Genomic DNA, 65,597 nt, shown 5'->3' with positions numbered 1-65,597 from the left:
ATCCACAGGGCACGAGTGGTCACTGAATGGTTTGATGAGCATGAAAACGATTCAAACAATATGCCATGTCCATCTCAGTCACCATATCTATACCCAATTGATCACTTATGGGAGATTCTGTAGCGGTGCCTGAGACAGCGTTTTCCACCACCATCAACAAAACACCCAATGATGGAATTTGTTGTAGAAGTATGGTGTCACATCCCTCCAATAGAGTTCCAGACACATGTAGAATCTATGCCAGTGCGCATTGAAGCTGTTCTGGCTCGAGGTGGCCCAACACCCTATTAATAACATGCCTTATGTTGGTGTTTCCTTTATTTTGGCACTTACCAGTATGTAAGAATATGTCCTGCAGAGCAATGAATATCTGTTTTTTCATCATCTAGACTAAAATGAACAGAAAATGGCAACCTATTAATGAAACTAAGGATTTTCTGAATAATTGCTCCAATGCAGATACATGTTGTTGTATTTTCGCATTTTGAATTTTACATACCAGTAACATTAAAAGATTCAACAAGCTTGTTTGTCTGAGAAGATTGGTGGTGATTCAGTCCTTGAGCAGAGAGAGAGACAGGAAGAGAGAGATGCACAGGGAGATTGAGATAGATTTATATCCTCTGTCTGTCAGTCATCAATTACAGAGTAACTGTATAGGCCTATGTGAGTATATAGAATGTAGAAAAGCTGAAGCACCATGCTGTATCAATATCTGTATCCTCCTCACCACCACCACTACGCACGCTCATGTGACATGGCCTGCAGTAGAATGGATGCCCCTGGAGACCCTCAAACACCCTGGTCCCACTGGTATCTGCAGTCTATATACTGTGCGTCTGTATAATTGACATAACGTATATTAATATGGGTCTGTATGCAACCTCCTTATCCAGGGCTGAATGGTGACTCATGACGAGCAGTGTGTGAGACAAGATGAGACCTGAGCTGTGATCAGAGAGCAGGTCCCAGGAGAACACTTGTGCTTAAATAAGAAACAACTCCTCACATCTCCTCCTCTTCTTACATTTTACACAGATTACAATTCAATCATACTTTATTTAGAAAGTTATAATTCAATTTACTTTATGTAGAGGAGGCTTTGAAGTTTGGCAGCCAGGGATTTGAAACTACCCAGGTGGGTCTGTTAAACCAGTGACAGAGTGCATTGAGACATGATCTGTCTCTCCTAATCCACTGGAAAGTAGGGCATGCTTCTTGGTGTCAGGCGTGCTGCGCACATCATGACGCAAAAGTTGTTAATTGAAGATGCACCTCATACTGTATCCGTGGAGAGTATACATTTCACATTTTTGGGATTTAAGAAAAAGACAGGGTAGAGACAGAGAGAGAGGAGGGAGAGAGAGGGGGCAGAGAGAGGAGGAGGGAGAGAGGGGGCAGAGAGAGAGGAGGAGAGAGAGAGGAGAGAGAGGGGGCAGAGAGAGAGGAGGGAGAGAGAGAGGAGAGAGAGGGGTGCAGAGAGAGAGGAGGGAGAGAGAGGGGGAAGAGAGAGAGGAGGGAGAGAGAGGGGGAGAGAGAGTGGCGGAGAGAGAGGAGGGAGAGAGAGAGAGAGAGGGGGAGAGAGAGGGGGAAGAGAGAGAGGAGGGAGAGAGAGGGGGCAGAGAGAGAGGAGGGAGAGAGAGGGGGCAGAGAGAGAGGAGGGGGAGAGAGAGAGGAGAGAGAGGGGGCAGAGAGAGAGGAGGGAGAGAGAGGGGAGAGAGAGGGGGCAGAGAGAGAGGAGGGAGAGAGAGGGGGCAGAGAGAGAGGAGGGAGAGAGAGGGGGCAGAGAGAGAGAGAGGAGGGAGAGAGAGAGAGGAGAGAGAGGGGGCAGAGAGAGAGGGGGCAGAGAGAGAGTGGGGAAGAGAGAGAGGAGGGAGAGAGAGAGGGTCAGAGAGAGAGGAGGGAGAGAGAGAGAGAGAGAGAGGGGGCAGAGAGAGAGGAGGGAGAGAGAGGGGGAAGAGAGAGAGGAGGGAGAGAGAGGGGGAGAGAGAGGGGGCAGAGAGAGAGGAGGGAGAGAGAGAGGAGAGGGGGGAGGGGGCAGAGAGAGAGGAGGGAGAGAGAGAGGAGAGCGAGGGGGCAGAGAGAGAGGAGGGAGAGAGAGGGGAGAGAGAGGGGGCAGAGAGAGAGGAGGGAGAGAGAGGAGGGAGAGAGAGGGGGCAGAGAGAGAGGAGGGAAGAGAGAGAGGAGGGAGAGAGAGAGGAGAGAGAGGGGGTCAGAGAGAGAGAGGAGGGAGAGAGAGAGGAGAGAGAGGGGGAAGAGAGAGAGGAGGGAGAGAGAGGGGGCAGAGAGAGAGGAGGGAGAGAGAGGGGGCAGAAAGAGAGGAGGGAGAGAGAGGGGCAGAGAGAGAGGGGGCAGAGAGAGGGGGCAGAGAGAGAGGGGGAAAGAGAGGGGGGCAGAGAGAGAGGAGGGAGAGAGAGGGGCAGAGAGAGCAAGAGGGAGGGAAAGAAGAGAGAGAAAAAGAAAGATAGGATCTGTATCCAAATATTTAAATAACATTGTCTTAATGACGACCCCTACAGTAGAGGCCTACAGACACACTTAGGCCTAGAAAAAGGAAACATTCTGATCTCTAATTGGTCTCACTCATTTGTAACACCATACCCTTTTCCTGTACTGTTGTGTATGGAGCTAGGTTAGGTGAGACACACTGTTAATGACCTGGCAGTGAAGAATCAAATAGATCTGAGTGATGTGATCTGAGTGTGTGGTCTGTGTATAAACCATAAAGTAAAATAGCCTTTATCAGGGGCATGGACAACTGTTTATTGAGGTTTGTGCAACATTCCTTTCAAATGCAATTACACACCAGTTTGCCTGCAGGAGCTGCTCTCTCTCTTGCTCTCTTTCTCTCTCTCTCTCTCTCTCTTTCCCTGAGCAGCAGACAACTACCCACCCCCACTCCATATGAGACACATGTTTATGTGCGCTCAGTGGAAAACAGATGATATTCCACATTAACTTTTGAATAAAAATAGTATTGGACTATACTACACAGGACAAATGATGCAAAAATAATAATAAGTGATGTATTTCATCAAATTGGATCGGATTATTTCATATGACATAAATGCGTTTGGAAACCCTATGATTTTCACAACAACAACAACAAAAAAGCGCACAAAAGGACCCCAAAGACGCACGGGCATCAAAACCATACAAAACAGCTAGCAGACACAGTAGTTGACTCGTCACGTGTGTCTGTCCCTGCCGGAGTCCGTGGTGAATGTGAGGAGCGCCTGTCTGACTCAATACTGAGTCAAATCAGACGGCGAATCACGGGAACCCACTTGTGGTGCTAGGGCGCATCGTGAAAGCGCACGCTTAATCCAGCGATCCGTGGGATTGGGCAGAGGGAGTGGGGGTTGGGTTTGGGGGGAAAAACACGATTGGTGGTGTTGAGAGTCTAATTTATTGGCTCAGATATTTGTGCAGCCACGTCCTCTCTTGCTAACCTCCACCCTCAACGCGGAGCTGTCCATTGGCACAGGTGCTGAAACGCGTAGGTTCTCATTCCCTTACAGCGGTGCGAGACTGAGGGTCGAGAGTAAAACATTTGGATGATTGTATTGACTTTATCCATATATTTTTGAGACACTTCGGTGGATATACATTGATTTACTCAGCTTTCATCAAGAACGCATCAAAGGTCCACGTTCTGACCCGGTCAGTTAACGGACTCTTAAGAGGGAGAAAGATGGCTTTTATGGTGAAACAAATGGTGGGAGGGCATGTGAAGAACCTGACCGGGGGTTTGACTGAGGAAAAGCCCGAAGGAGAGAAATCGGAAGCCGCAGCGGCAGGAATGACCCAGGAGGAATTTGAACAATATCAACAACAGTTAGAGGAGGAAAAGTAAGAACAAACCCAAGTTTATCGATCCATTTGAATAGCCTATAGATTTTAAAAGGGTTGAGTACTATAAAGCGGCGTTTATTATGTGTAATGTCCAATGTAAAGACACAGCTGAGCGCGTGCCTTTATTAGCCCCAGTGCGCCATGCACTATTTTACGCATCAGTGGGATCCACGGCGTGCTCCGGAGCTCACCGCGTAGCTGCTACACTCGATAAATTAGTTTTCTTTCAGGTTTCAAGAATTAGGCAATATAGGACGGGTTTCCATTGGAATTCTTACAATAGACTAGAAACAAAAATGTGTAAGTAATCACAGTTGAGTTTAATGCCCGATTATATTGTAAAACGGAGTCGTTTTCCAATAGGCATATCCTAATGTTTCAGGTTGATAATTGTCCTCAGATTCATTCTAGAACATGAATTCAGTTACTTATATGTCCAATTTATCTCAAAATGTATTGATGTAACATTTTGAATATCATCCTCAATGAGCTCTCCAAATACCCCCCCCCCCCTTTTCATGCATGTCCCTGTGATGTAGGCCTCCATCTTCATTTTGTTCACAAAGAGTAGACTCCTCATAAGAATAAATTAGTCTGGGTTGAGTATCTCTGATCTTGAAATGTATTTTTATCTGGGTATAACAAAGAAACCCATTGCCATAGCCATAGACTGTCCTCTGTCCATATCATAAAACATCTGATAATTTAATTTACTTTACTTCAAATTCCCATATGTGAGAGGAGAATATGTCCTCAAGGTTTGAAACAGATGACTCTCCAAAAGCTAATACATCTGAACATATATCTTGTCCTGTGAAAAAATACCCTTGAAATGTGTCTTATCATGTACAGTGCCTCCACACACACCTGTATCTATATGAAAAGTATACTTCATTAAAAAGAAATGTGTTTTACTACAGAGCACTACCCTGGCTTACGGTCACATGGCTCCAGGCTCCAGGACAAACAGCCTGTTTACTGTTGACATGTCAGACATGGTGGAGCATCCACTGACTCCCCTCAGAGACTAGCCTCAACTGTCCACAGCCCACTTTGACCTCAATCCCATACCATCATACATTACACTGGGCTTCAGGGGAGGTGGGCTATTATAATGTGGCTACCGCCATACACTAGATCATAGCATAAAGTCTGGTGTCAGTGCTTTGTATAATCCAAGGAGAATAGAATGGGGTTGTTTGCAGTGGCATGTCATATATAATCATGTTATCAGGCACAGGAGTCACAATGACATCCCCTGGTTATATGATGCCCTTGAGAGACACAAGACTCGTCATCTCAGTGCCATCAGGAGCTCTACCATTGGCTCTCACAAAGCGATGGTTTATGTGTTGCTGTGTGGTGGTTTACATGCTCATGTTAATTCACAGTGGGCAAGATAACAGTAATGCCACTGTGAATATACACTAAGTGAATAGAACATTAAGAACACCTGTTCTTTCCATGACATAGACTGTCCAGGTGAATCCAGGCGAAAGCTATGATCCCTTATTGATGTGACTTATTAAATCCACTTCAATCAGTGTAGATGAAGGGGAGGATACAGGTTAAATAATGATTTTTAAGCCTTGAGACAATTGAGACATGGATTGTGTATTTGTGCCATTCAGAGGGTGTAAGGGAATAACACAATATTTAAGTGCCTTTGAACGGGGTATGGTAATAGGTGCCAGGTGCATCAGTTTGTGTCAAGAACTGCAACGCTGCTGGGTTTTTCATGGTCAACAGTTTTCAATGTGTATCATCAATGGTCTGCCACCCAAAGGACATCCAGCCAACTGTGGGAAGCGTCCCTGTGGAACGCTTTCGATACCTTGTAGAGTTCATGCCCCGACGCATTGAGGCTGTTCTGAGGGGAAAAAAACTCAATATTAGGAAGGTGTTCTTAATGTTTTGTACACTCAGGGCCAGCCTTAGCCTTTTGGGGGACCAAGGCGAGATTTGTTTGGGGGGGCCCACGGGAGAAACATTTTAGTCCCCCCTCATGACAGCGGAGTGAACATTTTGGAGTTTTAAAGCAAGTTTTCTACATTTTTCCAATGGGCGGAGAGAAAAAGAGTAAAATTTTAAAGCAAATTTCCTGAAATTCTATACATTTTGACATGCATTTTCCCATGTTAATATGATATCTGGATGAGAGTGACTAACAAAATCCATTGGGGCCCCCTGGAGATAACCCTTCGTGCTCGGTTGGTAATTTGGCCATGATTACTACAAGTTTATATAGTTGGGCAGACTAATTTACCAATTAAAACATATTAACTGACATGGGCTAATTGAGTGACTGTCAGTGACTGACATAACAAGAGGCGAACACCTATGTTGCTTATGCCCAGGGCTGGCCCTGTATCCCCTGAATGATAGGGATATGACCTTGTCATTGGCCATGGCACATGTATCATGCCATTATTTACAGTACTGTATGTATGCACTATGATGTCACGCTGTCAATCAGACCACACTGCTGGCATGATCACATAGGTCTCGTGACGTCACCTCGGTTCATGGAGTCTGCTTCGGAATGTTTGGTGCAAGTTGTAGGTCTAGTCTTGTCTTTCAATCTTTCAATCTATTTCAATCTGATTATTGGAAAATTAGGGACAAAGATTATTTGAGTAATACTAAGAGGGCTGCCACAGAAAACACAAACTGTCTCTTGTCTGCCCTCTGCTGGAGTTACCAAATGGGTAGTATTGCAGTATTGCTGTACGTGGTGGTGAAGTATAAATATCTGTTTTACCTCAACATAAGACTTGCAGTATGATGATATTTGTATGGTGGTGTAGGGCAGAGGACATGGTGATGGGGTGTTGTGGTGTCTGGGTGTGCTGTAGAGTGAGGTGATCCAAGGTTGTGTATATTCACTGGTTTGGCAGCTGTAAAATGAGGTGTGCTAGTCAGTCAGTGTTCTGGAGTGGAGTAATCCTAGGTTCTGGGTTCAGAGGGTGTATAGTTCTGTAGAGTGGTGTGGTCCTAGGTTCTGGGTTCAGAGGGTGTAGAGTTCTGTAGAGTGGTGTGGTTCTGGGTTCAGAGGGTGTATAGTTCTGTAGAGTGGTGTGGTCCTAGGTTCTGGGTTCAGAGGGTGTAGAGTTCTGTAGAGTGGTGTGGTCCTAGGTTCTGGGTTCAGAGGGTGTAGAGTTCTGTAGAGTGGTGTGGTTCTGGGTTCAGAGGGTGTATAGTTCTGTAGAGTGGTGTGGTCCTAGGTTCTGGGTTCAGAGGGTGTAGAGTTCTGTAGAGTGGTGTGGTTCTGGGTTCAGAGGGTGTATAGTTCTGTAGAGTGGTGTGGTCCTAGGTTCTGGGTTCAGAGGGTGTAGAGTTCTGTAGAGTGGTGTGGTCCTAGGTTCTGGGTTCAGAGGGTGTAGAGTTCTGTAGAGTGGTGTGGTTCTGGGTTCAGAGGGTGTATAGTTCTGTAGAGTGGTGTGGTCCTAGGTTCTGGGTTCAGAGGGTGTAGAGTTCTGTAGAGTGGTGTGGTTCTGGGTTCAGAGGGTGTATAGTTCTGTAGAGTGGTGTGGTCCTAGGTTCTGGGTTCAGAGGGTGTAGAGCTCTGTAGAGTGGTGTTGTCCTAGGCTCTGGGTTGGAAGGGTGTAGAGTTCTGTAGAGTGGTGTTGTCCTAGGCTCTTGGTTGGAAGGGTGTAGAGTTCTGTAGAGTGGTGTTGTCCTAGGCTCTGGGTTGGAAGGGTGTAGAGTTCTGTAGAGTGGTGTTGTCCTAGGCTCTGGGTTTGAAGGGTGTAGAGTTCTGTAGAGTGGTGTTGTCCTAGGCTCTTGGTTGGAAAGGTGTAGAGTTCTGTAGAGTGGTGTGGTTCTGGGTTCAGAGGGTGTATAGTTCTGTAGAGTGGTGTGGTCCTAGGTTCTGGGTTCAGAGGGTGTAGAGTTCTGTAGAGTGGTGTGGTTCTGGGTTCAGAGGGTGTATAGTTCTGTAGAGTGGTGTGGTCCTAGGCTCTGGGTTGGAAGGGTGTAGAGTTCTGTAGAGTGGTGTTGTCCTAGGCTCTTGGTTGGAAGGGTGTAGAGTTCTGTAGAGTGGTGTTGTCCTAGGCTCTGGGTTGGAAGGGTGTAGAGTTCTGTAGAGTGGTGTTGTCCTAGGCTCTGGGTTTGAAGGGTGTAGAGTTCTGTAGAGTGGTGTTGTCCTAGGCTCTTGGTTGGAAAGGTGTAGAGTTCTGTAGAGTGGTGTTGTCCTAGGCTCTGGGTTTGAAGGGTGTAGAGTTCTGTAGAGTGGTGTTGTCCTAGGCTCTGGGTTGGAAGGGTGTAGAGTTCTGTAGAGTGGTGTGGTTCTGGGTTCAGAGGGTGTAGAGCTCTGTAGAGTGGTGTTGTCCTAGGCTCTGGGTTGGAAGGGTGTAGAGTTCTGTAGAGTGGTGTTGTCCTAGGCTCTGGGTTGGAAGGGTGTAGAGTTCTGTAGAGTGGTGTTGTCCTAGGCTCTGGGTTGGAAGGGTGTAGAGTTCTGTAGAGTGGTGTTGTCCTAGGCTCTGGGTTGGAAGGGTGTAGAGTTCTGTAGAGTGGTGTTGTCCTAGACTCTGGGTTTGAAGGGTGTAAAGTTCTGTAGAGTGGTGTCATCCTAGGTTCTGGGTTGGAAGGGTGTAGAGTTCTGTAGAGTGGTGTGATCCTAGGTTTCTGTGGGCTCACTAAGTTAGCAGCTGTAGAAATCGGTGAGTGCTAGTCAGTCAGTGAGTCAGTCAGTCAGTCAGTGAATGCTGCTTTACATCCCAGAAGTCTGAATATAATTCCCCAGTTGAGCAGTGGACCGGCAATAGACTGCATCTGGATCTGACTGCAAGAGCAAAACCTCTCTCTGTTGTTCTCCCTCTCTCTGCCTCCCTCCCTTCTCCTCTACCCCCAGGTGTTACTGCTGCTTGTCCACCTTCTGTTGGCATGGACTCTTGAGTCAGAGTGCAGCTCAGCAGAGGGCTCCCTGTGTTCTTTTGTTTCAGCCCTCACTATGAGATCCACAGTGGTATAAAAATATATTATTGTCACATACACCAGATAGAAGCAGTGAAATGTGTTGTTTACAGGGTCGCCATAGTACTATGGCGTCCTGGAGCAAATCTACATTTACATTTTACATTTAAGTCATTTAGCAGACGCTCTTATCCAGAGCGACTTACAAATTGGTGCATTCACCTTATAACATCCAGTGGAACAGTCACTTTACAATAGTGCATCTAAATCTTAACGGGGGGGGGGTGAGAGGGATTACTTATCCTATCCTAGGTATTCCTTAAAGAGGTGGGGTTTCAGGTGTCTCCGGAAGGTGGTGATTGACTCCGCTGTCCTGGCGTCGTGAGGGAGTTTGTTCCACCATTGGGGGGCCAGAGCAGCAAACAGTTTTGACTGGGCTGAGCGGGAGCTGTGTAAATTAGAGTTAAGTACTTTGTTCAAGGGCACATCGTCAGATTTTTCACCTTATTGGCTCAGGTATTCGAAGCAGCGACCTTTTCATTACTGGGCCAACACTCTAACTGCGATGGCTGAGCTATGTGGTTAATAGTAACCAATGAATTTGTGCATTTGTGATACATCACATTACAAGCAAATCTATCAACGTTCCATACTAAAGACCGTGACATGTTGACATTACAAAAAGCCTTATGGATTAATTAAATCATCATTATAGCATCTGTCATCACATTGCCACTAATGCTGTTAAATCCTTAATCCTTCCGTCTAATTATGGAGTTGGACTGAAGGAGGCGTTTGTTATGAAGCATCAATTTGAGTAATGCCTCGAGATTATCCCACCTTTGCAAACGTTGTGTGTGTGTGTGTGTGTGTGTGTGTGTGTGTGTGTGTGTGTGTGTGTGTGTGTGTGTGTGTGTGTGTGTGTGTGTGTGTGTGTGTGTGTGTGTGTGTGTGTGTGTGTGTGTGTGTGTGTGTGTGTGTGTGTGTGTGTGTGTGTGTGTTTACATGCAGCGACACTATTTAATCCGCTGTTAACCATTTTCTCTCTGGTTTTCCCCAGGCAGGAACGAGATGCTAGTTTTGCCCAGAAGAAAGCTGAGCGGGCAACAGTTAGAAGTCACTTCCGGGACAAATACAGACTGCCAAAGGTACATCCATTACTGATTCTGCATATTTCATTCAAGCATTTTCTTACTACATGTTATTGCAGTTATTACAGGGTCAGATCTAGGTTGTGTCCTTGAAGCAAAAACACCATCCAAATGTGCTCTGTTTGTACTCTTTCTTTTCTCCTTATGTCTCAATCATCTCATTCCTCTCCCTTTTCTTTGCCCTCGCTCCCTACACCCTCTCCCATTGGCCTGTGTGTGTGTGTGTCTGTCTCCACTGTGTGTGCGACCCAGAATGAGCTGGATGACACTCAGATCCAGCAGGCGGGGGATGACGTGGAGCTGCCCACAGAGCTAGCCAAGATGATCGCTGATGACAACAAGGAGGAGGCGTCCAAAACGTCTGTCCTGGGCCAGCTGACTAACATCCAGAATGTGGACATGGACCAGCTGAAGGACAAGGCCCAGGCCACGCTGGAAGACCTCAAACAGTCTGCTGAGAAGTGTAATCTCATGTGATCTGGCTGGCTGACTGAATTCATGCTCTCTCTCTCTCCCTCCCTTACTCTCTTTATCTGTACAACAAAGGTTCTGTGTAAGATATGATGTGATCTATGATCATGTACAAACGTTGATAGTCATGTTGCTTTGAATACACACACATACAGTCAACACTGCCTCACATACACAAACATACTGCAGCAGCTCCTGGCCAAGGAATCAGAGTAAACACTGTCTAAGCTGTGGGGGAATCAGAGTAAACACTGTCTAAGCTGTGGGGGAATCAGAGTAAACAATGTCTAAACTGTGGGGGAATGAGAGTAAACACTGTCTAAGCTGTGGGGGAATCAGAGTAATAGTATTATGCCAAAGACCCTTCGCAGAAAACCATTTAGACAATGGCACAAAGTATATCAACTAGTCATATTAAGTGTGAGACTAAATCAAACTTTCTTGTCTTGGGACCACATTCAGTACATTACAAACCAAGTGTCTGTTATATCTATCGCAGGTGTAAATGTATTTGCGGTTAGCCTGTTCTGTTGTCCATCTAGACTATGGTCATTAACTCGTTGGGGCCTTGCTAAGAGACAGCTCGTCCTCTGTGATGCCAACCCATCTAACCTTTCAACTCTAGCCTTTAACCTGTCCTCATATTGACCATGACCTCTCCATCTCAGTGTTGTTTTGTGCTGGTGGTTTGGTGTCGTTGCCAAATGCTGTCTTTGAAAATGTCATCCTCTGGCTGAGTGCTGGTCATAGTGTTTAATAAGTACACAATACTATGAACATATATGAACATATAGTACTTGATATTTGTCTGATTTGTTGTTGTATCACTAAATAAAGACGCAGGTGAGAGCAGGAGAGGGGTTTGTCAACCTTATTTGAATTACAGTAATATACAGTATATATTTCTTAAATGCAGTGGTTCATGTCTTGTAATAGTTGAACAGTCCTTTCGTGACATTACAGTAATTGCATTTGAAGAAAGGATGGTGAACATGCCTTAGTCGCTTGTTTTATGTGATAGCTACTTTGTGCTTTCTTGTCAGTTCCATGAAGCAAAACAAACAAGTGTGAATATAATGAATTGTTACTCAAGTCTTACAGAGCCTGATCACCTATACATACCTATCTGTATTAAAATGTGTGACCTGCAATGATACTATAAAGCCAACAAAAATACATTATTTCATTTCCAGTCACCCTATGGGGTGATTCAGGTTGATCTCATGATGATATTTCAGGAAGAGACATGTTGTTCATGATGTTTCTGTTTCCTGTCGATTCTTTGCTTCTTTTACATCATCTTTGTTGTTCAGTGCTGTATGAAACGTATTGATTTTTGACTGACTGTTGAAACCATAATAAACATATTTTTATGATGTATGCTTCATGTTTCTCCATTTGTTTTCCAGCCAGTCTGACCAAACTCAAGCCATCGTTTGACAGTAGCCATCGTTTGACGCTATAAAACCAAAACCTAATGTTCTGAACACTAGGTGGAGACAAAAATACAACGTCATCGGAATGTTTGTTGATTAGTGATTGTTGAATTCATGACAAACGGAATTTAATCCAAAATCCATATTAGCCCCTGATTATTATCATGAAATTATTATCATTACAATACTGAAAGGCAAAATGATTATGTCACAGTTGTTATAACCATTGTTATAACCACATTTATAATGATGTTATTATTTTTTATTATAACCATTATTAGTGGCAACATTACCTTCCAGTGAAGTCTGAAAATAAGCTCAGCCATCTGGCATAATCAAAGGCTTTTTGCAAAAGTGTACAGTGTTGTTCAGGGAGAAGCCAGCCAGAAACTGCTTTGTGACATTTCTAGACGGCCCGGGTGTCGCTACGGGTTTTTCCAATCGCTTTTTTCAAAACACGTTAGTTAGCATTTCAATAGCAGAGAAGCCTGAGCTATTGGTAGTTTTCAAGTGCGGTGTGAAAGGGGAGAGCTGTAAAATATATTGATGCTGAAACCTTCCTCTATTGATAGGCGCAGGGCGTGAACAATCTTCAGCCTAGAAAGACACTGTGCCACTGCATGGCCAATCTGACACAATTGGGGTGAAACGGGCCAGAAAATACTATTCTCTTCCATTCTGTTCTATCAATCAGGGCTTAAAAACTCACTAGAAAGAACAGCGTGAGGGAGAGTGAAAAGGGCGACAATTAGTAGAACTTTAAGTGAAACCCTCACTGTGCGACGGTTTTCATAGAGGTTTCACTCATCGAGTTATCGTTAAAAAGGAACAGATTTGTTTTTTTCTGCACTTAAAAGTGGAGCAGTGGGTGCAGATGTGAGCTTCTAGCAATGGAATGCTTTCTGTCGACTGCTAGGGGGCTTGTGTTCCCCCACACTCACTACCTCCCCAAACGTTGACGTGTTTTGTAAGGGGGACCACACAGGTCGCGAGTTTCATTAAATTTATAAACATTTTATTTATCCTGTATGACGAGCAGATTGCCAAAAACTACTTGCTATAGAAATGAGTCCCACGAACTCCTCAATGACGACCAATCGTTGACCAGGATTGTAAATGGGAGAGGGGGCAAGGAAAACTTTCCTTTCTTTTTCTGGAAAAGGAGGGGTGTTGCGGGGAAAAGATTAACGAAGCGTGAAGCGTAACTGCAAGAGGGGGACAAAGACACATAGCGAGAGGAAATGCTACAGTGAGAAGAGGCAGTCCTAATGAATTCAACCAAAATAGTATGGAATGGAACATGGAAAATATGAACGTTTTTTAAAGCCAAGAAAGTTGGACATATTTTGAAAAACAAGAGTAAAGAGTTATGCTTTCAAACGAGGGCACGAAATGTGGATAGTAGGTGTCCGAACTTTGGACTGCGCATGTGGTCACTTTTTGTTCAATTTTTACTGACACGACTGTGACAAATTTGCGAGGGATAGTGTTGCTTTGTTGCGTAGCTGACTCTATGCAAAGGATTTCAACATTTTTACTCATCCGTCCCAGACTGGATTCATTCTACCGCATAAAACGGACTATTATTCCACAACTGTCAAGCGTGTATTGGAGAGACAGAGGGACATCTTTAGGTTTGTAGCTAGGCCTACTAAACACATTTATGTTTGGACCATAAACGCCTCATACTAAATGGGTTTATTAGTTACATTACGTTTTAAATTCATCATAGACTTGGCTGTCCCGCACTAACTGGGGGAAATGTGCGCATCGTCGAACTAGAGCTCTCTCCAGCATGAACAGTTGGTGCAGCGCTCTGGCGCTCTTCTCATCGGTGCTGTTGGCGCTAGATGCCCAGTTAATATGTTGGCAAGCCCTGCTCCGATGCCATGAGGAGGCAGACTGTGAGCTTGCATACAGCCAGTATCTAGCCGCCTGTGAAGGAAACATCAGAGGCACCAGGAGGCAATGCCCCAGCCACTGTATCAACGCGTTGATAAGACTGAATCACACCCGCAACGGTCCTTACCTCGAGAGGTGTGACTGTGGTCAGGACATGGAGTGTAGGGATGCAAAGCGGGCGATTGAGCCATGCCTCCCCCGGAGGTATCCTGGAGACGCGGGGGGGATAGGATGCACAGAGGCCCGTCAACGCTGTGAGGAGGACACCGGCTGCCACTCCTCCCTGACAGCCTACTTGTCTTACTGTGGGCAACTCTTCAATGGCAGGAAATGCTCGTCCAGGTGCAAGGCCACAATACAACAGATGCTATTCATCCCAAATGGCATGCTACTAAACCAGTGTGTGTGCGACGGGGTGGAAAGGCCGTTCTGTGAGGTAGTCAAGGAGAACATGAGCAAACTTTGCCAGATTGGAGACCACAGTGTTATTTCAGACCAGGCAGATATGGACGATATGTATGAGGATGAAGACTATGATTCGAAAACAGAGGAGATATATCCTCCTGACTCAAATTCTAGTTCCTCGCAGCAGTCGAGCTATATGACCTTATTATGCATCACTCTTGCACGGATATTCTTTTGAGAATGAATGTGACCTCTTGTTGTGACCTCTCAGTTGGACAGACAGGACAGTCTGCTCTGGGACGGGTCCAATCTAATGAGCACGTGGGTTTGATGTAGCGAATACTATTTGCTCCTAGCAATCTCCTATGGGCCTAATTGATTTTTCATATTTTGATGTGATGCCTTAATCTGGGACACAAGAATGGTCAGGACATTCATACCACCAATTCAGGTTGCAAACTAGGCCTAGGCTACTCCTGGAATATCCTAGGTCGAAACTGTTCTGGAGTGTAAAGATCCATAAAGTGATTGTTTAAGGAGAAATGAACCAAACTTGACTTCATTGTAACAATACTCCTCATTGGGCATTGCATCCATTACTTCTGGGCTACCTTTTAAACTCTTGTGCCTATTTGTTTAGTTTCGTCTCAATGGTCCTTGGAGTGTGGCTTTATTAAGACTTAAGATAAACATGGGACCAGTCCAGTTTCTGTTTGCTTTCCTCTCTATTTTAGGGGCCTCTGCATTGTTGCAGCCATCACACTTCAAATATTTGTAGGGAACTGCCAGTGAACAGACAAGGTTTTGGAATCAAGTAGGCCTAGTTAAATTAGCTGAAGTGCCTCTCCAGCAGCCCCCTACCCCCCATGACACATCCCCCACTCTTGATAGTTTTATTTAAAATGTCCCCCCCACTCTCCCCCTTTAGGGACCCCCTTTCTTTATTGAAAGCAAGAAGTCACCCTTCTCCTTATAGACTGGCCTCTACAAGATGAATGTGGGCTTATGATAGACTTATATGGACAAAAGAAGAGGCACTAGTGTTTTTTCTCTGAAAAAAAAAGAAATACCAGTTTATTACTATGAACAGCAGTACATAAGCTACTTGTTAATAGGCCTAGTTTAATTTATTATTCATTTCATATAAAGTGTAATGGGTTCCTGTCCAGGACAGAAACATGCTTGACAGTTAGGCTAGATATTTAGCAAGAAGGGAAATAGCTAAGAAGTTATTCCATAATTTTTTAATGAAGCTAATCCTTCCTGTGTCTTGTCATTATCTTTACAAGATGTCACTTGAAGTTTTTCTAAACTAATCTTTGTTTTTGTTATGATCGTCAATGTCATTTCTTTTTTATTCCACCTTGTTGGTGGATCAAATCAAATTTGATTTGTTGGGTAGATGCTGGTCCATAGGGAAATGTCATTGTCATGTTGATGTTAAATTATATACATAAAAAAAGGAATTTATGTTTTACATGTATATGTCATATATTAATGCTGTAAATTAGTGTCCAATTTTGTCCATTGTGACTTTGCAGTCAATACACCACCTCGTGAATAATATGGCAGTAGTTTACATGTACAAAAACAATGTTTTTGAAACAATTCTGCAGGTAGATTTGTCATCTCAACCAGTGTGGAAAAAAATAATGGATACTTGTTATATATGGAAAATAATTTATGTAATAAAATGATTAAGTGTGAGTCAAAAAGTCCAACTGTTTATTTGACAATTATATATGTTATTCAAACGTAGGAATGTTTCCTAACCCCCAACTAAATTAAACATCACACCAAAACTATCAGACCTAAAGTATAGGCAAATGTAACTGCTGGAACTAGAGAAGACTGGAATGTTCAATAAGGGAAAAATGTCATTTTGGATCAGGCTCCAAAGTCACGTGTCGCCTTTGAATGTGAACTTGTGCCATTGCCAAGCAAAGCTAAAGGACCAGCAGACATTGAATCGGTTTGAATATCTACTGCGTTGATCTTTGAAATTATACACTTGCAATTCTGGTCCTGGCAATAGCAACTTTTACAAGAAAAGACAAAACAGGACCTCTCACTACTATTGTTTTCTCATATCATCCATCTTCCCTGGAATTTGTAAAAAGTTTTTAGTGACACGTATTTTGTTGACACAATATTAAATCAAGTCCTAGAACAGGGTGATTGCATCTAAATGAATGCCTCCTGTGGCTGCTGAAACCACAAGTAACTTTGTGACTGCTGTGTACCTTTCATAATACCAGCATTGTGTAATACTTTAGGGATCAGGCCCAGTGTAACTGAAACCCAAGCAGGAATGTTAAGTGTCTGGCTGCACAATACATCTTATTTGGAAGAGAAGGCCAGGACTCTCTGTGCTCTTTGAGACATTTCAGGTTTAAGTTACTGCTTCCTGGTAAATTGTGCCTAATTACTTGTGTGTAAATGGCACTTTCTGTGTCAGTGTTAAAAGGTCAGTCACGACTCTTGAGAATGCAGGATTGTGCATTTGATCGTTTTGCCTTACAGTGCTTCTCAGTTCTCTTGGTCTTCAATTACATTTTCAGAGAAATAATATGGAAAAATAGCACATTAATAAATGTATCATTTGTATAACAGAGTGAGAATGCAATGGGTGTTTTTGTGTCTACTAATCTCCTAAATCCTGCTAATAACGTTTTAGGCAGGTTAGTAGGTAAATATAAATCCTTGGCACAAATAGTCCATAGTCATAATTCTTTATTTACAGGTCCTTAACAAACTGTATGGAAGTGTTATGTAATCTATTAAGTTCGAATGAGTCAAGATAAGTGGAATTTGAAGTCATGACAGGAAATCTGTGTTCAATTCATAGTTCCTTTGACAATAGACTGACCAAGTTGTCCACTTCCTATCTTCACCTAAATCAAATTTGATTTGTCACATGCACAGAATACATGTGTAGACTTCACCGTGAAATGCTTACTTACGAGCAAGTATTTTGTTTAGAAAATAATATAACGCCTAACAGACAGTCCTTAGATTGTTCAAAAGTGCGTTTCACTGGTACATTTAGAAGCGGAAGGGAGGGAAAGGGATTCTGTATAGTTGAGACACTCCTAACTTGACTCAGCCAATCTGTCTAACCATCGCCATGCATCTCAAAGTTGTCCAACTCTAACTCACCCTCCTTCAAATCCCCCCACTCAGCTTCTGGGAACAAAATCAAAACAAACAGAAGCAGGGGAGCCTTGGGGTGAGTGGGGGACGGCAGAGGGAGGATTTACAGAGGCTGCAGTGTGCTGGAGCCCATTTTCTAAATTATCTTTATTCAACGTTTCTCTGAAACAAACCCCTGCCTGCCCCCAGGCCTACGAGAGGGGGTGACACAGGGATTTAGGGGAGAGTTTTGTCTCTCATCTGTACAATGTTCTATTCATGATAGCAGTCTACCCACAGTGAATGGTTGATGTGTGTGTGTTTGGGGGGTAGGAGAGTTGAGAGGTCCTTAGTTCCTTTCGGATTAACACCCCCCCCCTTTATAACTTCAGCTGATGTCAATACAGCTCCACCGTCGTCCCATTAGGAGTACCAACAGAGGCTGATAGAGACCCAGGAGTGGGGGAAAGGGTACAAGTGCTCATGATGGAGCTGAACTGAAATGGAAGCCAATTAAACCCACAATGCCACAGGGCTGTGGTTGGTTGGTAAGGGGGTCAAAGTGGTAAAAGGCATAGTGGTTGACTATTCAACTTTTTGGCATCTCCTTATAGCATATACCACCATCTCTACTGGTGCTCATGCCAGTCCTCTTTCAGTTACCTGCTACTCTGGACTACATTAGGGCTTCCTCTCCTTACGTTACAGGAACGGGCCAGTTGTGTCCTCAGGAGAGGGAACCAAATGGTGACTATATGGCCAGGAGACAGCAGTAGGCCTCCAACAGGCAGTGACAGACTCACTAAGACATCCATGAAACCTTACTCTCAGACCACAATATTATTTTACCAAGCTTTGCATTTCAACCCAAACTACAAATACAGTCCCTTTGGAAAAACGTTTTCAGACCACTTGACTTTTTCCACATTTTGTTACAGCCTTATTCTTAAATTGATTCATCGTTGGTTTTTCCCCCCTCATCAATCTACACACAATACCCCATAATGACAAAGCAGTGTTTTTGAAATTGTTGCTATAATGTACTAAAAATAAAAAACAGAAATATCACATTTACATAAGTATTCAGATCATTTACTCAGTACTTTGTTGAAGCACCTTTGGCAGAGATTACAGCCTTGAGTCTTCTTGGGTGTGACACTACAATCTTGACATATCTGTGTTTGTGGAGTTTCTCCTATTCTTCTCTGTAGATCCTCTCAATCTCTGTCAGGTTGGATGGGGAGCGTTGCTACACAGCTATTTTCAGGTCTCTCCAGAGATGTTCGATCGGGTTCAAGTCCAGGCTCTGGCTGGACCACTCAAGGACATTCAGAGACTTGTCCCGAAGCCACTCCTGCGTTGTTTTGGCCTTGTGCTTAGGGACGTTGTCCTGGTGGAAGGTGAACCATCGCCCCAGTCTGAGGTCCTGAGCACTCTGGAGCAGGTTTTCATCAAGGATCTCTCTGTACTTTGCTCTGTTCATCTTTGTCTCGATCCTGACTAGAATCCCAGTCCCTGCCACTGAAAAACATCTCCACAGCATGATGCTGCCACCACCATGGTTTACCGTAGGAATGGTGCCAGGTCTCCTCCAGACGTGACACTTGGCATTCAGGCCAAAGAGATCAATCTTGGTTTAATCAGACCAGAGAATCTTGATTCTCATGGTCTGAGAGTCTTTAGGTGCCTTTTGGCAAACTCCAAGCGGGCTGTCATGTGCCAGTTACTGAAGAGTGGCTTCCGTCTGGCCACTCTACCATAAAGGCCTGATTGGTGGAGTGCTGCAGAGATGGTTGTCCTTCTGAAAGGTTCTCTCATCTCCACAGAGGAACTCTAGTGCTCTGTTAGTGTGACCATCGGGTTCTTGGTCACCTGCCTGACCAAAGCCCTTCTCCCCCGATTGCTCAGTTTGTCCGGGCAGCCAGCTCTAGAAAGAGTCTTGGTGGTTCCAAACTTCTTCCATTTAAGAATGATGGAGGCCACTGTGTTCTTGGGGACCTTCAATGCTGCAGATTTGTTTTGGTACCCTTCCCCAGATCTGTGCCTCAACACAAACTTGTCTTGGAGCTCTATGAATTCCTTCGACCTCATGCCTTGGTTTTTGCTCTGACATGCACTGTCAACTGTGGGACCTTACATAAACAGACGTGTGCCTTTCCAAATAATGTTCAATAAATTGAATTTACCACAGGTGGACTCCAATCAAGTTGTAGAAACATCTCAAGAATGATCAATGGAAACAGGATGCACCTGAGCTCAATTGAGTCTCATAGCAAAGGGTCTGAATACATATGTAATAAGGTATGTTTTTTTTGTTAATGAGTGCCAAAATTTCTAAAACCTGTTTTCGCTTTGTCATTATGGGGTATTGTGTGTAGATTGCTGCTCTTTATTCAATCCATTTTAGAATAAGGCTGTAACGTAACAAAATGTGGAAAAAGTCAAGGGGTCTGAATACTTTCCAAAGGCACTCTATTTTAATTTACTCAATCTTGGGCTCTCAAAACACAATGAATACAGGCCATGACAACACATTACATAGCCATTTTAATTAAATTGAATCAGCCTTTTACGGTAATAAATAATTAATAAAATCATACCCATACAAAATGTTTCAACAAAAACAATACACAATTGTCAGTTCTCAATTCGACACACATTTCTTCCTTTTCAGTTACACCACAACATTTCCTGAATACAGACAGCAGATAGCCTCCTATGATACAGCCTATTCACAAATACTAAAAGTTCCCTTGAAAGTAGATTCATGCACACAACCTTGCTCACTGAAAACAAACAGAAAGGAAAAGACCCACAACAGTAATAACGTCACCAAATGTCCAACCTTTTGGCAGGCTACTAAAGCAGGCTGAGTTGTGACGCACGCCTTGACTTCACAGTTGCTACTGTATGCCTTCATCCTGACCGGTGCCAACCCAAAAGTAAATGAAAGTCTACAGAGTAAATAAGGCTGCAGCCGCACCTCTCCAGTTTTCCTCTCATAGTGGTAGAGGCTGCTCCATCAGCAGAGGGAGCGTGGTGAGGCTGTGGTCAGGCCACAGAAAAGGGATTTTGTTTGTGTGTGTGTGTGCGTGTGTGGGGCGACAGAAGGGCTTTCCCAAATATTCATGATACATTTCGATAAGTCCCTTCAGTTACAGACGACAAACTTGCTATGCTGGGTAGCCATTCTGACTCGCCATCTCTTTTGCAACTACAAGCATTTGAGGCTCATTTATTACCCTTATTCATCCTGCAACATAACACAACAACATGATACAGCACTAGTTTATCATGACAGTACAGTATTAGCATACAAGCTGTCCAGCCTTTCCATATGAATGGTTAGGCAGGAGGGCTTTAAGGCTGAGCAGTGACTCGAAGCTGTGACAGTCTTCTGTGTTGTGTTGGTGAGGGGGATGCAAGGCTGACAAGCTGCTAGTTGAAGTCCAGGCAGAGTAATAACAGAGTAGATTGTCTCTGACGCCATAGCCTCCATTTCCAGGCTTTCTCACTTTTGTTGGGAAACAACAGCCGCGCAATGATTGAGACTTACGAGTACGGTGATGCGAGACTACTGAGGCCATGGTCTCAGAGGCCTGAGGAATTCCTTAGCCTGACCCGTAGAGGTGCAGGGGTCTGGGGCTCGCTCCGCAGGCACGATGGACCCTCTCTCTGGTTCCTACTGCCAGGCTGGCTCACTGCACACAGCATGCTGAGGAGGGCGAGCATCGACAGACAGATGTGTTAGAGACTGCATTATATACTGCATCATATAGACATGGCTTACCTCAATACTGATCTGTGAGTAGATTTCTGTTGAGTAATTAAGATTTCCAATGTATTCAATACACATGGCAATAAAAAGGTATAATGGCTGTATTACTGTGCTGTATTATGGGACAAGCTCAGAGACTGAGGATGTGTACCAAATGGCACCCTATTCCATACATAGTTCAGCCCAGTCAAAAGTAGTGAGCTATGTATGGAATAGGGTGGCATTTAGGATACAGTTGAGAGCATTAGGCCTAGACTTTACTGCTTTGTTTGTAGTTAGCGTAGTAGTAGTAGATTAAGGTCACCAGCCAGACAGTCTTGGGCATTGCTGTGACCCCTCCAGCTGGAGAGCTGCCAACATGACATGGCTGACTGTGGCCGCCGGTGTGTTAAAATAACAGCTACGTAACAAGCCATGTTTATGAAACCTGAATCTGTTCCAAATTCATTGAACCCCCATTGCACATAATTCCTCTGGAATTTCTAACTCGAAACAGGATATTGTCTGGCTCTACTATATATCAACTAACCCCCTCCCTCGCAGCTAGTGTGTGTGTTGTTCAAGTGTGTGCATTGTGCATGTTTGTGTTCTGCATGTGTGTGTTGTGACTGGGGGGGGGGGGTGTCATTCTCCTTGGTTATAACCAAGTCTCACTTTCACAAGTTGGGTTTTATAGGTCAGAGGGCAGAGCAGCGCAGCGCTGTGCAGGACTGAGCTGAAATCAAAGATCCAGATGCTCCTACGGGGAGCCCAGCATGGTAAGACAACAGCTTGTATTTTAGTAGTGGTTAAACCTCCACTGAAGGGAAATTTCATGACAGCTTCTCACTTAACCCCTGGTTAAGTAAATGACCAGTCTGCTTAGCTGCAAGCCCCTGTGCTGGGAAGTTCTGTGACGCACACCCCTACACCAGCACGTACACAATATCTAAGGGGAAATGTGAATACTATGCTATCCTCACAATAATACTCACAACTTCTCACAGATTCTGATAGAGGCTCTCGATCCATTGAAACATCTTTTTGGGTCTCTAGCATCTGAAAGACACAAAAAGACTCAAAATCATGGGCCAAAATGTTAGCGTGGGATTTTTATATATACTAACATCTAAAGTCAAGTCATCGCTATTCCTACCTTGATCTGTTCTTTGAGGTATTCAGCTCTGGTCATTAGGCTCTTGATCTGCAAAGTGAGAGGTGGTGTTTAGTATGTAATCCATCCACAGTCATCCACATTCTCCGATCTATAACGTCTGATGATGATGAGGGTAGACCAAGGTGGATGGCTTCCTATAATGACCCTTTAAAAGACAGATCTGTTGTGGTAGAATAATCATCCTGACCGAGACAGAGGCAGCTGCATCCACCCAGACTCCCAACATTTTATATCATATTAACCTCAGCACCAAGGCTGTAATAATATCAAATCACACCCAAAGTAAGATTACAGCTGTAATATTAATGTATTAACCATCCAACTATTTCAAGGCTGGTGTTCTTATATAAGCCCAGGCATATTGAACTGGGAATTACAGCCCTGAGTTAAGAAAGGCTGAACTGTGTTCAAGAGATGAACCAACACACATGGAGACCATTCCTAGCTGCAGTCTTGGCTCTTTGTGTTCTCACACACATGCTTTTGATCTGCGGTCCTCCCCAGCGTTCGATTATTACAGCCGCATCTGAATTTACTTAAGCCAAGCGCCCATAAAACTTCAAATAGAGAGGTCTGTGAGCCCAGCTTTAAATCTCTCTCCCTCTGGGGTTTGTTGTTGAAACATTGTTGTGTGTTGTTGACCTGGTTGCTTGCAAAACAAATGCTCAAAACACAAAAGAATAACTTTCCTTCACCACTGAATATTAATACAGTCAAACTAACTGAAGTAACTGTTGTAAGAGTATACCTCTCCAACTAAATGTCAAGGGAAAGGCTTGGCTATTTCACCTGACCATTGCTAGTGCAGTGGATACCATTATAGTGTCATATGACTGATATTGTTATAGATTTTTTAAATTTCACCGTTATTTAACCAGGTAGGCCAGTTGAGAACAAGTTCTCATTTACAACTGCGACCTGGCCAAGATAAAGCAAAGCAGTGTGACACAAACAACAACACAGAGTTACACATGGAATAAACAAACATACAGTCAATAACACAATAGGAAAGTATATTTACAGTGCGTGCAAATGTAGTAAGATTAGGGAGGTAAGGCAATAAATAGGCCATAATGGCAAAATCATTACAATTTAGAAATTAAACACTGGAGTGATAGATGTACAGAAGATGAATGTGCAAGTAAAGATACTGGGGTGCAAAGGAGCAAAAAAAAAGGTTTTATATCTTTATGTTTGAAGCCTGAAATGTGGCAAAAGGTCGCAAAGATCAAGGGGGCCGAATACTTTCGCAAGGCACTGTATGTACACCAAACTGCAGTGTCACTGATCTATTACGTTAGTAGCTTTTATTCAGAGAAACATTCACATGACTACCAGAGAATGCTCCTGGGTGTTGTGTCCCAGATATAGCTGTGCTGGTTTGGTCTCAGAGACCTGGTGTGTGTATGTCTTCAGGTGCTCTGTGCTGTTATGGCGAGCAATGAACCAGGTCTCTCGTCACCCCCTTACCTTACATTCTCACCTAAACCCTCATCCACCTCACCCCCAGTAACTCACCTCAATCCTCTCATTCACCTCACACTCAGTAACTTATCTCACATTCTCACCTAAACCCTTTCATCCACCTCATCCCCAGTAACTCAGATTACTTTCTCACCAAAACCTTCTCATCCCCAGTAACTCACCTCACCGTGGAGCAACTCTCTCCGGCGCCCCTGGGCTTCAGCTGGAAGACAGACATAGAGGGGGAGGAGAGGGAGAAAGAGAAGGAAGGAGGCTGGGTGGAGAGAATATAAAGAGATGAATCACTGCTCTCCCAATTTTACCGAGCCAGTTTGGTTGTGATAGCCCACTGAGGCTCAGGGGGAATCCTTGAAACTGAAGCAGCCTTTCTTCAATTAGCCTGCCTGAGGAGGAGGGAACCAGTTCTCCAGCAGCAAGGCATTCTGGGAAGGGAATGTAATCAACCAAAAGCTATAGCGAGACAAAAGGGACAATGTTTTCTCCCGCAGTCCCCTGGTCTCGCTGACGTGCCACGGTCCCGTTCCCCCATGATTATTTAACGACTCAAGCCGTCTCTTCTCTATTAAGATAGATAATAGTTTTTATTTGTTTCCAGTGTGTAATAACACTGAGAAATTAACTGTTGGCCTCTCAATGGGAACCAGATGGTAGCGAGCGGCTCTATACCACACACAGGGCGCTGGCACCAGGTCTCATCCACAGCTCAAAGCCACATCTGGCTCCAGCATCATCATCCCCATCCCGCCTGCCTGCCTTGCCTGCCTCCACCACTAGGACCATCTCCCAGATGAGGCCATGTGGAGTCAGGGCTAATAGAGACCAGGCCACAGCCTAGAGGAGTCTAGTCCATATACAGACACTGAGCCAGAGCGTCGAGGAGAGGAGACCATTATGGGCCACCACTGCCACCGTCTCTCTTTAATAACAATAACAGCCAGCCAAAGCTGAGGGCTGGAGACACAGCAGGCACTCAGGGCAGGCTCTGCTGCAGTCTCTGATGTAATACCCTCTTAATTCTGGAGATTGAATTACTGTGTTACTCCCGGACTCCCTGCAGGGTTGTAAAATCACACCTGTGTTTATTAGAGTCCATGCAGCAGACACTGTATGTGGCATAGATGACTGACTCATTGTTTTCCCCATCTAAAGGACTAATATAGTCTATGTGGGATTTTCAGTGAGTTGATCTTACCTGCCAGGGCAAGCAGTAGTTCTCCCAGACTCTGCTGGTACAGAGCCAGTGTATCATGGTCCTCTATCCCATTCTCCTCCTGGAATGCAATACAAGTGTGTTATGAAAAGGGAAGATGTCCCACTATGGCATAGTAGTCCACTCTCAAGAAAGCCCCCAGATCCCATAGCTGCAGCCTTCAATCCATCCTGCTGTAGACAGCATCTACAAGCCACTACCACCCTCTCACTCCTCTCTGGTAGTCTCCCCCGAGCTCCATCATCATGCCCTGCTCATGGTAACCATTCCCCTCAGCTTACCATGGCGATGGCTGTAGATGCCAGCTCCAGAGCAGCCAGCACCCGTGGTTGGTCACGGGACATCTCTGAGAGGGGGGGACAGAGAGAGAGAGGGAGATGGACCTGAGGCCTTCTCAGAACACCACCACTAGGTACTTTTCAATACCCAGTTACATTTGATAACGTGCTCCTTCTGAGTTATGAATGTGTTATCAAGTCCTTATGAAGGCTCCCTTCAAATAAAGTAGGGTTTAAATTAGGTCCTCTATATAAGGGTCATGAAATACAGTATTTATGATGTACAGCAGGTTAAGTTAGCTGTATTACCTCTCAGGATGTCTCTGGTGGACTTGAACTGCTCAAAGCAGAGGCTGTTGTCTGCAGACACCAGAGCTTTCAGCTCCTCTGCCCTGGACACGTACTGACTAACCTGCAGTAGGGGTTTATATTGCTGTCATTCACTTCATTCTATGATGTCATCCATAGCATGTGTTTTTCATCCATGCCATATGTTATTCAAATAATTTCAGTCCAGCCTTTGGGGTATGAAAATACAATAGACCAAATATACTTGTACTCTGTACCTTTTGCCTAAGGGCATCTTTACGCAGTCTGTCTGTCTCATCTGGAAAGGGGAGAGAAGATACATTCCTTAGACAGTTACCAATAGTGTTCTGATTATGTCATCCCCAGTTCTGTGAGCTTGTATCACCTTTCAGTTGATGTTGGACTGTGGTACGGAATTAGACATTATATAGATGAGAGACCTGAGAGAAGTTGTTATTGTGGCAGGTAGGGGCTGTGCGTGTTGCTCTTACAGTGAATGGCGGGGACAAAGTGCTCTAGTGAGCTGCAGTACAGAGACAGAGCAGCTGATCTATCCCCCTCCTGGTCCTTCTGAACAGCTTTCAGGACCAGATCCTTCTGCAAGAGGAGACAGACAGGGAGTCACACCAATACATATAACTCTCTTTCACACACCCGTATGCACCCACACGAACACGCGCTAACACACACACACACACACACACACACACACACACACACACACACACACACACACACACACACACACACACACCGCTTTCCCCAGGCTCTCTGCATTGGGCATGTGCTCGAGGTCCACCCAGGGGTGGGAGAAGAACTGAGCGAAGGTGAGGCGGGTGTCAGGGTCCCTGTCCAGCAGCCGCAGCAGTAAGTCCCTGCAGTTCCTGGACACTCTGGCCCCTGCAGGCAGCTGAGACACACAACACAACCAGAGAACCACAATGTTTTTATAAGAAGTTGCAACACATACTTTGTGTTATCCTTGATGATTTTAAATGCAGTGTTTCCACTTGTGGCTAGAATTATATTTTTAAAATTGTCAAATAAATTATATCTATCTTCCAACTAATTACACTCTGTCCTGACCACTGGATTGAGGAGGAGACTGTAGTACCCACTCTGGCACAGGAGTGTCCCTTCCAACAAAGAAAGCACTGTGAGATCAGGTTTATTGGGCAAGTGTGCCACCATGTGGTGGCAAATATACTCACAGGGGAAAGAATGATTCTTCTAACAGCAGTCACAGAATGAACAATCATTGCTACCACACATTTCTTTAGATAGATGTAACAGAGCTTACCTCGATGGGCTTGTCACTGCGGATCTTCTCCTCCAGTTCAGCATAGGATCTGGAGGCAAATGGTGCCCGGCCAAATAGTGTCTCTACATACAGAAGTAAGAACAACAAATACATTATAAGAATAAGTGAGAAAGCAATATAAACTTAAACCATCTTTGGCATTCAAAGCAGTAACGTTGAAGTTTGATGTCACTTAAATGTCTGGTTTGTGCTTAAGAGAGCATAGAGGAGTTCTTGCGGAGATAGTGTTCTATTTAATTGCACGGAGAGATGAGATAGTTATCCATTTAAATCCGTGCTCTTACCATACAGGATGACTCCCACAGACCAGAGGTCGACCCTGGAGTCATACTGCCTTCGACACACCATCTCAGGGGCCATGTAGAGAGGAGAGCCCCTCAGAGCACTCTGCTCATCCCACGGAGACATGTAACTCGCAAAGCCAAAATCTGACAACAGCATAGGGCAAAAATGTTTTAATGCTCAGTGCCCTAGACTAGCCTCAATCAAGACTTTGATACACCTGGTAATACTTGGAGCAGCTTTACAAAATCCTCTAATGCATGATTCAGTGGTGCAACTGTTGCATTCCATCATTTTAAATGTCACAACTGAATAGCGCAGAGACAGTGCCACCAATAACCTCTGGCATATTGGCACTGCTATGATTTCGCAGCTATTTCGCAGCTATATCACAGTCCCATGGTGATGAAATGCAAAATATGAATAAAGATAGAAATGTGACCATAAGGAATACTGTATGTAAGTGTGATTGTGGCACTTGCCAGTGTGCTGTACCTGCTAGTTTAAGAACAGAACCATTGAGCAGAATGTTCTGGGGTTTCAGGTCCAGATGGGAGATGTTATGATTATGGAGAAACTGAAGAGCGCAGGCTGTTTTCAGACATGTAACAAGAGAAGAGGGAGTAAGAGAGAGAGAGAGTGCCTTATTGCTGTTGGTCCCACCATTTTTTGTTATATGTATACTTTGACAATGTAAGTAATATAACTTGCCATGTCAATAAAGTCTTCTGAATTGAATTGATTTCAGTGGGAGGGAGAGAGATAGTGGGAGAGAGTTTCAGTGGGAGGGAGAGAAAGAGAGAAAGAGAGAGAGTGGGAGAGAGAGAACTGCTCAACACCATTAAATAGTTCTCTAAAGAATGTAGGTTACTTATACCCAACGCACCACTGACTCTGGTGTGACTCACCTATCTGCTGCAGGAAGAGCCGAGCCACCCTCTCAGGTAGCAAGCGCCTACTGTGGATGAAACGGGACAGGTCCCCACCAGAACACCACTCCAGGATCAGATAGATGTTTTCACTGTCCCACTGACCAATGGCAGAGAACACAATTAGACTCAATTCCCTCAGACAAGGATATGAAATGTAGCCTGCTGAGTCCCAGATCAGTTTGTGCTCTCTTGTCTGGCAAGCAATGTGGGAGTCAGGATAGCCTATATGAAATGTACTTATATGAGTGGGGATGGGCTGATTAAATATTGGGCTGATTAAATATTAAACTGATTGTAAACCTGAAAGTCCTTCAGCTGAACAATGTGAGGGTGGCGAACAGTTTTCAGGATCTCTATCTCAGTCAGCAGGTTCTCCATAGACACCTTGTTCAGAGTCTTCTTCCCAACCACCTTCACTGCCACCACCTCCCGGTTGTCCCCCTGCACACACAGATCCAGTAGTCTGAACAATGCTCTAGTCTGGGACATGATATCAGTTTGGAAGCCAGGCTACATTGGAAGTCTTAAAACTGTCCTTTCTATTAGGGAAGTTGCTACTATTTACTTGTGTTGTTTATGCAAGTAGTTGTGCTAATAGGCTAGCTAGTAGCTAGCTAATTCGGTCTGCAACGAATGGCGTACCTTTCTGTAAGCTTTGTAAACTGTCGCATAGGTGCCACTGCCCAGCCTCTCTGTGAGAATGAAATTAGCCAGTTTTGGTGGGGCGAAGCTCGAAGCCATGATGATGATGATGTTCACAGTTGCATCAAAGTTGCTGTGGACCCCTTCACTGCTGCAAAGTGCACTAGAACATATATAGAGAAAGTTGGTCTATATAATTCAAATTTAGCTACAAAAGCAATGCCTATATCTGACCAGACTGAAGTGAAACAGGAACGTCTACAACAATGGCTGTTGCAGCTAGCTAGTACAGTACTACATAGGAGATATGTTGAGCTGACTTGCTGCTACCTAGCAAGCAATTATTTTTTAAATATATTTTTTAAAACTCAGCCCATCTTCTATACTTCTCAGAAATATGTATATTTATACAAATATTTACCGTCATTCAAGTATAAATACTGCCGAATTTGCAGAATGATTCTTCTTCTTCAAAGTTGTATTGACAGACTATACATACACCTTGGTGTAATTGCCGCCACCTACAGTACATGGTATTGACACCAAAAATATTTCAATTTCGGGAAGGGGGGCGAAATAAAACAACAAAAATCAAACAACCGTCCCACTCCTCCAGTTACATTCAAATCACATCAATACACAGACTCCGGTGCCTGTGGGTTGCAGAATGATTGTTTACATGGCTAGCTAGCTCCACTGTGAACATGCTGTCGTTGTCAGCTGGCAAAACACGTCAACTCGTCGATGATCCAAACCATGGCACATTTTTTCTACTGCCCCCTACCGGTTTGATATTTAATACTCAGCCTTATCTGTAAATGTAATCCAGAGAAGACAACCTCACTTTATTGAAATAGTAATCAGTCATTGCTACAGTAAAACTCTTACTATGTATGTGGCTTTTACAATAGCAGCATCAAGCCGAAATTATCGGACTATTCTAAATGTGAAAGTTACAACACAAAACTAAAGCGCAAGAGGGCGCTATGACTCCATTCCCATTCCCTGTTGATAATCAGGAAGACTCTATTCCCAGTTGCTGATGAAACCGAATAGTAATTTAAAGATGGCGGAATGCATGGCAGCACGTTTGACCGCGCAAGAGGAGCAGATAGAGCTCCTCACTCGGGAATTTAGCCTCCTACGAGACGGGTTAAATGGTGGTCCAGAGGTCGCCAGCATTCTCGCCAGTTCTCCGGAGTTGGAGGGCTTACGGAGCGAAAATGAGAAGCTCAAATTTCGTCTCGTGCACCTCCGCCGGGGTCTCCAGGAAGAGCTCGCCCTGGAAGGACAGGGCAAGGGGGGCACAAACAAAGGCCAGGAGAAGACAGGGAAACAACAACCAAAGAACCGCAATTATGATAATAATAAGGTAGCTAGCTAACCACATTAGTGCATGTCAATTGTGTGGTTGTATGTGGCCTGTATAGCGTGCTGAGCATATAGTGGTTACTAGATAGTGCAGATCGGGAGTAGGCGGAGACATTATCCAGCATCTGCCAGATAATAATACGGTCGTCACTAACTTCCATGGCCACAAAGTCATGATTATGTCTAAACCCCGACCATTTATACAATGTATCTTCTTAAAAACGACCAAATCAAATGTATTTATATAGCCCTTCGTACGTCAGCTGATATCTCAAAGTGCTGTACAGAAACCCAGCCTAAAACCCCAAACAGCAAGCAATGCAGGTGTAGAAGCACGGTGGCTAGGAAAAACTCCCTAGAAAGGCCAAAACCTAGGAAGAAACCTAGAGAGGAACCAGGCTATGTGGGGTGGCCAGTCCTCTTCTGGCTGTGCCGGGTGGAGATTATAACAGAACATGGCCAAGATGTTCAAATGTTCATAAATGACCAGCATGGTCGAATAATAACAAGGCAGAACAGTTGAAACTGGAGCAGCATCACAGTCAGGTGGACCAGGGACAGCAAAGAGTCATCATGTCAGGTAGTCCTGGGGCACGGTCCTAGGGCTCAGGTCCTCCGAGAGCGAGAAAGAGAGAATTAGAGAGCGCATATGTGGGGTGGCCCGTCCTCTTCAGGCTGTGCCGGGTGGAGATTATAACAGAACATGGCCAAGATGTTCAAATGTTCATAAATTACCAGCATGGTCGAATAATAGTAAGGCAGAACAGTTTAAACTGGAGCAGCAGCATGGCCAGGTGGACTGGGGACACCTGGCCAACCCCTCATCACTATCAAACGCTCCCTAAAACACTAATGCGAGAAGGATATTGACCTCATCCCGTCAGTAGAGGATGCCTGGTCGTTCTTTAAAAATAATTTCCTCACCATCTTAAATAAGCATGCCCCTTTCAAAAAATGTAGAACTAAGAACAGATATAGCCCTTCGTTCACTCCAGACCTGACTGCCCTCGACCAGCACAAAAAACATCCTGTGGCGGACTGCACTAGCATCGAATAGTCCCCGCAATATGCAACTTTTCAGGGAAGTCAGGAAAGCAAAGGCTAGCTTTTTCAAACAGAAATGTGCATCCTGTAACTCTAACTCCAAAATGTTTTGGGACACAGTAAAGTCCATGGAGAATAAGAGCTCCTCCTCCCAGCTGCCCACTGCACTGAGGCTAGGAAACACTTTCACCACTGATAAATCCACGATAAATGAGAATTTCAATAAGCATTTCTCTATGGCTGGCCATGCTTTCCTTCTGGCTTCCCCAACCCAGGCCAACAGCTCTGCACCCCCAGCAGCTACATGCCCAAGCCTCCAGCTTCTCCTTCACCCAAATCCAGGTAGCAGATGTTCTTAAAGAGCTGCAAAACCTGGACCCGTACAAATCAGCTGGGCTAGATAATCTGGACCTTCTCTTTCTAAAAGTATCCACTGCCATTGTTGCAACCCCTATTACCAGTCTGTTCAACCTCTCTTTCGTATCGTCCGAGATTCCTAAAGATTGGAAAGCTGCCACGGTCATCCTCCTCTTCAAAGGGGGTGACACTCCAGACCCAAACTGTTAGACGTATATCCATCCTGCCCTGCCTTTCTAAAGTCTTCGAAAGCCAAGTTAACAAACAGATCACTGACCATTTAGAATCCCACCGTACCTTCTCCGCTGTGCAATCCGGTTTCAGAGCTGGTCACGGGTGCACGTCAGCCACGCTCAAGGTACTAAACGATATAACTGCCATCGATAAAATACAGCAGCCGTCTTCACCTCCAGACGAGCTTCTATGCCATACAACACTACTTCCGTGGCCTCCAACTGCTCTTAAACGCTAGTAAAACTAAATGCATGCTCTTCAACCGATCGCTGCCCGCACCCGCCCGACTAGCATCACTACTCTGGACGGTTCTAACTTAGAATATGTGGACAACTACAAATACCTAGGTGTCTGGCTAGACTGTAAACTCTCCTTCCAGACTCATATTAAGCATCTCCAATCCAAAATAAAATCTAGAATTGGCTTCCTATTTCGCACAAAGCATCCTTCACTCACGCTGCCAAACACCCTCGTTATACTGACTATCCTACTGACCCTAGACTTTGGCAATGTCATTTACAAAATAGCCTCCAACATTCTACTCAGCAAATTGGATGCAGTCTATCACGGTGTCATATGTTTTTTCACCAATGCCCCATATACCACCCACCACTGCGACTTGTATGCTCTCGTTGGCTGGCCCTCGCTACATATTCGTCGTCAGACCCACTGGCTCCAGGTCATCTATAAGTCTTTGCTAGGTTAAGCTCTGCCTTATCTCAGCTCACTGGTCACCATAACAACACCCACCCGTAGCACGCGCTCCAGTAGGTACATCTCACTGGTCATCCCCAAAGCCAGCACCTCCTTTGGCCACCTTTCCTTCCAGTTCTCTGCTGCCAATGACTGGAACGAATTGCAAAAATCTCTGAAGTTGGAGACTTATCTCCCTCACTAACTTTAAGAATCAGCTATCTGGGCAGCTTACCGATCGCTGCAGCTGTACACAGCCCATCCTGTAAATAGCCCATCCAACTATTTACCTCATCCCCATATTGTTTTTATTTACTATTTTTTTCTCTTTTGCACACCAGTATTTCTACTTGCACATCTATCACTCCAGTGTTCATTTGCTAAATTGTAATTGCTTCACTACTGTGGCCTATTTATTGGCCACACTATATAGATTTTTCTATTGTATTATTGACTGTACTTTTGTTTATCCCACGTGTAACTCTGTTTTTTGTCTCTTTGCTTTGTCTTGGCCAAGTCGCAGTTGTAAATGAGAACTTGTTCTCAACTGGCCTACCTGGTTAAATAAAGGTGAAATGTAAAAAATGATTTTAGACCTAACCACGCTGCCAACCTTTTGCCTAACCCTCCCCTGCCCCTGGTCTCGAATTAGGTTGACAGCTCGGTGTGTAGTCCACTGAACATGCTTATGGAACATCATATGGCTATAAGACAACAGTTATTTATTGTGGTTTACACTAAGTAGAATGTCAATAACAATATTTGCATGTTTTTGAATTTACACATCTGTGCAGGCAGCAACTCATGAGACTAAACCTGTTGTTGATAAGGAGAAGCCAGAGAACAACAAGAAGGCAGCACATGGAGGGGTTGGTGGCAGAGAGGTAATGATTAGGAACATTACCTCCCAAAGGTCCAATATCCCATACATCTATTCTAGAAGTCCCATGCATGCAATCAAGCGCTCCTTCAAAGTTGTGCAATATCCTTACCAATACCCAAAGAATTCCCCCCAGTTTCTTTCCCTAAGTTCCTATAAATCACCATGTTACTCTTTCCAGCTGAAACCTTGGCCTGGCTACATCTCGGAGCGCATGCAGCTGTATGAGGAGCTGAAAAAGGAGAGCGATGCCCTGCTGGCCAGGAGAGCAGCAGACAGCCAGCCCATCACTGTGGAGCTGCCAGATGGACGCAGGGTGGAGGGTCAGGCCTGGGTCACTACCCCCTACCAGCTGGCCTGTGGCATCAGGTGAGGGATCTGGAGCTTATCTTGGACCATGATATCCCTGTCCCATATCTTTTTGTGCTGTGCAGTCAACTCCTATGGCCATTGTCATTGCAAAAACATTCAAAGAAGTTGGCAGCATAGACAAATCTGGGACAAGGAGGATCATGATGTTACTGGGAGACATTAGTTGCACCCTTCTGTCTTTGCCATTGTTTGTAGCAACACATGAGAACTATGTGGTGATGGTGGTATATCGTATTTCTCTCAGTCAGGGCCTGGCTGACAATGCAGTGATTTCCCGGGTGAACGGGGACCTGTGGGACCTGGATAGACCTCTGGAGAAGAGCTGCTCACTGGAGATCCTGCGCTTTGACAATGACGATGCCCAGGCTGTGAGTATAATGTGCCCTCTGGGCTATCGTACTCTCTATAGTCTTTGTTCTTGGAGGTAGTAGCAGATGTTTCCGCTCCTTGTTTCAGGTGTACTGGCACTCCAGTGCTCACATCCTTGGTGAGGCCATGGAGCGTTTCTATGGAGGTTGTCTGTGTTATGGACCACCCATTGAGAATGGCTTTTACTATGACATGTTCCTCGATGGACCCCAGTAAGCATCTATCATTCTTAAGAAAAACAGGCGTCTTGTCTCCTTTGTAAAGTAATGAGCAGAAATGATACAGAGCTGGTGTAGTGAGTAGCCTATGACAGGTGTATTGTTACTGAGGGTTCTGTTTGACCTGTGTCCTGTCCTGGCCAGGGGTGTGTCGAGTACAGAGTTTGAGTACCTGGAGGCGCTGTGCAAGTCTGTGGTGAAGGAGAAACAGCCCTTCGAGAGGCTGGAGGTCAGCAAGGAGACCCTACTGAAGATGTTCAAGGTGAGAGGAGAGGATCTCTACACTACATTGGCATCTCTCCACCCTCTGGTGAAAGATTGTAGCTCGATTATATAATGTTTTATAGATATTTCTTGTTAATTTGGATTGTGAGTAGATCAGCAGCAATTGGTATTTATTTTTTCCCCAATCTGTTTGCGTACATATTTTCAGTACAACAAATTCAAGTGTCGCATTCTGAATGAGAAAGTCACCACACCCACTACAACAGTCTACAGGTAAGCAGCTCATGATGTTTAGTTGTAAATCACAGAATATTATTTGGTGTACAGCAAATATTCAGAAGACTGGTTTAACATGTTGGTGAATTTGAAGAACAGAAATAGGAGTGCACTCCGGTAAATTAATTTAAATTTAAATTTGTATCGCTGGCAAATGTTTTGGGTATGAGCCCTTCAGCGTGCAAGGCAATAGCAATCAATGTCCCACCAACAAGACCACACAGGTGGGCATAATTATCAATTCAGGCAGTATTGTCCCAATCGAGAGATCCAGCAGAGGGAGCTTTCGGGGAAACGTGACGATGAAATATAGATCTATAGACACACAATACAAATACATGATGTCATTACCTAAATATTTGGCATATTTATAACCTACTACAAAAAAAGCAAGAAAAAGACCATTCCTCATTAAGGCCTGCTGGGGCAAGAGTGGCCAAGCGGTCTATCCAATATGTCCCTCATTGGAGAGGTAATTGATCCCTATCTCCTCCCCTACGTGGCGCTTTCACCAATTCAATGCCCATATAATGTAATGCACTTAGTTCATGATTATTGCTGTTGAAATTTCTGGCAACAGGTCATTATTTTTCCATCATGGTTTCGAATGGAGCTCTTATGCTCACATATCCTTGTCTTAAGTTCCTGTTTGGTCTTACCCACAACATTAGTCACAGGAACACACTTAAGTAGATATACAACATATTTTGTGTTACATGATATTCTACCTCAAACCTTTATCCTCCCACTCGAATGGGGGATGGATAAGAGTTCCCTCTGATCATGGCATAACAATGGACAGTTGTGACAAGGAAACTGCCATCGGGAATGATGAAATGCAATGCTTTTCTTATTAGGCAAATCTGACTGTACTAAATAATCCCTTTCAATTTGAGTGTCTCTTATAGCAAGACCTCTGGAGGGATTCAAACGCTTTACCAAAGCTGGAGTCGCTGTGTCATATGTGCTAATGTCTATTAACCACTTCCTTGATCGACCTTGAAATGGGACTGAAGGTCAACACAAAAGCTAAGAGGGAGGAGAGGGATTCCTTTGACGTGGTTGCAATAATGCATTCCACTCAGCTTGTCTTACTCTCAAGGCAATTGTCCAATAATGATTCTTTATACCCTCTTGTTTTGAATCATTCACATGAATCTTTGGAATGTACATCAAATCCTAAATCGGTCACAAATGCGAAGGATTAGGCTTTCATATATTATGGTAAAAATATGTTTTTATGAATTTGAAGACCCTCACTGGTCCATGCCCTGCTAAAATTACTTTTTTTTTTACTGTTTTAGATGTGGGCCTCTGATTGACCTGTGTCGTGGGCCCCATGTAAGACACACAGGAAAGATTAAAGCCTTGAAGATCTACAAGGTATGTGACGTGATGCACACACAGACTACAATATCCAATAATTTCTTAAGCTGAAAAACAGTGTCACGGTATCTCCTCTCTGCTCCTTTCTTGTAATATCGACAGAACTCTTCTACGTACTGGGAGGGCCGTTCAGACATGGAGACCCTTCAGCGTATCTATGGCATCTCCTTCCCAGACTCCAAGATGCTGAAGGAGTGGGAACGTTTTCAGGAGGAGGCTAGGAACAGAGACCATCGGAAGATTGGAAAGGTTAGTCCTCACTGTGGGGTGGTCACTTGACTGAGGAAGACTATTTAGTTGGTTTTGGTTTCTTAACACAGCCATTGAAAGAGACCCTCAATTAATATAATGATATATGTTCATATATACTGAACAAAAATATAAATGCAACATGTAACAATTTCAAAGTTTTTGTTGAATTACATTTCATATAAGGAAATCGGTCAATTGAAATAAATGAATTATGCCCTAATCTATGGATTTTACATGACTGGGCAGGGGCGCAGCCATGGGTGTGACTAGGAGGGCAGGGGCGCAGCCATGGGTGTGACTAGGAGGGCAGGGGCGCAGCCATGGGTGTGACTAGGAGGGCAGGGGCGCAGCCATGGGTGTGACTAGGAGGGCAGGGGCGCAGCCATGGGTGTGACTAGGAGGGCAGGGGCGCAGCCATGGGTGTGACTAGGGAGGGCATGGGGGCGCAGCCATGGGTGTGACTAGGAGGGCAGGGGCGCAGCCATGGGTGTGACTAGGAGGGCAGGGGCGCAGCCATGGGTGTGACTAGGAGGGCAGGGGCGCAGCCATGGGTGTGACTAGGAGGGCAGGGGTGCAGCCATGGGTGTGACTAGGAGGGCAGAGGTCCACCTTTTTATTTCCCCCACAAAAGGGCTTCATCACAGACATACTTTTTGGGGATCTTTTTTATTTACTTTTATCCAAAGTGAGTTACAGAACTGCCAACATTGAAAGTGACAAATCACTCTAATTTACTTTGTATTTTACGAACCGACCTAAAGGCGCCAGCAAGCTTTAGTTCGCCTGGTGGTAAACCTTCGCTTGGAAAACGAGAAAGTGGAAATAAACAAAAAAAGAAACGTTCTCTTACTGTCAACTGTGTTTATTTTCAGCAAACTTAACACGTGTAAATATTTGTATGAACATAAGATTCAACAACTGAGACAAATTGAACAAGTTCCACAGACATGTGACTAACAGAAATGGAATAATATGTCCCTGAACAAAGGGGGAGGGTCAAAATCAAAAGTAACAGTCAGTATCTGGTGTGGCCACCTATGCATTAAGTACTGCAGTGCATCTCCTCCTCATAGACTGCACCAGATTTGCCAGTTCTTGCTGTGAGATGTTACACCACTCTTCCACCAAGGTACCTGCAAGTTCCCAGACATTTCTGGGGGGAATGACCCTAGCCCTCACCCTCTGATCCAACAGGTCCCAGACATGCTCAATGGGATTGAGATCCAGGCTCTTCGCTGGCCATGGCAGAACACTGACATTCCTGTCTTGCAGGAAATCACGCACAGAACGAGCAGTATGGCTGGTGGCATTGTTATGCTGGAGGGACATGTCAGGATGAGCCTGCAGGAAGGGTACCTCATGAGGGAGGAGGATGCCTTCCCTGTAACGCACAGCATTGAGATTGCCTGCAATGACAACAAGCTCAGTCCAATTATGCTGTGACACACCGCCCCAGACCATGATGGACCCTCCATCTCCAAATCGATCCCGCTCCAGAGTACAGGCCTCGGTGTAACGCTCATTCCTTCGAGAATTAATGCGAATCCGACCATCACCCATGGTGAGACAAAACCGCGACTCGTCAGTGAAGAGCACTTTTTGCCAGTCCCGTCTGGTCCAGCGGCGGTGGGTTTGTGCCCATAGACGACGTTGTTAGGCGTCTCACAGTACAGACATTGCAATTTATTTCCCTGGCCGCATCTGCAGTACTTATGCCTCCTTCCAGCATGCCTAAGGCATGTTCACGCAGATGAGCAGGGACCCTGGGCATCTTTAATTTGGTGTTTTTCAGAGTCCGTAGAAAGGTCTCTTTTGAGACTCAGTAGCCAGTATACACTTCCTCAAAATAGTCCAAATTAATCTAAGAAAACTCAAGAAATCTGTTATTAATTTTTACGTTTTTGCCGAGGAGATCTTAGTCGTGTAAGTTTACATCTAACTTAGATGCTTGGTGCAGTATTTCCAATTAAGAAATGTGCATGAAAACTAGTCTCTAGTTGAATAACAAAGAATTTATTGAAGAATCCCCTAAAGTTGACCACTCATGGACGAAGGGGCATATACTTTGGCTTCCAAAGTTCGGCTGGTCTCAAAAAAATGTTGTACCCAAACAGCCGAAAAAACCCTTACCCAAGTCCAAAACGAAGAAAACATCATAATGTCTTCATAATATATGCACAAACTCTTCAGAACTTTCGACTAGGAAGTATGCGGACGCTTTAAGCATTACTGTTGTTGCTTGGTTGTTCCTGTGGGGGGTGCTGTGTGTCTAACTGCATGATGTATCAGTGAGTCATACTATGTGAGCTCCAGCTGGTCCTCAGGCAGGCTTGATCTATCCTCCCTGCGGGAGACACAGATGGCAGCAACCCCACGGCCCATCCACAACTGATTACAACACACCACTGATCTCTCTATTAAACCATGGACTCACTGCTGCTTTTATTTTCATTGTTGTTATCCAGGGGGACAAAGTCTAAAGTAATTTTGAAACATGTTACTCCTATGATGTTGTGATACTTTTCATTTAGAAGTTGACGGTTTAGAAGTAGATGTCTGTGGTTGTCGTTCATGGACAGATTTGCTGTCGTTTGATTTAACTTCTTCCCCACAGAGAGGAGGAGCTGCCTCACTATCTGTAACTGTCAATCTGTGAAGTCTTTAAGCTTCCTCTCTGTTTGTCTCTACTGTACAACAGGAGCAGGAACTGTTTTTTTTCCATGACCTGAGCCCTGGCAGCTGCTTCTTCCTCCCGCGTGGAGCCTACCTGTACAACACACTCACTGACTTCATCAGGGTAAGACGAGACCAACCAGCCTCAACCACCTACACCTGGTCACAGCCAAAAGGCAGAGAAGCAATCTGTCCATCTTCTGCCAAGATACAACAATACCCACCTGTAGAATTCACAATTACAGCATGGTCATGGACTACTTTGGTTCTTTATAACCATAGTAACCGAAAGGATGCTGAAGTTAAGTACCACTCAGTCTTGCTGTGATCTGGTGAATGTACTTTGCAGGAGGAATACTGTAGAAGAGGTTTCCAGGAGGTTGCCTCTCCTAACATCTATAACAGTAAGCTGTGGGAGACTTCTGGCCACTGGCAGCACTACAGCGACAACATGTTCTCCTTCCCAGTGGAACAGGACGTCTTTGCACTGAAGCCCATGAACTGTCCTGGACACTGGTAGGTACATTGGTTTGTTATTTGGCCGATTTCCCAGACACGTTTTAAGACTGGTCCTGGACTAAAAACCAACTCCGTGGCCTTGTAGTTAGTGTCCATCCGCCCTGAGGTTGGGAGTTTAATCCCCGGCCAAGTTATACCAAAAAGGGTAAAAATGGGACCCAATGTGTCTGCTTGGAATTCAGCATTAAGAGATAGATTGGGGGTAAGGTCCTGCAATAGACTAGCGTCCTCTACGGGGGGTGTACTTCTACATCAAGCTGCCTCATGCTGCAGAAACAGGAGATGCAAGGCTACTTGATTACTTACTAGACTAAAAACCATGCTCAATGTAGAATATCCACTGAAATGACTTTACTCCAAGACTAGGCTTAACCTCTGTCTGGGAAACTGGCCCTCCCTATATGTTATTGGTTAATATGAAGTTAAGATGGCTTATAAGGAAGGGACTTTCAAAGCATTTATGTAACCTTAACTACTCCCACTGCTTCAACTGCATATCTTCTCATCCATCACCCTCTTTTTCCGTCCACCTTCTCCTGGATCCTCCCATCCTCTTCTTTCTCAGTCTGATGTTCAGCCACAGACCTCGGTCGTGGAGGGAGCTGCCTCTGAGACTGGCTGATTTCGGGGTGCTCCATAGGAACGAGCTATCAGGGACACTGACCGGCCTTACGAGGGTGCGCCGCTTCCAACAGGATGACGCTCACATCTTCTGCACCATGGAACAGGTACAGTTGAAGTCGGAAGTATACATACACCGTAGCCAAATACACCTTAGCCAAAAACTCTGTTTTTCAGAATTCTTGACATTTAATCCTAGTAAAAATTCCTTCTTAGGTCAGTTAGGATCACCACTTTATTTTAAGAATGTGTTGAGGGAATGATTTATTTCAGGTTTTGTTTATTTCATCACATTCCCAGTGGGTCAGAAGTTTACTTACACTCAATTAGTATTTGGTAGCATTGCCTTTAAATGGTTTAACTTCGGTCAAACGTTTCAGGCAGCCTTCCACAAGCTTCCCACAATAAATTGGGAGAATTTTGGCCCATTCCTCCCGACAGAGCTGTTGGAACTGAGTCAGGTTTGTAGGCCTCCTTGCTCGTACAGGCTTTTTCAGTTCTGCCCACAACTTTTCTATAGGATTGAGGTCAGGGCTTTGTGATGGCCACTCCAATACCTTAACTTTGTTGTCCTTAGGCCATTTTGCCACAACTTTGGAAGTATGCTTGGGGTCATTGTCCATTTGGAAGACCCATTTGCGATCAAGGTTTAACTCCCTGACTAATGTCTTGAGATGTTGCTACAGTATATACACTGCTCAAAAAAATAAAGGGAACACTTAAACAACACAATGTAACTCCAAGTCAATCACACTTCTGTGAAATCAAACTGTCTACTTAGGAAGCAACACTGATTGACAATAAATGTCACACGCTGTCGTGCAAATGGAATAGACACCAGGTGGAAATTATATGCATTTAGCAAGACACCCCCAATAAAGGAGTGGTTCTGCAGGTGGGGACCACAGACCACTTCTCAGTTCCTATGCTTCCTGGCTGATGTTTTGGTCACTTTTGAATGCTGGCGGTGCTTTCACTCTAGTGGTAGCATGAGACGGAGTCTACAGCCCACACAAGTGGCTCAGGTAGTGCAGCTCATCCAGAATGGCACACCAATGCGAGCTGTGGCAAGAAGGTTTGCTGTGTCTGTCAGCGTAGTATCCAGAGCATGGAGGCGCTACCAGGAGACAGGCCAGTACATCAGGAGAAGTGGGGTAGGCCGTAGGAGCGCAGCAACCCAGCAGCAGGACCGCTACCTCCGCCTTTGTGCAAGGAGGAGCAGGAGGAGCACTGCAACATCCTCCAGCATGACCGGTTTGGCGGTGGGTCAGTCATGGTGTGGGGTGGCATTTCTTTGGGGGGCTGCACAGCCCTCCATGTGCTCACCAGAGGTAGCCTGACTGCCATTAGGTACTGAGATGAGATCCTCAGACCCCTTGTGAGACCATATGCTGGTGCGGTTGGCCCTGGGTTCCTCCTAATGCAAGACAATGCTAGACCTCATGTGGCTGGAGTGTGTCAGCAGTTCCTGCAAGAGGAAAGCATTGATGCTATGGACTGGCCCGCCCGTTCCCCAGACCTGAATCCAATTGAGCACATCTGGGACATCATGTCTCACTCCATCCACCAACGCCACGTTGCACCACAGACTGTCCAGGAGTTGGCGGATGCTTTAGTCCAGGTCTGGGAGGAGACCATCCGCCACCTCATCAGGAGCATTCCCAGGCATTGTAGGGAGGTCATACAGGCACGTGGAGGCCACACACACTACTGAGCCTCATTTTGACTTGTTTTAAGGACATTACATCAAAGTTGGATCAGCCTATAGTGTGGTTTTCCAATTTAATTTTGAGTGTGACTCCAAATCCAGACCAAATTGGATTTAAATTGATAATTTTTGTGTGATTTTGTTGTCAGCAAACACCCCACAACATGATGCTGCCATCTCTGTGCTTCACTGTTGGGATGGTGTTCTTCAGCTTGCAAGCCTCCCCCTTTTTTCTCCAAACATAACGATGGTCAGTATGACCAAACAGTTATATTTTTGTTTCATCAGACCAGAGGACATTTCTCCAAAAATACGATCTTTGTCCCCATGTGCAGTTGCAAACCATAGTCTGGCTTTTTTATGGAGATTTTGGAGCAGTGGCTTCTTCCTTGCTGAGCGGCCTTTCGGCTTATGTCGATATAGGACTCGTTTTACTGTGGATATAGATACTTTTGTACCTGTTTCCTCCAGCATCTTCACAAGGTCCTTTGCTGTTGTTCTGGGATTGATTTTCACTTTTCTCACCAAAGTACGTTCATCTCTAGGAGACAAAACGCTTCTCCTTCCATGAGCCGTATGATGGCTGCGTGGTCCCATAGTGTTTATACTTGCGTACTATTGTTTGTACAGATGAACGTGGTACCTTCAGGCATTTGGAAATTGCTCCCAAGGATGAACTAGACTTGTGGAGGTCTACAATTTTTTTTCTGAGGTCTTGGCTGATTTCTTCTGATTTTCCCATGATGTCAAGCAAAGAGGCGCTGAGTTTGAAGGTAGGCCTTAAAATACATCCACAGGTTACCCTCCAACTGACTCAAATGATGTCATTTAGCCTATCAGAAGCTTCTAAAGCCATGACATCTTCTGGAATTTTCCAAGGTGTTTAAAAGCACAGTCAACTTAGTGTATGTAAACTTTTGACCCACTGGAATTGTGATACAGTGAATAATCTGTCTGTAAACAGTAGTTGGAAAACTGACATGTCATGTAAAAAGTAGACGTCCTACCTGACTTGCCAAAACTATAGTTTGACAACAAGAAATTTGTGGAGTGGTTGAAAAATGAGTTTTAATGACTCCAACCTAAGTGTATGTAAACTTCCGATTTCAACTGTAGGTGACCAGACCAGCTATGGCTATTGAAGAGGAACATCTTATTAAAGTAGCTAGGTACCAGGGTTGGGGTCAACTTCAAATCGGGAAGTAAATGGACATTTCTGTTCCAATTTTCCTTATTTCTTCATGAAATGGAATTGACACCAACCCTGCTGGGTACTTAACCTCCTCGCCATTCAGATGACCCTCTGTTTTCCCTTTCTCTTTCTTGCAGATCGAGTCTGAGATGAAGGGCTGTCTGGACTTCCTCCGCTGTGTCTATGATGTCTTTGGCTTCTCTTTCCAGCTGCACCTTTCAACCCGTCCAGAGAAGTACCTAGGAGATATCGCTGTCTGGAACCAGGCTGAGAAGGTAAAATTAAATATGCGTGACCATGAAATATTCCTGAAATGTCACATAAAGAAACATAATTTAAAGGAAGAATGCCCCAGGATGCATTTTGAAATGTATGTTAATTGATTCCCTCTGTTTAAAAGCAACTGGAGAACAGCCTGAATGAGTTTGGGGAACCATGGAAACTAAACCCCGGAGACGGTGCTTTCTATGGGCCCAAGGTTTGTATTACAGCACCTGATATTTCCTTGCTGGATATTTTCTTCACCCCTTCAATGAAATAAGGTCTAGAATTCTCATGAAATCAATGTAATTAAAGGTTTGTAGCTATTATAGCCATGGATATTTCCCTGGTAGATATTGCATCCCCCCTTCAATGAAATAAGGTCTAAAACTCTCAGGGAGGAAAACCATGTAATACTTTTGTTGTGCCATTTCAGATTGACATTAAGATCAAAGATGCTATTGGCCGGTATCATCAATGTGCAACCATTCAGCTGGACTTCCAGCTTCCTATCCGCTTTAACCTGACCTTTGTGGGGTGAGTGAGTCACCTAATCAAACTAGTCGTGACACAATGCTGAGTCTGTATCCTGTTATAGGAAGCAAGATTAGTCATTAATCCCTCCTTCAGTATGAGTTCTCACCTGAACACTTTGTACTAGAAAGTGGACTTAAAAGTCCTTTAAATAATTAGATTTAAAGTTGGATTTTTAATGAGGTAGAAAACATTATGAAGCTCTATAAACAACTGTATAAATTGTATTCAAAAGGGTAAAAAAAGTAAAGTTTTATCTTGATGAGACCAACCTCATTGAGATAAAAAAAAAATTTTTTAACCTTTTTGAATATAATGTATATAGTTGTTTATAGAGCTAAAGGTAGAATAAATAATGGTTAAATACATAGTTGTAATTGAGCATGAAGTGGTGCTGTGACTGATATTGTTGTTGAATCCTGTGACATGTAGGAAGGACGGGGATGACAAAGCGAAGCCGGTCATCATCCACCGGGCCATTCTGGGCTCTGTGGAGAGGATGATAGCCATCCTCACTGAGAACTACGCTGGGAAATGGTGAGTAGCAAAGAGGACCAATTCATTTGTTGTGTTACATAAGATGCAATCAGACTGGAAAATCAGTCATGTATAAAGATGTTTTTCTGCTCTTAAATGTCTTAATCGTGTGTGTGTGTGTGTATATATGGTGTTTTGATTTGCTACTTATCCAGCCATATGGTGTTTCTTCTCCAGGCCCCTCTGGCTGTCCCCACGTCAGGTGATGTTTGTGCCTGTCAACCCTACCTGTGAAGAATATGCCAAGAGGGTAACCCTAGCCTTCTATTTCCGAAACTTGTCTTCCTTTCATATTTCTACAGTTTATGATCAGTGCCAGATTAAGAAATCATAGGCCTTCCCCCTTCTTGGCACATCATTTTCCGTGAACAAATCTGTGTACCAAGATGCAAATTCAATGCGTGGTAAATTTACTGTTGACGAAAAAGCCTCTTCATAATAAAGCCATAGTAACATTTGTCATGTGGCGTAGGCTACAGTTGAGCAGAGGCATTTTTAGGATTTCCACACGCAGTGAATTTGTTTTTATCAGGGTCCAAAACAAATCTGCCTTTTACATGACGGAAGACATTAGCTGAATCTTTTTAAATAGCACACAACTGACCAAAATGAGTGGCTACTCTGATTGACAAACTGAGATCAATCTGGTCTTGAATTCAAACAAACAATAACCCAGGCCAATGAAGCGACACGCAGGTTGTACAATATTAGGAGGAAATATATACATTTATATATATATATATGTATATATGTATATTATATACAATATATATAATAGGCTACAGTCGGCTACTAAATAAAATGTCCAGTGGCACAGTGACTCAACTAATGATGATTAAACCATAAGCTACACCATAAGCTACTCACGGTGATAGGCTATTGCCACGACGAGCACATCGGCTCTCTCAAGATAAGCTACTTTTAAAAACAGTGGTGCTGTTCGCAAAATATTAGGAGTTTTTGAGAACAATTTCCTTTCTGTTGGTTCTACAGACAGATTAGTTTTCACTATTCGGCAGTAAGCAAACTGTAAATTTTTCCCGCAATTGTATTTAGAAATTTGCAAAAGGCAAACCGACAACTGCAACCAACCATAGGAATATAATCCATAGATGGCAGTTCCCATTAGTCAGGACTGGCGTCCATTGCTAGTGTACCAATGAGTTTAACAGTCAAATTGCCAGGGTATGAGGTTACAAACCCCTTATATGGATTATATGTCTATGGCCACAATGCGAAAAGCTGTATATTTGGTGCGCATGCTGCCCAAACTGCAGCCTTCCTGACTAAGCACACCGGTAAATGCCAAAGTAAAGGAAACACTTGAGTAAAAGAGAGATACATAATAGTATATGTTATGGTGTAGGGTGCAGTTTATTGGCATGGTTTAGGTCCACTTGTTAAATCTATGCCAAGGCACATTGTAGCTGTTCTGTCAGCTTGTGGTGGCCCAACACACTTTTAATTTTAAAACACTTTGTTGGTGTTTCCTTTATTTTGCAGATACCTGTATGTACATGTGATAAAAATGAATCCAGTTATTTTTTAACTATTGATCCTCTATGGCTAAATTATGCTCTGTGGTGTATTTTTAAACATTGAGAGCGGTTCCTGTGGTTGGATACAAAAATGACATACACTGAACAAAAATATAAACTCAACTATTTAAAAGATTTTACTGAATTACAGATCATATAAAGTAAGGATATCAGTAAAATTCAAATGAATTTATTAGGCCCTAATCTATGGATTTCACATGACTGGGAATACATATATCCATCTGAGGGTAAAAGATAGCTTAAAAAAAAAAGTAGGGGCGTAGATAAGAGAACTTCCATTTGCCTCATATATTACGACACATCTCCTTCGCATAATCAGGCTGTTGATTGTGACCTGTGGAATGTTGTCCCAATCCTCTTCAATGGCTGTGTGAAGTTGCTGGATATTGGCAGGAACTAGTTGTACTGTTGTACACACTGTTGTACACGTCGATCCAGAGCATCCCATACATGCTCAATGGGTGAGTATGCAGGCCTTCTCTTTTTTTGCCTCTTACGGGCTTGGGCACGGCCCTGACTCACACAATTGACCAGTCACATTTATTTATGCAGTTACCCAATAAAGGCAGGGTCCCCCAGTTACCCACATGGGCCCCTTACCTCCTCTCCTTCCCCATCTGATGATTAGCAGAGCGGCAGCAGCAGGCTGTCAACACTTATTGAGAGCGGGCTGAGCGGGAGTCCTATTGTAGTTGGCGGTTGCAGCATACATTTTTTTTGTTGATGTTCTACATGTATTGTATTATTGTTTTTTGTGAAAAACATATATATATATATATATATATATATATATATATATATATATATATATATATATATATATATTTGCCTCCTCTTGGGCCCCCCATGGGCCTGGGCCGAGGGGCTTCAGCCCTGTATTAAGATGGCCCTGTTCATGATGCTGCACATTCATCATTCCGTTCATCATGATATTAACCTATGTCTGTTGGCAGTTCCATTTTATCAGTTCATCTTCCAGTAATTTTTTATGAATTTGTATTTAATGAGTGGTTATTCTGTCCATTCAGATGTGTAAACAGTTTGTGGAGGCCGGATTCATGGCAGACGCTGATCTCGACTCCAGTTGCCTCTTAAACAAGAAGATCCGCAACGCCCAGTTAGCCCAGTACAACTTCATCCTGGGTAAGAAGGATGGTCGATTTCTTAGGGGGGGGGCATTCATATATTCATGACTTTTACTGTCACAATGTTTGCTAGTATTGAATTTTCTCAGCTGCCAAAAACATGATTGTACTCATCACTACAGAAATGTTGTTGTTGAAAATGTGAGTGTGTTAGGGCAGCTGTGTGTGTTGTGATTTGGCAGTGTGGGGACTGTGAGCTACTTTGTGCTTTGTGTCTTGGCAGTGGTCGGTGAGAAAGAGAAGCTGACTAACAGCGTGAACGTACGTACGAGGGACAACAAGGTTCATGGAGAGCTGTCTGTCTCTGAGGTGCTGGCTCGCCTGACCCTGTTGAAAGAGTCACGCTGCCGGAACGCTGAGGAGGAGTTCTGAGGAGAGAGGGTGACCACATGGTTCCCAGAAGACAAAATGTTTTATGCCAGATAGTTTTCTCTGTCAACAATAGAAGAACAAAAGGGACATGTTTATGTGAATGCAAGAGGTCTGTGTGGAAAGGATAGACATGGAAAGGGGTAGATTAAATTTGACATTTAAAAATCTAATTTTCTAATCAACTGTCAGACCCTTTCTGTATTTGGAGTAGTTGAATATGTATGTTTCTTTGAATGTCGAATCAATTTGAAAGAATAGTGTCAGGAAGTGAGAAACAATATTGGTGATAATGTATTTGGTACAGTAGTGCAGGGTTTCTTCAAACTAGGTCCTAAGGCCCCCCCTGGTTTCCCATTTAGTTTGTTGCCCTAGCACCACACAGCTAATTCAAGTAATCAAAGCTTTTTGATAAGTTGGTTATTTGAATCAGCTGTGTAGTGCTAAGGAAAAAAACAAAACATGCACTTGTGGGAGGCCCCAGCACAGAGTTTGGGAAACCCTGCAGTAGTGTATAAAAAACGATGCTTTTTACACTAATCTGAAGGATAGAATGTGGATGAAGGAAGATGTCATGAGAATATTATTTATTGGGTTGAGGTTAAGCCAAATAAAACACTTTTGGGAAATATTAAATAAAATAATGAAGTAGCTCTGTCCTCTTGTTGGATTGTGTCTTGGAATAAAATATTGTGCCTCCCCTTTTGTTATTTTATTGTTCATTGGAGATGCAAGTAACTTTTTTCATTTGACAAAAAAACTACTTTGACCCTCTTGAGGTCTCTGCTCTTGAATAATCTTTATACGTCCCCTTTAAATGGGCGGGTCACAAGGCTAAGAAAGGGATTTACATTGTTGGCACAATGGCTACCGTCGGTCAGATGTGGCCATTTGAGGGAAGACGCTACCTAAAAGCCCATGGAATCACAACACTGTTCATTTTGGATCTATGTTTGCGATGTGTGAATGGTAAGGTTATGTAACAAAACATATGCTAAAGCGGATTTCTATATGCCAGGCCTAGGCATCTGTGATTTATGTTTTTTCTCCCCCCGATGCTAGTTAGCTGGCATAACGCGTTACATTAGCTAGCTAGTTAACAAGAGTTTATGGCTAGTATCCACATATTTTATCTGGCAAGCTAGCTAACTAATGTACAATTGCTCCAGCAAGCTGTGTTTATTAGCTTGCTAGCTATAACAACTAACTACATGATGCACCCTCCCCCTTATATGCCAACTCCTGTCTTCCAGGGTACCTGAGCTCCCCACACGTGGGCCAGGAGCCCCCTTACAGCCGAGATGCTCAGCCAGTCATCACCAGCCCGGTGGTTCCTTCTCCATCTGGTAAAATCTCCCCAGCCTCCATCCATGGGATGTTTTTATCATGTTGACACTGACAGTGCCTCTTTGGTATGCGGTTACTGAATGAGGTCCATGGGACAACATATCTTGTGAATTATTTTGCAGCATCTCCAACTGATTCAGATGGCTATGCTGCCAACTGTCCCAGTGGGAGTCAATGCAACAGACTGCCTGCTGACTGCTTCAACTGCAGCTATCATCACAACTGTAGCTATGGCAAACCAGCATCTTTCTCTTGCAAGGCCAAGAGAGGAGTCCACTGCACAGTGAGTTCAGTTCGCCAGTTGGACACAGATTGTTCTTGACAAAGAACAAGGAGCTCCATTTACAAAGAAAGTAAGTAACTGTAGCACTTTGTCATTGTGTTGTTGATGCTTCAGTATGCTGTTTACTTTTCTCTGCTTGCAGGTGGAGTCGGGGAAGCAGCAGACCAACTTCTCCCTGTCCATCACGTGCCAGTTCTGCTGGCAGCTGGACCTGTCTCAGTACAGGTGCTCCAACTCAACCAGCTGTATGACCGTTGCCTGCCCTCGCAAACGCTACAACGCCACCTGCCAAGTACTGGACCACGTACACTGCTTAGGTATACACTTACTGTACAGTGTGTCTGGTTCATTATTATTCAGATACATACACACACTTCCATATGTATTTGGACAGTTATTATACACTGCTCAAAAAAATAAAGGGAACACTAAAATAACACATCCTAGATCTGAATGAATGAAATATTCTTATTACATTTTTTTCTTTACATAGTTGAATGTGCGGACAACAAAATCACACAAATGATCAATGGAAATCAAATGTATCAACCCATGGAGGTCTGGATTTGGAGTCACACTCAAAATTCAAGTGGAAAACCACACTACAGGCTGATCCAACTTTGATGTAATGTCCTTTAAAACAAGTCCAAATGAGGCTCAGTAGTGTGTGTGGCCTCCACGTGCCTGTATGACCGCCCTACAATGCCTGGGCATGCTCCTGATGAGGTGGCGGATGGTCTCCTCCCAGACCTGGACTAAAGCATCCGCCAACTCCTGGACAGTCTGTGGTGCAACGTGGCGTTGGTGGATGGAGCGAGACAGGATGTCCCAGATGTGCTCAATTGGATTCAGGTCTAGGGAACCGGCGGGCCAGTCCATAGCATCAATGGCTTCCTCTTGCAGGAACTGATGACACACTCCAGGCACATGTGGTCTAGCATTGTCTTGCATTAGGAGGAACCCAGGACCAACCGCACCAGCATATGGTCTCACAAGGGGTCTGAGGATCTCATCTCGGTACCTAATGGCAGTCAGGCTACCTCTGGCAAGCACATGGAGGGCTGTGCGGCCCCCCCAAAGAAGTGCCACCCCACACCATGACTGACCCACCGCCAAACCAATCATGCTGGAGGATGTTGCAGGCAGCAGAACGTTCATGGCGTCTCCAGACTCTGTCACGTCTGTCACATGTGCTCAGTGTGAACCTGCTTTCATCTGTGAAGAGCACAGGGCGTCAGTGGCGAATTTGCCAATCTTGGTGTTCTCTGGCAAATGCCAAACGTCCTGCACGGTGTTGGACAACCCCCACCTGTGGACGTCGGGCCCTCATACCACCCTCATGGAGTCTGTTTCTGACCATTTGAGCAGACACATGCACATTTGTGGCCTGCTGGAGGTCATTTTGCAGGGCTGTGGCAGTGCTCCTCCTGCTCCTCCTTGCACAAAGGCGGAGGTAGCGGTCCTGCTGCTGGGTTGTTGCCCTCCTATGGCCTCCTCCACGTCTCCTGATGTACTGGCCTGTCACCTGGTAGCGCCTCCATGCTCTGGACACTACGCTGACAGACACAGCAAACCTTCTTGCCACAGCTCGCATTGATGTGCCATCCTGGATGAGCTGCACTACCTGAGCCACTTGTGTGGGTTGTAGACTCTGTCTCATACTACCACTAGAGTGAAAGCACCGCCAGTATTCAAAAGTGACCAAAACATCAGCCAGGAAGCATAGGAACTGAGAAGTGGTCTGTGGTCACCACCTGCAGAACCACTCCTTTATTGGGGGTGTCTTGCTAATTGCCTATAATTTCCACCTGTTTGTTGTCTATTCCATTTGCACAACAGCATGTGAAATTTATTGTAAATCAGTGTTGCTTCCTAAGTGGACAGTTTGATTTCACAGAAGTGTGATTGACTTTGAGTTACATTGTGTTGTTTTAAGTGTTCCCTTAATTTTTTTGAGCAGTGTATATACTCCAGCATTTTGGACTTAGGATCAAGTGTTTCACGAGGCAACAGTCCAGAAGTATGTCACCTTTTATTTAAGGGTCTTTTCATACATATATTTGACCATTTAGAAATGAAAGCACATGATGTATGTAGTCCCACCCATGTGAAGTAAGTATTTTGTCAAATGTTTAGTATTTGGTGCAATATTCCTTGCACGCGATGACTACATCATTCTTGTGACTCTACAAACCCCTCGAATGCATTTGCAGTTAGTTTCGGTTATGTTCTGGGTTATATTTTGTCAAAGTAACTGAATTATGATTTTCTTTCTGAGTAGATAAGATACTTCTAAACACAATTAATCCTGATAATGCCATTATTAAGAAAAACCATGAATTAATCATGAATAATGAGTGAGATGGCATTCAGAGGCTACAACAAAACATGCTAAACTCTCACCATTACCAATATCTGGGGAGAATAGTATTTTTTGGGGGGTATGCTCTATGTGCCTCTAACCTTCTCACTCATCATTATTCATAATTGATTCAAGATTATCTATAATCATGTTAGCATTCACATGAATGTAGAAGTGTTCAGAAACATCTTCTATTCTTACTTACAATAAAAGTGATTCAAATGGCACAAGACATTATTCACAATTCAGTTCCAATTGGGCAAAACAAACCCCAAACGCAGTTGAGTCACAAGCTTGAAGTAGTTTTGGCGTGCAAGGAATATGGAACCAAATTCTAAACCTTTGACTACACTATAAGTTAGTTTGTCCAAATACTTATGACTCCTTCAAATGGGGGGACTAGTTACAGGAAGTGCTTTAAGACCAATATGTATGAAAATACCCTCAAATAAAACATTATCTCAAATCTAAAATGCTGGAGTATAGAGCCAAATGCTTCACTGTTCAAATGCATTTGGAGGGGCGTGTATACTGCCCAAATGCGTATGGAGGGGAGTGTAATACTGCCTGTCTTTTGTTCTCAGGTAAAAGAGTATTTCAGAAACGTTTGTACTGCAACTGGACAGGAGGGTACAAGTGGTCTACAGCACTGGCACTCAGGTAAAACCCCTGCACAAGCATACTGTCAAAACCTCTTAAGGATCTGACCCCTTTTTTCAATTTCTGCCTAAAATGATATACCCAAATCTAACTGACTGTAGCTCAGGACCTGAAATAAGGAGATGTATGTTCTTGATACCATTTGAAACTAAACATTTTGAAGTTTGTGGAAATGTGAAATGAATGTAGGAGAATATAACACATTAGATCTGGTTAAAGATAATACAAAGAAGAAAATATGCATTTAAAAAAATGTTTTTTTACCAGCTTTGAAATGCAAGGCAAAGGCCATAATGTATTATTCCAGCCCAGGCACATATTTTGCCACTCGATGGCAGCAGTGTATGTGCAACGTTTAAGACTGATCCAATGAATCATTGCATTTCTGTTCAAAATATTATATCAAGACTGCCCAAATGTGCCTAATTGTTTTATTAATACATCTAAGTTCATAATTGTGCACTCTCCTCAAACAGTAGTGTGGTATTATTTCACTGTAATAGCTACTGTAAATTGGACAGTGCAGTTAGATTAACAAGAATGCAAGCTTTCTACCCATATCAGATATGTCTATGTCCTGGGATTTTTTTTGTTACTTACAACCTCATGCTAATCGTATTAGCTTAAGTTAGCTCAACCGTCACGTGGGGGGACCGATCCCGTAGAGGGGACACTGATCCCGTAGAGGATTTATTAAAGGAAGGCTGAAACAAAAAATGGTTTATCTGGTTGAAAACGGCTTATGTGGCATCGATATTAGTCAGAAACATTTATTTTGGTGCCAAAACTGACTACAAAGTGTAAATAGGACAGTATTTTAAGTCAGTATCTTATAAAACTGAGATTTGTGAGATTTACGAAATCAAGAACAACAGTGTTTTCCTTGGGTTCGGTTTAGATTTAAATTCTGTCCACACAGGACTGCTGTCTGGCACGGCTTGCAATACTCAAATCATCCAGAGCACAGGTGCATGTGTGCTGCAGTGCATGCTATCCAATCGTCGCAGCAGAATCAACCTGCAGAACTACCAATAATTGACAGTCTTGGGTTGAAAGAATAAGACTTATCCATCACTCAAATCTCTTAAGGACAAAACAAGCCGTGATGAAGGTTAAAAGCAGCAAGTGTCCATCCTACCACCTCTGACAACAGAACATCAGCTGTAATTTTATTTTAATTTCCCGACGATTGTACACGTTGACTTGCCACCCTTTGTCAACACCAAGAAGGTGGTCTACTGCTTACGGCCGACATTCAATATGGTGCGCCTTCCCGCTTAGATGTCCATGTCTTCTATGCTCTTCACTGTTACCAGTAGAATCCCAGTTGTGTTATTGTTGTGTTTCTATCTACAGCATTACACTAGGTGGATTTGGGGCTGACCGGTTCTATCTAGGCCAGTGGAGAGAGGGTCTGGGCAAGCTGTTCAGTTTCGGTGGCCTGGGCATCTGGACCCTGATTGATGTGCTGCTGATTGGAGCGGGCTATGTGGGGCCAGCCGATGGCTCCCTCTACATCTGAGACCTGTGATTGATGCCCACTCCACAGGCATGATGGTTTGTAGGGTTGATACCCTCTCCATTTCAGTTTAGACTGTCTGACTGTAAATATCCACTCTATGTAGATGCCATTCCATTATCACACCATCTGCTTGCCCAAACTCCCACTGTTTGCAAAGACTGACTTCTTGTCCCATCTGCCACCAGTGCAGCATCAAGGTCAGCCTTGTCAGGTCCGCCTCTAGATCATCAAGCCCAAGCGTCCTTCACCGATGTACTGTAATACAAGCTGCACTGAGCATCGTTTTGGAGTTGTTTGGTTAATGGTGATTAGTTGGTCAGGCTGATATGGACTGACTGGAGAATGGGAGGTAGGGACAGTTAAGCAGTGCTTGGAATTATATTGTAACAATGGCCACCTATGGTGCTCCATGGTCATGCATAGGAGACCAGTAACCATGGCTACAGAACACAAAATGGACTTATTATAATACCGATAACAGAAACAAAAAGTGCTTGGAAGAAAAGCAGTGGTTCTTCCCTGTAGGTTTTGTAAAAGCATGTGGCACCTGCTAAGTGTGGTGGATGGTAATGTGCATCGGTGGATAGCAGATCAACCTTTCAGTGTTCTGTCTGCAAAATAAACCAGCAAAAGAGTACTTGGACGGTTATTTTCTTTGGAGTGTAACATTGCAACATGAATGTCAGATTGCTTGGTTGAAAATGTGGTTGGGATACAGATTTGGGGAAATTACATGGTTATTATGGCTGGGGCTTATATTGTGTATTTATATTTATTGCATTGTGGATGTGCACCACAGGAGGCTGTTGAGGGGAGGACGGCTCATAGTAATGGCTGGAACGGCATTAAACGCATGGAAACCATGTGTTTGATGTATTTGATACTATTCCGCTCCAGCCATTACCATGAGCCCGTCCTCCCCAATTAAGGCGCCACCAACCTTCTGTGATGTGCACCAATATGCATATGTCAGATTTCAGCATTATACGGTGTAACGGATGTGAAAGAGCTAGCTAGTCAGCGGTGGTGCGCGCTAAATAGCGTTTCAATCGGTGATGTCACTTGCTCTGAGACCTTGAAGTAGTGGATCCCCTTGCTCTGCAAGGGCCGCTTTTGTGGAGTGAGGGGTAACGATGCTTCGTGGGTGACTGTTGTTGTGTGCACAGGGTCCCTGGTTCACGCCCAGGTATGGGTGAGGGGACGGTCTAAAGTTCTGTTACAATGGCATTGCTCTGCATGCCCAAAACACACAATCTGTTCTCGTAAAGCTGTGCAGGCTTCAAATAGGTCACTAACTGGTTCAGAATTGTTTTAGTACTAGTTTTCAAAGAACTTGTACAACAGGTTTTTTTCTTCATTGCTAATCGCCCAGCCCGAATGGTTACGATATGTAGCCTCTCATATCCAGAGCTTGAGTATGTGTGCTGCACAAACTGGTAACCTATATTTCTGGTGAAAATGTGTTCATGTTCTGGAGGTAGGATTTGTTTTTTTGGAACACTGTAATAACAATGTTTGAGAATTGTAAATATAAATTTGTTAAATATTATTGAACTTTGTGCCTTATTGTCTTCAGCCTGCTGTTAGTATTGTCTAGTATTATAAGCATACTTGAATAAACAAAATCATCTGGTGTTATTTCCATGATGATTGACCTAGACTTCACCTCTACATTCTTTCACACAGTAAAATGCCGTGCCACATCTTTGAGACAGTGCTGTTGGATACAGAAATACAGGCCTACAGAAAGATACGCTCACTACCGTAAACCAAGAGCTTACTGACTAATGGTTGTGAATACATACACCATATAACATACAATTGGTGCTAGCATGTGTTAGTGCTTCTCATTGGCTAATCTGCATACGCTCCCCATCCCCAGTTCCTCACTTACTGTTATGTACCACCTCCAACAGAATGTGTTTGGCCCATTGTTTGCGCTGAATTGACTGACCGCCACCTCTACATTTTGGCTGGCAAGGCTACCCAGTTAGAATAATAAATGCCAGTCATCCTCACTATGCCATATCTCACTGAGCATGAATACAACCTGTAAGAAATTGTTTCATTTTGGGTTATGTATTTTTAACCGAACACTTCTCAGTTGAGGCTGACGTATCTCAACGAGTAGCATCTTAAAATACAACCGCAATAGAACCATATCACCTAGTCATTTCTGATAAAAACATAAAACAAAGACTGTCAAATCAATGATACGAGACAATCAGTACTGAACAGAAGAGTAATTCTTTAATTAAATGAAAGCAGTCTTACTGGGTTAATTGGCATTTATGGAAACATTGAATAACATTACTCCTATGAGCATGTGAGTTCTCTTAGGTAATAGGACAGTCATTTGCAGGTTCATATTCATTGAGAGTCAACAATCCTAAGTGAATCAGAACAACTTCCATTGTGGTGAAATCCCCTATGATTAGTTTAGCATTGTTAATCGCGAGTGATGACAGACTACTCATTTATTCCTGTTTTATGCAATAATTAGTTTGGCATTTCATTGGATCTCCCAGCAACAGTAATAGGCTACTGGTTCCTAGGATGTTATACAGTACACTGAACAAAAATATAAATTCAACATGTGAAGTGTTGGTCCCATGTTTCATGAGCTGAAATAAAAAATCCCAGAAATTTTTCATAAGCACAAAAAGCTTGTCTACCAAATTTTGTGCACAAATTTGTTTACATCCTTGTTAGTGAGCATTTCTCCAGCTGACAGATATGGAATATCAAGAAGCTACTTAAATACCATGATCCTTACAGGTGTGCCTTGTGCAGGTGACAAAAAGGCCATTCTAAAATGTGTAGTTTTGTCACAACACAATGCAACAATGTCAAAATTTTTGAAGGAGCATGCAATTGACATGCTGACTGCAGGAATGTCCACGAGCTGCTGCCAGAGAATGTAATGTTAATTTCCCTACCATAAGCTGCCTCCAATGTCATATTAGAGAATTTGGAAGTACGTCCAATATGCCTCAACTGCAGACCACGTGTATAGTGTCGTGTGGGCCAGCAGTTTACTGATGTCAGCGTTGTGAAGAGTGCCGCATGGTGTTAGTGGGGTATGGCCGGACAACACAATTACATCTTATCTGGCAATTTGAATGCAGAGATACCACGAAGAGATCCTGAGGCCCATTGTCACACCATTCATCCGCCACCATCACCTCATGTTTCAGCAGCTTTTAGGTTTTTTTTGCACCAAAGAAAAGTCAGACAAAACAGTACTGATAAAACAGGTAAAAATGGTGTGCAGGTAAGGTTAGAAGCCCAAAAGGGCTTATGAAAACCACACCAATAAGTTAAAAAAAAGTTTGTTCAATCAGTCAAGCAAAGCATTTAAATTATAATTGCACATATATACTCAGTAAATAAGAAAAAACATGTGATTATGTGAGTGAGGCTACATGGAGGGATTATTGGGTAGTTTGGTTCATCAGGCTGACCGGATGAGGTTTTGGCAATGTGAAGAGAAGAATTCCAGAGTATGGGACCACTGTATCTGATAGTTAATTCTCTATGTGAGGTGTGGCAGTGGGGAGGGTGAAGGTTATTGCAGTGTCTTGTGTTATATAGATGGATGTCAGAATTAACCTGGAAGAATCAATCCATTGAAGGGTTTCGGTAAACTGTGTGGGAGGTATACAATTCCTTGAAGCTGAAAATGTCCATTTCTACCATGGCATGCATACTCAAACATGTCACCCATTGAGCGTGTTTGGGATGCTCTGGATTGATGTGTACAACAGTGTGTTGAAATTCCCACCAATATACAGCAATTTCACACAGCCTTGAGGATTGGGACAATATTCTACAATCAACAGCCTAATCAACTCTGCATGAGAAATGGTCACAGATACTGAATGGTTCTGATCCACACTTAAAAAAATAAATAAAATTGTGACCAGATGCATATCTGTATTCCCAGTCACATGAAATCCATACATTAGGGCCTAATTAATTTTTCAGTGGACTGATTTTCTTATATGAACTGGAACGGAGTAGTTGTCTTCCAATACATCTGATTTCATAGCATCCCAGCATGATACTGGATTTGCTACAGACCTTTGTGGTTGCTAAGGAACATTTGAAAGCAATTTCACAGTAATACCAATTAGATCCAGCTATGTAATAGACCTGAGTAATAGCTTTTCAAATCTGACTGCAATCTGTAAATTTGTTAACCATATTTTACAGAGAAGGCCGGTATTGATACTAACATCCACACTCTTCCAGCTCATGAGCTTCATCTGTGCAGTCAATCTCATGTGATAATGGTGGATCATTGTGGAATGCAGCCAATAAGCCACTTGTCTTTTGCATGTGATTAGGATATTCATTTCAATCTTGCACAAGCAATCTTAGAAACTAAAACACTTGACCTTGCGTTAAGCGGAATTGGCTTGCCCATTCCTAATAGAATGTAAATGAAAAATGTTGCCACAAGCCAAATGCAATTTGTGATTTATTTTGTACAATTAAGAAAATGCACATTACCCCAGCTCAGATGTCAAGAGTTCAAGAGCATCTCCATTTTGCACACTCAAACCTGAACATTGCATCCCCCACTACCAGCATGCTACACACTGATTAACCCAACCCGTAAAAGTAACACCTGAAACCAGATCCCCTATATACTGGTCTTGACAAGAAAAGTCAGGGGAGGTTCTCTTCTACACTGTTCAACCAATCCAGTAAATGTGTAGGAGTTAAGATGGATTAGTGTCATGATATAACATCCAAAAGCAGAAGTCTGATCAGGCTCTTTGCATTTCCCCTGAAAACCAGGTTGTTGGGGACTCGGTAAAGGCTATACACTGATAGAAACAGATTCCAGCCGAGGAAGGACACCCCCCCCCATTTAACATTTTTCATTTTTTGCAGAGCTAGGAGAGTAACCCCTACTTTGGAAGCTTAAGTTAGGCATCCAGGAAAATATATAAAATTTAAGGAAAAATAAAAAAAAGTAGTCCATGTGATAACTGTTCAACCTTCTGGCAGGGAAAGTATGGCCACAGTTTAAGGAGCAAACTCAAGACACTCAATGTCTCCATAGACAAATGGCAAAAGGCATATGGTGATATCCACACCATGTGCCCATACCACTGTTCACACCATACATACAAAATGAGATTTTACACACTAAGACTGACACTGGAAACTTTCCAATAAAAAAGTAAAATAGGGTTACTGAAGTAAATCTCTGCCCCGCCCCGCCCCATGCTCAACACCTTAGATAGCAATGGGAGGTGACAAATACCATTACTTGTGTCAAATACAGTACTCAATTTTGAATTTAATAAACTCAAAATGTATCTTAAATATTCATAAATTAGACGTCACCATGTTTTTAAACAAAATATTGTATAAAAAGTATAACAAAGACAGGCAAATCCCCAAACAACGATTAAACAGAACAAATCTACGACCATTCAAATGTGGGGCGGGGGATGAAGAATGTCAATGTAGTGGCCAAAGGACTGGGCCAAATCTCATCGCTGTACTCAGTGTACTGCTTTAGAACTGGGGGCATGGGGGGGGGTGTCTGAGTGTCAGGTTTGGGTAGAAGCGGTCTTCTCTCCCCTCTCAGCAACACCAATGGACACACCACAGTGAAAACCACGTGTTCCATCAGGCCCACGCGGTAGACGCATTACACCTGGTGGAAGCCCGTCTGCGCCCTGGATCTTTCGACCCAGCATGGGGCTCCCTACTGGGCTGCTCTCCTGGGAGGCCACCTGCCTGCGCCTCTGGACCCAGGGGCTACCGGACGGCGTCAGGCTGCTGTCTGAGGAGTAGTCCGCCCAACGTCGCCCAGCCTCAGGGCTCAGTCTGCCCTCACTGGCCAAAGGAGACTTATGGGAGTGGGGAGACTTGCGTTGGGAGCATGGGCTGGCCCGGGGGCTCGACCAGGGGCTGGTGCGTGGGGACACAGCTGGGCTCAGGTGATTGTTCTGGAAGGTGGCACCCCCTCCAGTGGGACTTAGCTTATTGACAGAGCGGGATTTGCGGGCCAGTCTGGGGGAGGTGGGGTTGCTCTCAGTCTCTGAGGAGCTACAGGCAGAGTCTTCGTGATACTGAAGCTCCCGTACCCGGCTGTTGAGTGAGTGGCTCTTCCTCATTCCTCCTACTCCCTCCTCGCGCTGACGCTGATCTTTGGGCACCTTCTTCTTGGGAGGCTTGGTGCCGATCAGGACCACCTTCAACCCCAGAGACCCTGTCCCCTCATCGCTGCCCACAGCCTCGTTGGCTTTGACTGCAGCCTCCACCTCCTCATACTCCACGATGGCACACTCCTCAGTGCCCAGCTGTGTGTAGCGGCCACTCAGCTTCTTCAGGTCGGCTGGCAGGTCCTTGCCAGGCTTCAGCACCCTCACAGAGGCAATGGCTCCATATGTTCCAAACGCTTTCAGCAGCAGCTTCATCAGTTGTTCCTGTTGGGTAGCGCCGCCCTCACTCCCATCGCCAGCCCCACCCTCCATCGCCACACCCAGCTCTGGCCAGCTCTGCAGCTCGCTGAGTAGTAGCATGCGGCTTGGCAGAGACTCACTGGCAAACACAGGCACTGTTGATCTGCGACGCACTTTGCGCCCCTCATCATTTAGCTCAAGTATTGTCGAGTGGCGCAGAGCATATGCAGTTGTTCTCCAGTCTCGCGTCAAGTGCTTCACCTGGAAGGAAAACAACTGTTAGAGATAATCGGAAGTGAAAGTCAGTACTTTTACAGGCAGCATCCTGTATGAGAACTTTTGTTTATTCATACATCCTGAAAACTAAAAAGCCATGGTTCTGATGGTAGTATGATAACATAAGCAGCCACAGATCTAGAATGAGATTATTTATATGTAAGCAACAGCTATCAAAAGGCCAATCAAGTTACTGGCTACTACTGAAGTGTTTAACAGTTCCTAAATTTCAAACTTTGTTGGTAAATACAGCAACAAATTTGCTGTTATTGTTAGCTCCTCTTAGAAACTAAAACAATTACAGTATTCATGCAGCTGTGAACATTAGAAATGAAACCAGTAGAGGAGAAAAATATATTTTTCTTGGAAGTGTAGACTGAAATAGTAAACAGCCAAATTCAATGAGCCTGTATGAGCCTCATTCACACAAGATGCTGCCACCGCCAACTCATGTGAGAAAGCACTTCCTAGCCCCAACAGCTTGCCATATTGACACTAGGAACAGCTGTTGCATTCAGTTATATGAGCCCCCCAGGGAATGCAATTGATATTTCAATATCAAGACACCAAACTGGTCAGCAGGAGATCAAACATTACCTTCTTGAAGGAGGTGAGCAGTTTGACACTGACGAAGCCCAGCTTGTTGCGTCGGACGTGTTTGAGCAGGAAGGCATCGTGTTCCAGGTTCTCATCCGACAGGTAGTACTCGATCTGGGCCACCAGCTTCTGGGTCAGCTCTGGGTCTGGGGGCTGCCAGCTCTCCTCCTCCAGCTCACCGCCACTCGTGCCAGCGCCACTGAGAAAGATAAATGGATAACATGCCAGTTCACAGAGACACAAGGCAGGAGCTTAACCGATTTGGCAGGAGAACTGATCAAAACAGCCTCAGCCATTCATTACCCATGGCAACATGCTGAGAAGAGCTGCTGGAGATCTGCCATCTTGACTCTTTCCTCAGATTTCATTTTCAGATTCTTCTGACAGGCTGCCTAACCAGTGTGACCGTCACACTGCTCTCTGCCAGAACCGCAACACCACAGGGTGTCCCGCCAACATGAACAGAAATTTCTAAGACCTCTCCATCTGAAGAGTGCAGAGTCACTGATCTCCACACTACATGCCTCCCCCACAGGGACAGGGCTATTTACCATATCAGCCAGACTTCAAAATCAAACAATGTAGTCATTTACTGCCTGCCACACCAAAACAAAGGTTTAATCAAAGCTCTATTGACAGAGGGCTTTAAAATTTGCACAGGTATGCCAGGCTAGCATTGCCAGCTGCAATAAGAGTGAATGTCTGAATGACATTACTGTGTCGATGAGTCATCCTCCTCACACAGAGATGCCACCCCGCAGGCTAGGCAAGACACTAGTCTTACAACCCCAGACAACGTAATGATTGCAGCATCCAACCCACTGTGTTAAAGTCAGGGGAAGCCCTTCAACAAAATATGTGGGCGCAACATCTCCCCCGCACACAACACCACTGTAAAGGGACCAAACCTCTGATTCTCTCCTGCCACAATAATAAGCTGGTCAAAGAGCATCAATGAGTAGTTCACTGGTTACAAAAGTACCATGTGAAAACTAAAAATGTTCCATGCCCCTAAACAAGTGCAACATTGTTGCAGGTGAGGAACACCGCAAGACTGACTATGATGTATTGGCTGACCTGGCTAAGAATATGAATTTATTTCAGACTACCTAAGTTAAACATACCAACCACATAGCCATACATTAGCACTCAGTCACAGGGATTTACAAGGACAAAAATAGCCAGCCTGGTCTCAGACTAGACATAACATAGTAAATGTAAATCCGAACACTCAATTTAGTATGATACGTTTCATATGGTTAAGACCAGTTAGTTAAAACCTGTTACGGCTAGAGGTTCCGCTAGCGGAACATTGACAACATCTGGTGAAATTGCGGAGCACGAAATTCAAATGAGAAATATTTAACTTTCATAAAATCACTAGTGCAATACACTAAAATATAACTTAACTTTGTTAATCCAGCCACCAGCTCAGATTTCAAAAAGGCTTTACGGCGAAAGCAAACCATGCGACTATCTGAGGACAGCACCCCATCATACAAACACATGACAATCATATTTCAACCCGCCAGGCGCAACAACTCAGAAATAACGATAGAATTCATGCCTTACCTTTGAACATCTTCTGTTGGCACTTCAAAATGTCCCATAAAAATCGAATTATCCTTTTGTGCGATAAATTCCATCGTTATATCCCCAAAATGTCAATTTCTTTGGAGTGTTTGTTTCAGAAAAACACCAGTTCCAACTCACCCAACATGACTACAAATGATCTAATAAGTTACCTGTAAACTTGGTCCAAACAACTTTCCTAATCCAACTTTAGGTATTTTAAAACGTAAATAATCGATCAAATTTAAGACAGAATATACTGTGTTCAATAGCGGATAAAATGAAAGTGGAGCGAGTTCCAGGTCCCGCGCCCCAAACAGTCCACTTGGCTCGACACCCAGAAAGGAAAGGGCTACTTAATTTCTCAAAGGAAAAACATCAACCAATTTCTAAAGACTTAACATCTAGTGGAAGCCATAGGAACGGCAACCAGATGCCTCAAATCTAGTATCCCATAGAAAACAGTTCTCAAAATAATCCTGGATAGTTTGTCCTCTGGGTTTCAGCTGCCAAATAAGTGCTGTTATACACACAAATGTGTTTTAACCAAGCTAACGTTAGCCACAACAATGTGTAAAAATATATAAGTGTGGAATTCGTAACTTGTCACACATTTTGCAAATTGCATTTCCTAACATATCATACAAGATGGATGGACATCCGACAAATGAATACATACCGCACCATACGAAATGTAACATCTGAACCTATTTGGAGTGCCCCGGATTTACATTTACTATTGTAATGAAACAGGCAGGGAGCAGGCCTCGAGGCCTCGAACCCTCGACCTTCTAGCCCGAAGTCCAGCGTGCTATCGACTGTGCCCCAAAAGCTTGTACGAGCGGCAGTCAATATTCGCGCTTATAAACCCAGGGTCGTTACACTATGTTACGTCTGAGTCCAGGTTGAGAAAGCAGGGGATGACGCAGGGGAATTAGAGCAATGAGTGTAAAGGTGCCATCCAAATCGGCCTCTCTTTTTTGGCGTCAATGGGATTACAATGCCCGTCCACAGGTGGTTAGAAGCTGTCTGGCAATTACCATAACTCTTCACTGTGGAATTGAAGTTCACATTGAAATATCACGAAACGACAAAAATGAAAGTATGCAGTATTTTAGCATACATAAGGTTCATTCCAATAACAAACAATCAAATCAGAACGTTAGAAAGGAGGATACAGACAGACAGACAGACAGACAGACAGACACGCCATTACAAGAGAAAACATTTACCTGGATTTATCATGTCTTCCAAATTCGTCTTCACTACAGCTGCCTCCGAGGAAATCGAGATTGTTTGAGGACACCTCCTCCGCTGGTTCCTCGTCGTCTGCCGCTTGAATAGCCACTGTGATCATCACTTGAGTCCCCATCTCCTGCAGGTGTTGATCCACAATTATTACCTCGTCGATTTCCCGTCCCGCTGACGAAACTAATGCAGATTCGATATGTTTCTGAAACTCCATGGTGGCACTCGTCATTTTACCCGAAATAAATGCGTTTTCACCCGGTTCGTTCACTTCCTCCTCGGCTACACCAGTGGTAGTGCTTTCATGAAAGTATGTATTCCCTGTAATACAACAATTGAAGTCGCAAGAATACGGGGCACACACACCTCGACGCTTTTGACACCCACACCGGTGGATGGCCAAGGAAGCCCCGAAGATGCGCTCCACAGCTTGCCAGAGCCCCCAAATTCTACCCCACGGAGAACCCTGGGGTGGCGTGGAGCTAGCAGCTAGCGAGACGCAGCTAGGAACTGGGGAGACCGAGGGGATGGAGCGGTCTTGTAAGGTTACTTCCTGATATGTAAGAAGCGTTCTGCTTTTGAAACGCGCTCTGGGATTGGGCCATGTCATCTTTCCACACTCATCCCCAATCCACCAGCAAACTCCAAGATGAAGCCAAGAGGGAGGGAGGAGAAAATAGAGACAACGTATAAATGCGTTTACCAATGTTTGCATTTTTGTGTATTTTTCCCTTCGTCACTATTTCTAGTAAACAATGGCTGCTATTTTACACGTGTCCTAAATAAGGGGACGTTGAAGTGTAAATGCGACGTGCTGTTATGCAATTGGGGAAATTGCAATGCACCAATCATGAAGGCCGACCCATTTCTCAGAACCTGCAAATTGGATAATAGGCTTTTAGCATTAGACCGCAGGGGTTGTTGAGGGATTTGCTATGGGGAAGGACACAAATAAACGACACCAGAGTATATAGTGTCATGAAGCATTACTGTCAGCAGTGGCTTTTACCTTTTTACTTTATTTTAGATTGTGTATGCCTATAATAAAATAGCCCTTTGCAACAAAATTATTAACACAGTTTTGAAGATGTCAGGATTTCCATAATCCAATTCATGGTCTGTTATCTCCAAACCTATGGCCCAAACCTTCAGTGCGCCACGTATGACACTCGCTGACTGTTTAATTGTAGGTGTGTATCATATCCTACATGGACTCGTAAATCATCACCCACACCACAACTGCTACACCATTGCTAATACAGTTGCCAGGCCTGAGATGACTTGATGTTTTCTCCACCCTGTTGGCAAGAGTTGTACAGCTGGTGGACTGACTCATACTCTGAACCACATGTCCTGCTGCAGCAGTGCTGTACCTCCCAGTGCCACAAGCCAGGAGCAGACATCAATCAGATAATGGCCCTGCAGGAAGATGTTCCAACATCCCCCTCAACAGCTTATCTGTCAGGTGTCTGCAGCAGGAAACAGCCCCAATAGAGACATGAGTTGCACCCCAAATGGCACCATATTCCATTTAAAGTGCACTACAATTAACCAGGGCCCATAGGGAATAGGCATCTTACATATGTTGGTTTATTTTAAATGTACACATTTCTTTATCTGTATGATTTTGTCCATTCTGGACATCTGGATAGAGAAAGCTGAACAATTGCTTTATTATTCTGTTTTTACAAGGTTTAATTTACCATCTACACTTTAGTTATATTTGATATGTGTTTTTCCTGTGTCCCAATTGTGAAGAATCTGAAGGGAAGGATATCAATCAGTAGTCATGAGATTCTTAGGAACATTGTGAAACATTTAGCTTTTTGAGCTTGTGAATGTGATGCA

General features: G+C 44.0%; 6 protein-coding genes across 11 annotated transcripts; 4 read left to right on the top strand and 2 right to left on the bottom strand.

The window, feature by feature from the left end:
- Positions 1 to 3,387: 3,387 nt before the first annotated feature.
- Positions 3,388 to 11,769, top strand: LOC124033096 (complexin-3-like). Its single transcript, XM_046345027.1, has 3 exons — positions 3,388 to 3,852; positions 9,830 to 9,917; positions 10,173 to 11,769. Exons 1-3 carry the CDS (start codon positions 3,695 to 3,697, stop codon positions 10,395 to 10,397), a joined length of 471 nt encoding a protein of 156 aa, XP_046200983.1. The 5' UTR covers positions 3,388 to 3,694; the 3' UTR covers positions 10,398 to 11,769.
- Positions 11,770 to 12,704: 935 nt separating this feature from the next.
- Positions 12,705 to 15,841, top strand: LOC124033604 (growth arrest-specific protein 1-like). The gene has a single exon (XM_046345691.1). The coding sequence runs from the start codon at positions 13,623 to 13,625 to the stop codon at positions 14,370 to 14,372; it is 750 nt and encodes a 249-aa protein (XP_046201647.1). The 5' UTR covers positions 12,705 to 13,622; the 3' UTR covers positions 14,373 to 15,841.
- Positions 15,842 to 19,794: 3,953 nt separating this feature from the next.
- Positions 19,795 to 29,421, bottom strand: LOC124033602 (serine/threonine-protein kinase ULK3-like). Of its 6 annotated transcripts, none has more exons than XM_046345688.1 (18): positions 29,081 to 29,416; positions 28,660 to 28,822; positions 28,318 to 28,458; positions 27,994 to 28,114; positions 27,581 to 27,676; positions 27,088 to 27,231; positions 26,783 to 26,865; positions 26,556 to 26,618; positions 26,237 to 26,392; positions 25,974 to 26,079; positions 25,740 to 25,780; positions 25,483 to 25,585; positions 25,177 to 25,241; positions 24,878 to 24,956; positions 23,847 to 23,938; positions 22,180 to 22,227; positions 22,019 to 22,082; positions 19,795 to 20,981 (listed from the first exon to the last, which is right to left on the bottom strand). In XM_046345688.1, exons 2-18 carry the CDS (start codon positions 28,756 to 28,758, stop codon positions 20,965 to 20,967), a joined length of 1,518 nt encoding a protein of 505 aa, XP_046201644.1. In that variant the 5' UTR covers positions 28,759 to 28,822; positions 29,081 to 29,416; the 3' UTR covers positions 19,795 to 20,964. The 6 variants fall into 6 exon arrangements, 3 of the variants coding, with proteins under 3 accessions (XP_046201644.1, XP_046201645.1, XP_046201646.1); XM_046345689.1 differs by having other exon boundaries at positions 23,847 to 23,887; positions 29,081 to 29,415; XM_046345690.1 differs by lacking the exon at positions 26,556 to 26,618 and having other exon boundaries at positions 23,847 to 23,887; positions 29,081 to 29,412.
- A 268-nt stretch (positions 29,422 to 29,689) lies between these two features.
- On the top strand, positions 29,690 to 48,174 carry LOC124033601 (threonine--tRNA ligase 1, cytoplasmic-like). Its single transcript, XM_046345687.1, has 19 exons — positions 29,690 to 30,031; positions 33,153 to 33,242; positions 33,420 to 33,607; positions 33,855 to 33,978; positions 34,067 to 34,191; positions 34,342 to 34,459; positions 34,631 to 34,695; positions 36,003 to 36,081; positions 36,187 to 36,333; positions 39,035 to 39,133; positions 39,359 to 39,525; positions 40,094 to 40,256; positions 43,187 to 43,324; positions 43,450 to 43,527; positions 43,747 to 43,847; positions 44,277 to 44,381; positions 44,559 to 44,631; positions 46,969 to 47,083; positions 47,309 to 48,174. Exons 1-19 carry the CDS (start codon positions 29,702 to 29,704, stop codon positions 47,455 to 47,457), a joined length of 2,454 nt encoding a protein of 817 aa, XP_046201643.1. The 5' UTR covers positions 29,690 to 29,701; the 3' UTR covers positions 47,458 to 48,174.
- Positions 48,175 to 48,296: 122 nt separating this feature from the next.
- Positions 48,297 to 55,288, top strand: LOC124033095 (TM2 domain-containing protein 3-like). Its single transcript, XM_046345026.1, has 6 exons — positions 48,297 to 48,423; positions 48,708 to 48,800; positions 48,924 to 49,084; positions 49,227 to 49,401; positions 52,031 to 52,106; positions 53,463 to 55,288. The coding sequence occupies exons 1-6, from the start codon at positions 48,318 to 48,320 to the stop codon at positions 53,626 to 53,628; spliced, it is 777 nt and encodes a 258-aa protein (XP_046200982.1). The 5' UTR covers positions 48,297 to 48,317; the 3' UTR covers positions 53,629 to 55,288.
- A 2,805-nt stretch (positions 55,289 to 58,093) lies between these two features.
- LOC124033600 (la-related protein 6-like) lies at positions 58,094 to 64,540 on the bottom strand. The gene is made up of 3 exons (XM_046345686.1): positions 63,734 to 64,540; positions 60,930 to 61,128; positions 58,094 to 60,317 (listed from the first exon to the last, which is right to left on the bottom strand). Exons 1-3 carry the CDS (start codon positions 64,462 to 64,464, stop codon positions 59,199 to 59,201), a joined length of 2,049 nt encoding a protein of 682 aa, XP_046201642.1. The 5' UTR covers positions 64,465 to 64,540; the 3' UTR covers positions 58,094 to 59,198.
- Between the last annotated feature and the right edge of the window lie 1,057 nt (positions 64,541 to 65,597).

Source organism: Oncorhynchus gorbuscha, linkage group LG04 (genome assembly GCF_021184085.1).
Source record: "Oncorhynchus gorbuscha isolate QuinsamMale2020 ecotype Even-year linkage group LG04, OgorEven_v1.0, whole genome shotgun sequence".
In the NCBI taxonomy this organism is placed as follows: domain Eukaryota; kingdom Metazoa; phylum Chordata; class Actinopteri; order Salmoniformes; family Salmonidae; genus Oncorhynchus; species Oncorhynchus gorbuscha.
Note: the sequence above shows the minus strand (reverse complement) of the source record. Positions and strands in the feature narration are given on the sequence as shown.

Excerpts from the sequence above, each read along its gene's own strand:
- LOC124033096 (XM_046345027.1), top strand. The coding sequence starts at position 3,695 with ATGGCTTTTATGGTGAAACAAATGGTGGGAGGGCATGTGAAGAACCTG. Across the intron at positions 3,853-9,829 it reads CAACAGTTAGAGGAGGAAAA|GCAGGAACGAGATGCTAGTT; the intron begins GTAAGAACAAAC and ends GGTTTTCCCCAG. Across the intron at positions 9,918-10,172 it reads ACAAATACAGACTGCCAAAG|AATGAGCTGGATGACACTCA; the intron begins GTACATCCATTA and ends TGTGCGACCCAG.
- LOC124033604 (XM_046345691.1), top strand. The coding sequence starts at position 13,623 with ATGAACAGTTGGTGCAGCGCTCTGGCGCTCTTCTCATCGGTGCTGTTG.
- LOC124033602 (XM_046345688.1), bottom strand. The coding sequence starts at position 28,758 with ATGGCTTCGAGCTTCGCCCCACCAAAACTGGCTAATTTCATTCTCACA. Across the intron at positions 25,781-25,973 it reads CTTTGTCCCCGCCATTCACT|ATGAGACAGACAGACTGCGT; the intron begins GTAAGAGCAACA and ends TCCCCTTTCCAG. Across the intron at positions 24,957-25,176 it reads CATCTACAGCCATCGCCATG|GAGGAGAATGGGATAGAGGA; the intron begins GTAAGCTGAGGG and ends ATTGCATTCCAG.
- LOC124033601 (XM_046345687.1), top strand. The coding sequence starts at position 29,702 with ATGAAACCGAATAGTAATTTAAAGATGGCGGAATGCATGGCAGCACGT. Across the intron at positions 34,460-34,630 it reads CCCTACTGAAGATGTTCAAG|TACAACAAATTCAAGTGTCG; the intron begins GTGAGAGGAGAG and ends ACATATTTTCAG. Across the intron at positions 47,084-47,308 it reads CCAGTACAACTTCATCCTGG|TGGTCGGTGAGAAAGAGAAG; the intron begins GTAAGAAGGATG and ends GTGTCTTGGCAG.
- LOC124033095 (XM_046345026.1), top strand. The coding sequence starts at position 48,318 with ATGGCTACCGTCGGTCAGATGTGGCCATTTGAGGGAAGACGCTACCTA. Across the intron at positions 49,085-49,226 it reads AGAGAGGAGTCCACTGCACA|GTGGAGTCGGGGAAGCAGCA; the intron begins GTGAGTTCAGTT and ends CTCTGCTTGCAG. Across the intron at positions 52,107-53,462 it reads TCTACAGCACTGGCACTCAG|CATTACACTAGGTGGATTTG; the intron begins GTAAAACCCCTG and ends TTCTATCTACAG.
- LOC124033600 (XM_046345686.1), bottom strand. The coding sequence starts at position 64,464 with ATGCAAACATTGGTAAACGCATTTATACGTTGTCTCTATTTTCTCCTC. Across the intron at positions 61,129-63,733 it reads GGAAGACATGATAAATCCAG|TGGCGCTGGCACGAGTGGCG; the intron begins GTAAATGTTTTC and ends TATCTTTCTCAG. Across the intron at positions 60,318-60,929 it reads TGCTCACCTCCTTCAAGAAG|GTGAAGCACTTGACGCGAGA; the intron begins GTAATGTTTGAT and ends TTTTCCTTCCAG.